The sequence below is a fragment of the Odocoileus virginianus genome, chromosome 23, assembly GCF_023699985.2.
Source record: "Odocoileus virginianus isolate 20LAN1187 ecotype Illinois chromosome 23, Ovbor_1.2, whole genome shotgun sequence".
Classification (NCBI taxonomy): Eukaryota; Metazoa; Chordata; class Mammalia; order Artiodactyla; family Cervidae; genus Odocoileus; species Odocoileus virginianus.
In genome coordinates this window covers 26,920,670-26,981,617 of record NC_069696.1, presented here as the reverse complement: position 1 = coordinate 26,981,617, position 60,948 = coordinate 26,920,670, and the positions used below count along the sequence as shown (strand labels likewise).

The 60,948-nt window shown below is 38.8% G+C and overlaps 2 protein-coding genes across 2 annotated transcripts in view; one reads left to right on the top strand and one right to left on the bottom strand.

The window, feature by feature from the left end:
• The first annotated feature begins 1,999 nt into the window (after nucleotides 1-1,999).
• Nucleotides 2,000-26,262, top strand: LOC110137379 (sulfotransferase 6B1-like). The gene is made up of 6 exons (XM_070453748.1): nucleotides 2,000-2,375; nucleotides 4,083-4,267; nucleotides 8,370-8,496; nucleotides 18,771-18,865; nucleotides 19,018-19,204; nucleotides 25,002-26,262. The coding sequence occupies exons 1-6, from the start codon at nucleotides 2,231-2,233 to the stop codon at nucleotides 25,118-25,120; spliced, it is 858 nt and encodes a 285-aa protein (XP_070309849.1). The 5' UTR covers nucleotides 2,000-2,230; the 3' UTR covers nucleotides 25,121-26,262.
• Nucleotides 26,263-57,613: 31,351 nt separating this feature from the next.
• CMAS (cytidine monophosphate N-acetylneuraminic acid synthetase) overlaps nucleotides 57,614-60,948 on the bottom strand; it is a 15,670-nt gene continuing 12,335 nt past the window's right edge. The window contains exons 6-8 of the mRNA XM_020893670.2: nucleotides 60,533-60,704; nucleotides 59,284-59,437; nucleotides 57,614-58,217 (exon numbers count right to left, since the gene is read on the bottom strand). Coding sequence (XP_020749329.1) covers nucleotides 58,027-58,217; nucleotides 59,284-59,437; nucleotides 60,533-60,704 — 517 coding nt within the window. The 3' untranslated portion in view covers nucleotides 57,614-58,026. The remainder of the gene's footprint in view (nucleotides 58,218-59,283; nucleotides 59,438-60,532; nucleotides 60,705-60,948) is intronic.

The following is a 60,948-nucleotide window of genomic DNA, read 5'->3' as shown; positions in this document are numbered from 1 at the left end:
AATTTTTTTCTTTAATGGATAATTCTTTTGTGTGTCATGAAAAAGTCTCTGCCTTCCCAAAGATCATGAAGATATTCTCCTGTATTTTATTCCAGCAGGTTTTTCTTTTCATTTTAATTCTATGATTCATCTTAAATTTTTCTTTGTATATGTTAAGAGGTAAGATTCATTCTTTCCCCCAAGATGGATCCCATTAAATAAGCACCATTCACTAAAAAAGACCATTTTCGCCTCACTGAATTGCATCTTTGTCATGAATCAAATGAACATTTATGTGTGGATCTTCTGTACTTGTTCTTCCATTGAACTATTTTACAGCACTGGGCTCGGGCCACATTTTCTTCATTAGTGCTGTCTTCTGGTAATTCTTGAAATCCAGTCATATATGTCTTATAGATTTGTTCTTTAAGAGATTTCCTGGGCCCTTTGCACTTCCATACAAATGCTTGTCAGTTTACACACATGCGCACACACATGCACACACACAAACACACACATACACAAGCCTGTTAGGATTTTGATCAAACTAAATTGACTTCATAGACCAATTAGGAGAATTTTGACCTTTTATATTGTATTTATTTTTTAATTGGAGGAAATTTGCTTTACAATGTTGTATTGGTTTCTGCTGTATATACAACAATGCAAATCCATCATAATCATACATATATCTCCTCCCTCTTGAACCTCCCTCCCCTCATTTTGACGTTTTAATAACATTGAGTCACCTAGTCTGTGGACATTGTACATTTCTTCATTTACTTAGGTCTTCTTTAATTAGTCTCATTAATGCTTTGCAGTGTTCAGTGTCTTTTCTATGTCTTATTAGATTTATTTCTAGAGATTTAATTTTTCATGTTATAAATTAGTATTGGTTTTCAGTTGTTATTTTTGAATTGGTTGTTGCTAGAATACACAAATACAATTTGCTTCCAGGTATTGCAGTATTCTTGCCTGGAGAATCCCAGGGATGGGGGAGCCTGGTGGGCTGCCGTCTATGGGGTCGCACGGAGTCGGACACGACTGAAATGACAGCAGCGGCAGCAGCATTGCATGATCAGTTTACATATTCTTTTTCTTCTCTCTTGGCTGCACTGGGTCTTTGTTGCAGCACCAGGATTTTCCTTGGGGCACGTGGGCCTTTTCTTTAGTTGTGGCTTGTGGGATCTTAGTTCCCTGACCAGGGATCTAACCTGTGCCCCTTGCATCAGAAGATGGATTCTCAACCAGGGAAGTCCCCTACATATTCATTTTAATCATTTATAGATTTTTGGGGGTTTTTTTTTGAGGAATTTTTAGGTGTATAATCATTTAAATTTTTATTTCTGCTACTATTATTTATATCTTTCTTCTTCAGTTAGTTCTTCAACAGTTGACTTCTGCTTTTTTTGTGCTCAGCTAAAATGCTGATTATTTCCTTGTTGTGTACATTTCTTTTTAAAGTTTAGACAAGCAAAGATATTCAACTATGGTTCAAAGAAGTAACTGGGCCTTTCACTGCCATGTGTAACTGAATCCAGAATATAACAATATTGGTGACAAAAGCTAAGAATGACTCAGACAAGAGATTATTTAGTTTAACCAAAACTTCCTGTGTACATCAAAACACAAGATACTTTTTTAACTTGGGTTTCCTTATTCCCACGGTATCTTTAGTACTTTTTATGTAAAATAGTTCCTGTAAGGTGTCTCTTTCGTCACAGATTTACCTGCCAGTTCCTCGAAAAAATTGTATTTTCTTACTCTGTTCCTCTTTTCTTCCTGAAATGCAGTACCGGCTGCTTCGTCTACTGTGTGCTAATATTAACCAGAAGAAATTCAATTTTTCCAGACATTACCACAGTGATATAATCCATTATAGCCACTAAAAGTCTCATCTTACGTAGGCCCAAGGATTTGATGAACCTTGGTCCCTTAATGTAATGATTACTCTCTTACCTTGGTAGCTGCGTATGTAAACTGTCTGATTCAAGTTGGAGGGAATATTTTGTAACACGTGTTATCAGTAACATTCTGATAACATCATTTTCACAGTAGACTTTGGCTCAGTTATCATTTAAAAATTACTCTTGTCAAGAATTGCAAAAGGTATATATATGATCCTCTATTGGGATGTCAGCTCAGTGATTACATTGCTAGTGAGCTGGGATTAAGATCAAGGACCACACTTGCTCTGTGCCTTGTGTAAAGTTAGTGTTTAGTAAATACTTTTCAATTGATTTGATGAAAGATGTCATCCAAGAGCCAGTCAAGTGTTCTTCATAAATTCAAGGGAGTCATCTTTTCTACCATGTCTTCAGAAGAACTTCTAAATTCCCTGGATTCTTTTGAGGCAAGAGAGGATGATGTGTTTCTGGTTTCCTATCCAAAATCTGGTAAAGTTTATTTCAATGTATCTTTAAAATGTAGATATACAAGAATGATAATACATGTAATAAGTTTTATCAAACATTTACTTTTCAGAATTTTTCCACTGGAAGTTAAAGTACCTTAAATGCTTATTTTCATGAAAAAATTTTATATTAGAAAGTCAAAAAAATGTGCTTTGAGAAAATTCAACTGGAGAAATTAGATCTTTCATATACTTTGTTTTCACTTTATTCACAAAGACATACAGATATTAATATATAATAAGCATAATATCTGTAACATTATAAAGTTCTCTTCATACTTTGAGCCAGGCATAGTGATAAATAAATAGTTTTTGTTCAATTTGTACTTAATGATTGATCTGTAAATAAATAATTGTTTTCTTCTGGGCTGATAAGAACAAGTGGCTAATTTACACCATATACAAAGAACTATATATAAGGCTTCCACTGGACATATTTTTTAAATATGTATTTATTTGGCTGCACTGAATCTTAGTTGCTGCACAGGGAATATTTTTAGTTTTAGCATGAAGGATCTAGTTCCCAGATGCTAGATTTAGTTGTAGCATGAGGGAGTTAGATTTCCAGATGGAATTTGGGCCCCTTACACTGGGGGCCTGGAGTCTTAACCACTGGACCACCAGGGAAGTCCCTGGACTTACTGTTGCCTATAAATTGGCATTTCCCATTAGCTGCCAGGAGGTCCCCTTCAGCAGCACAAAACTGTGTATTCTCTCTTCTTATCAGAATAAATCAGTATATGTAATTAAAATAATGCAAATATCATTACTATATAGTTACATTTATATGACTGTTATACATATTTAAGACTATTAACATCACAATCTAAAGTAGTCTTAAATTTAAAACATAATGTTAGAGCACTGTTTAAATATTTATTCAACTATAAATTTGTTAATCTTGTATCTAACTGGAATTATGAGATAAATGGAAACTAAGCCTCATTTAAACCAATTTGGAACATTGCTTTCAAATTAGCAAAACATCGTCCCCACCCAGACTTTTACCCCTCTGCTCCAGTTTTCGATAGTCTACACCCCTGGAACACATCCTCATTTGCTTTCGGTAAGATAAACTGGTATCTCTTCCAGACTTCATGGTAGTAAATTTGCATCTCCTTGATGTTTGGATATAGCATTTGTTCATTGTTCAAATGTTTTGTTTGCACAACTGCTGTGTATTTGCATGCAGACAAAAACAAGATCCCATGTCTGTTTTCAGCAGGGGGCTGGGGAGATAGACATGAACACAACTGTATTTCGATGTGTGCTGCTTCCGAGAGGCAGAGAGGGTGAGCAATTAGAAGAGGGAACTGGGGACTCAGAAGGCAGTTTCCAGGAGAGCAAGATGTATGAGCTTGCAGCACCAGCAGGAGTCATGGATGAAAAGATCTGCGTCTTTGCGAATTGGAGAAGGTGCTAGAAGTGAGTGGTAACGTGGAAGAGTATTTCAGGCTGAGGAAACAGCATATACAGTTTTCATCACTCTTCACGATCTTTAAAATGTGATTCTTCCTGTAAAGGGAACTAACATCTCGAATGTTCCAACAGGTTTATCTGTGTGTCGAGGTGATAACTATTTATAATAAAACTAATGTATTCATTGCTTTTATAACCTCATGTTCATTTTCTATATTCATTTTGAGTATCATTTGATTAAAAATGCATTTCATTTTATTTTCTTATGAAGGCACTCACTGGATTGCAAAAGTCATTGAGAACATTCCCAGTGCTAGAATTACCCTAACACCTCCTATTGAATTGGGGGACATTTCTAAATTCGAAGAACTGAAAACGTACTGTGAGAGGAGAGTTATTCCAACACACTTGAGCTACAGCATGCTACCAATGAATATTAAACAGAAACAGTGCAAGGTAAGCTCAGTGGTTAAGGACAGAGGCTCGGGGGTACACAAAACTGAATTTGGATTCTTGCTGTGTCACTTTCAAGCTGTGTGACCTTTGAAAATTGCTGGTGTTCTCTGAGTTTTGGTGTCCTCATTTAACACAAGGATAATAGTATTCATCTCACAAAGTGTGATGAATATTAAACAAGAAAATGAGTATATAGGTATTACCACAGTATCTGGCTCATAAAAATCTGAGTATGACATTAGTATGCCAACTGTAATTATGCTAGATAATGTCTTATTCTATTCTGAATCTAGTTGGAGTCATTTTCTTTAAATATTGATGTCTAGAGAAAGAAAAACTGCCTTAATAATATTATTTTAATTATTCTATCTATCATTTTTGCAAAAGACTATATGGGAAAGAATAAAAAGTAAAATTTAATATAAAACACTGAAGAATAGTTATCTCAAGCCATTTTTAAAGTCCTCACGTTATGATTTTAAAAGTTACTTCTAGTTTTAAAAGGTTTTCTTCTATTTTCATGTATTTCTTATCAAAATTTGTTTTCATGGAGAAATGCAGGATCAGAAAAAAGAGGATAAAATTTGTAAAGCAAGGTCAAGACACATGTGTCCACTGTAAACAATTTCCCGGTAATGATGCCTTTTAAACAATGTCAGTCATATTCTTAAATAAATAAACCTACCAAATATGCGTACATCAAAGCAGATCTTCCAATGATTATAACTCTATGCCCACAATATCTCCATGTATACCATCTACTCTCAGTTCAGATAAAAGTAACACAAGGAGAGGTAAATGCCATGGAGTTTGTGTTTATCCCAAGCAAATCTATCAGAAAAGGTGAAAGTATACTAAGCTGATTGCAATTTGACTCAATTGAGCATTTTCATTTCAAACAGACTATCTAAGAGAGAGAGATTTGCGTAGAAACGGAGTCTGGTACACTTAACAACCCTTAGGGCATTGCAGTAACACTGATAACAAATGCCACCAGCGGTTAAGTTGTGCTTTATAAACGTTACAACAGTGACACGGGTAGCTCTTTTCCCTCTTAGAAGCAAAGAAGCCAAAACTCAGAAAAGTGTGTGTGTGTGTGTGTGCATGCTCAGTCACTTAAGATGTGTCTGACTGTTTGCACCCCATGGACAGTGACCTGCCAAGCTCCTCTGTCCATGGGATTCTCCAGGCAAGAATACTGGAGTGGGAGGCCATGCCCTCCTCCAGGGTTATAGCTGGGTGCATTTAAAGCCACCACAGTAACACTGCAGCCTGAAGGTATGATCCTTTCATTGCCACCCTTTAATGGAGACTGAGACTGTCTGGTTGTCCCTGGAATGCCAAGGCAATGACCTGTCTTCTGTTGCTGAGGACTGAGCCACAGGAGCTTGGAGGGTGGGCAAGCCTTAAGTACCCCTGTAGGGCTGGACAGATAGTAAGTTCCTCCTCCCATTGTTCTCCATCAGCTCTCAACCCTACTTGGCCTCCTATATTTTCTTCCTAACATTTGACTCTCCTTTTGAATGTTTCCAAACTTTCTTGCGTGAAATTTATATTTTCAGCCCATTTCACACCATGTGTGTGCTCAGTTGTATCTGATTCTTTGTGACCCCATGGATCGTAGCCCACCGGGGCTCATCTGTCCATGGAATTCTCCAGGCAAGAATACTGGAGTGGGTTGCCATTTCCTTCTCCACAGATCTTGTCGGACCAGGGATCAAACCTGCATCTCTTGTGTCTCCTGCATTGGCAGGCAAGTTCTTTACCACTGTGTCACATGCTATTTAGTTAATATTTAATTTTTTAAATAGATTTTCAATTTTTAAGGAAATTTAATTTTTAAAATATTCAGTTAATATTTAATTTTTTCTCCAGAGTACTATTCTACCTTCTGTTCATATTTCTTAACCTCCCCCTAATAATTTTTGTAATTTCTTAGGATACATTCATAATGTGTGTGTGTGTTTATTGAGTGTAATTGACATATAACAGTATGTTAGCTTCAGATGCATGACATAGTGATTTCATATTTGTATATGCACCACACTATCTATTTAACATTCTTCATTGTACATGAACACCTTCTTTTAACCTTTTTTGGTAAAATATGTGTTAATGGGTTGCACTGTCCCTCCCACTAGATCTACTGACATGTAACTTCAAGGAAGAGTTCTCCAAAGTCCCTAAAAATTATTCTCTTTACCAAGAAATAAAGTCTCCAACTGCATGTCTAAGGCTTAAAATTCTGCCATTTATTCCTTCTTGCTAAGGCAGTCAATTTTTAAACTGTGGTGTCTGGGCCTTGGGGTTCTGTGAATCTGCCCAGGAAGCCTGTGCAGTTAGAGGAAGCCCGAGTTGTGTTCTTCCATGATTATCTCTTGGGACGAGGAGAAGATAACTGTGGGGATAAAGGTGGCCCTTCACTCCTGCCTGTCGTGGTCTTTGTGTATCTTTCAAGTAAAGAAGAGCAGGTGCAATTAATGAGGGTCACAATACCTGGACTATGAACACAGTAGGGAAAGATAGTTATGTATAAAAAATGACTCAGTAAACACTTCCTTATCTAAGTCCAATATGTCCTCCCTGATTTTCAATTAAAAAGCAAGTTAGAATATCTGGTTCTTACTCATGCAATGGTGACCTTTACTGGGGACAGTCCTATTATCTCCAGTCTTCCCACATTGGCTTCCAGAGGTTTTTTATATGCTCCTATAGTTCTCTGTATTTCACTATTGTAATCCTCATAACACTGTACTGTCAAAAGTGGATTTAATTATCTGTTTCCCTCACTTGACTGGGTCAGGAAGATCCCCTAGAGGAGGAAATGGCAACCCACTCCCAGGATTCTTGCCTGGAAAATTCTGTGGACAGAAGAGCCTGGTGGGCTACAGTCCATGGGGTTGCAAAGAATCAGACACAACTGAGCAATTTTCACTCTTGTATGTCAGCTAGTGTACAAAAACATTCCAGAGCCAAGGAATAGAATAATGAGCAAGACAGAAATGATTCCCGCCCTCTCAAAACTTGCAGTCAAGTGAGAGTGTGTGTGTATGCGTGTGTGTGTGTGGTGCACACACTCAGTCCATGGAATTCTCCAGACTGGAATACTGGAGTGGGTAGCCATTCCCATCTCCAGGGGATCTTCCCAACCCAGGAATCAAACCCAGGTCTCCCGCATTGTAGGCGGATCCTTCACCAGCTGAGCCAGACATACAATAGGTATTAAATAAATATTTATTGAATTAAATTAAATTGCAGTTGCAGTATTTGTATAAATTGGCAAGGTATCTCAGACTCCTTACTCTTTAGCTGATTTAATTGTAGAAAAAGGAATTCCAGAACATTACTTTCTATAAATATGGATAATTTGTAAGAAATCTTCTTGTACATAAATCATATTTTGCCATACATGGATATTGAAATATTAATCTTGTCCTTCATCTGAGGAGGACTTTCTCAAGTCTACCCCTGAAAAGATAGGACCACTTGTCTCATGCACCCAACCTGGGCTGGTGATCTGTTTCACCCTAGATAATATACATGTTTCAATGCTGTGACATGAGACAAGTGCTCGGGCCTAGTGCACTGGGAAGACCCAGAGGGATCGGGTGGAGAGGGAGGTGGGAGGGGGGACTGGGATGGGGAATACATGTAAATCCATGGCTAATTCATTTCAATGTATAACAAAAACTACTGTAATGATGTAAAGTAATTAGCCTCCAACTAATAAAAATTAAAATAAATAAATAAATAAAAGAAAGAAAAGAAAAGATAGGACCAAATTTTAGAACACAAATTCAAAAAGTCTGGTCAGTGGGCTAGCAGCATCAACATCTCCTGGAAGCTTGCTACAAATGCACAATGCCAGGCCTCATCCTGGAACTTCTGAGTGAGAATCTGCATTTTAACAAGATCCCTTGATGATTTTTATGCACCTTCAGTTTTGAGACACTCTGGTATCTAAGTCTGTATTTAATAATCAGCTGAAGCTACCAAAAAGTTGTGACTTGCATAGGTCAGTGTGGCTGCTACTTTCTCATAGGAAATGCTTTGTCTTGGGGCTACTTCCGTACAAAAATAAATTGATTTTTTTTTTTAACAGATTATCTACATCGTTAGGAATCCAAAAGATATAGCTGTTTCATTCTTCCACTACTACAGGGATAACCCTAATCTCCCTAGCATTGAAACCTGGCATGAATTTTTTGAGCTGTTCCTAAAAGGAGATGGTAAATATAACAGTGATTTTTATTCATAATATACAGAGAATATCTTCACTCAAAATGAAAGCATTTTCCAAAAGTTCAAGTGAATCCTAACAGCCTACTTTCAGAAATATATTTGAATAGATTATTCTTTTGCTTCTTCTGTGCAAATTCTTTCTCACTTTGTTTCTTCATAGTTTTTCTTATTACCAAGGGGTAGAACATATAAGCGATGACTTATTAGCTGGTTTTCATGTCTTCAGAAAAAGAAATTAATTCTGATCAAGCATATTTTTCCATATACCCTCAGTCTGTTCCCTGAAGTAATTATTCACTGATTGAAGTATAGTGATTTATAGCTGAAATCTAGACAGGTAGCTTGAAACATGCCTTACATATACCTGCATGGAAAATAAATCATGTCAAACAGTACACACGCACACTCTCAACCCCCCAGATATAACACATGTCAAAGAATTTGCCATCTTGACACTTGGAAGAAAGTAATTTATTCTGAAAACATCTCAGTGATACATTACTTGTTGAGCTGCGTAGCACATGTTGGGCCTGCCACCACGCATGACCCTTGGACTTATTCTTTTTTCCCTGACTCAGTGGTGTCTGGAACACTTAAAAAAAATTCTTCTAAATTCCCAGGCCTTTGATTAAACAAAAATAATATAGTAAGAAGATGAAGACTCCAGAAGAGACACAATTTAGAAATGGTATAGTCCCTGAGGATCTTATCTCTCACTTGGCTTAATTACTAATTTCACCATTTAACTTGCGAACTGTCAAGCTTTTGCTTATTAATATAAGAGAGTCCACAGCAAGAGTAACCTTAACATGAGGACATAGGAAACTCACCAGCAACAAGGTTTAATATTTTGTTTTGTGATAATTGCTATGGAAGAACATACTATGCTCACACTGTTTCAACTCCTCTTTCTATTTTGTTCCCTATCTATTTTGTTCCCTAGCTATTGGCCCATATTTGGTAGAATCATCAAATTTCAGAAATGACAGGTATAGTAAAGATCATCTAGTTTAAAAACCCACCTGATGTTTAAGCACCTTTACAACACCCCCCAAAATTGTAGAGGCTAAGTTTGAACTTCTTAACCTTGATAAGTTCGTACCCCTTACTACTGCCCCAAAGCAGCACATTCAATATTGGTATTGCTAAGATGTTTTTAAAAATTTTCCCATGTGATATAGATTGTGCACATACCATGTGATACAGACACTTGGTTAGGTACTCTGCAAACACAATCTCATGTCATCCTCACTAGAAAACATGAGGTAGATGTTGTTACCCTCACTTTACAGGGGAAGAGAATGAAGACTTGGGTAGGCCAAATACCTCTCCCACAGATGCATAAATAATAAGGAGGAGAGCAGAGAATTAAGTCAAGCGTCAACTCCAAAAATCTTTGCTCTGACCACTGTGTCATAACTCATCTGGAAAAAAAAAAAAAACAAAAACTATCTCTCTGATCATTAATTCATCTTCCACCTGATAGCCCTCTAAATATTTGAAGATTGTTAGCATGCCTCACTCTGTCTCAACTCTATTTTTGGAATAAGCAGAGTTTAAATACATAAATAATTTTTGAAAAACAGATCTTGAGTTTGCATTTCTTTAAGAAAAGCTGAGTTCATCTCCAACTATTGTAGACTGTGGTTCTCCACCTCTGTCACCATTACATGAGTGCTCATTTGGTGACATCTCTATCATTTTGCAGTGGTTATGTGTATGTGACAGTGTTTCAAGGATGTTCTTCAGTTACTTTTTGAGGAGATGGTTATTTCTCTTGCAAATGACATGATGTAGTAGAAAAAACAAGCTATGGAGACAGTAGAACTGGGATCAAGTCCTGACTATATTTTATTCCATATGTAACTTTGCACAAGTAGCTTAGCTATTCTGAGGTTCAGACTCCTGACACAGAATAGGATTTTTAAAATTATTTTGTAGAATTATTTAGAGGCTAAAGTTTGTTGTTGAAATCTTTTCACTTATTCTATTAGACATAGACATTTAAACACACAAATACTCTTGTAGTTTCACATTAGGGTGGAAATGTTACAAGTAGATACTTACCTAGAAAGATTAATTTATAGCTGAGGCATCAAAATACCCTGGACCCAACTCCAAACCATAAATATAAATACACATGATATGAGCAGATAGGATAGTGGAGATATACATAACTACACATTTGTCTAATCATTAAATTTTCTCTGTCAGTTTATAAATACACTTTAGGTTTTCAAATTACATAATAACTATAAATTGTGTTCTGGCAATATCCCAACAGATTAATATCTCAATGCAATATTAGTATTTTACTTTTTTCCCCTATAGCCCCTTCTCCAGTTTTATATTAGAACTTTATATTTCCTAGGCCACTTCATCTAGGCAAGTTTCATTTTCCACAGTTATCTGTCATCATAGTGCTTTCTAGAAACTAGTAACCAAGAGCCTCATTATAACAGGATGTAAGAGTGGGGCACAAGGTTTGCAGGGAATGTGGGAGGTTTGAAATAGCTGAGGTGAAGAATAAGAGAATGTGTTAATGCAGAACAAATAGGTTTGCTGGGCAAACTTGGAGCATTTAAGGCTGGAAAAATAAATTTGCAGTGCTATAAACAGAGTTGTGTAAATTTTCCAGCAGAACTCAGCAGCAGAGAGAGAAGACAAGAAGAGGAATTGCTTCATTTTAACACTGGGTGTTTTCTGATGATTGAAATAAACAGTAAGGGGGAAAAAAAGTTGAAGGTATTGACAAGTCAGTTGTTGAGGGGATAAATAAAAGCAAGAAAATGAAGAGGAAAAAAAATAGGTCAGAGTAGGGGATTGTAAAAGCTACCCCATTAAGGTTTTGCTCTAAAATCAGAATCTTGAGTAACTATAGGAGAGAGATTGGAAGGTTGATTTCTGACTGAGACAAGGATGGAAAGAGCAGTATATTAAAAAACATGAGGCCCAGAGGAGCTCGGATTCTTTAGGAGAGAGAAGTTCTAGAAGTTGGTAGGAAGCAGTGAGGTTTATGACTCACTCTCCAGACCCTAAGACACTTGGATTGGTTGAGAAAGAGCAACTTCTATTCGGGAGCATTTTAGAAGAGTGAGTAATTTTGGATAGCAGAAGGGCCATCCTGGCATATGTTAAGGCCAGGAAGAGAGAGAATAATTCTGTATTACGTGAAGAATGTGCTGAAAAACATTTCCCATTAAGGAAGATTTCAAATATGTTTTGGAAATTGTATTTTCCTTAAAGCCAGAGGTCTGCTAATGACCTAGACAATGAGGATTCTGATTAAAATATAAACTAAAACTGTAATTTCCTATATTAGTAACACCACCACAGGCAGCCAATTTCTTTAGATTCTTTTGGCTGCCTTACATCCTTTTGGAACAAGGTGGAGAATGAATTAATTAGTCAATAGTAGAATAGCTGGCTCTCAAATTATGATCAGGCTATTATGCAAAGCTGATTCTTAAATCTATCTGGGGCGTGTTGGAATACGCTTCCTACAGAAAAACCATAATGGACAAGGTCAATTACGCCTAATCACTGGGTATGACGCTGGGTCTGTGTCCCTTCTCAGCTGCTTGGTAATAGAAGTAGAGGCTCTCCTGACAGTATTGGGAGCTTTCATAGCCTCAGCAACCCTGCTGTTGTTGTTTAGTCACTAAATTGTGTCCGACTCTTTGTTACCCCCTGGACTGAAGCCTGCCAGGCTCCTCTGTCCATGGCATTTCCCAGGCAAGAATACTGGAGTGGGTTGCCATTTCCTTCTCCAGGGGATCTTCCTGACCCAGGGATTGAATCCATGTCTCCTGCATTGGCAGGCAGATTGTTTACCTCTGAACCACCTGGGAAGCCCCAGCAACTCTAGGAGGTGACATTAATCACCAGAGCTGGGCTTGTAGCTGCTGGGGAGAGGGGGTGAAACAGATTGAATCTATAAGCATAGTCTAGGATTCCAGGGACTTCCTAAGTTTGAGAGAAAATCAATCTTCCTCCTACATGTGTTTTGTGTCTAGGAAAAGGTTGGCCATTCTCAGAAGATAAACTATTATCACTGATATGGTAATTTGGTTAATTCTAAGATAAAGTATTATGTAAGTCACTGAAATAGCAATGAGATTGCTAATAACTGAAGATTTTTATCAGGGAAGTTCTTCTTAGCACCATTATTATTACACAGTCTTCAGGGCCCATAGAGTAGAAAATTGGGCTGATATTCTAATGATACCACTGTAGTCTTGGAAATTCTTGTTTTAAAAATAGATTATAGTTATTTTTTTGCCCTTTGCTTCCTCATGAGCTGAAGCTATGAAAAATTGCAGTTAGCTTAGAGTTTGTTGTACTTCAATTTAATCAAAGATTTAATGTTCTAAATGTATATCACAATGTCTGGCAGACACTAATAACTTAATAAATGTGGATTAAATGAATTAGCAGTCAGCAAATCTTCAGGAAATTGCTAGTGATATAGCTCTTTTAGGATTGAGGCATTATGCGTGCTTAGTCACTCAGTCATGTCTGACTCTCCTTGGCCCCATGGACTATATAGCCCACTAGGATCCTCTGTCCATGGGATTTTTCAGGCAAGAATACTGGAGTGGATTGCCATTTCCTCCTCCAGGGGATCTTCCCAACCCAGAGATCAAACCCACATCTCCTGTGTATCCTGCATTGCAGGTAGATTCTTTACCCACTGAGCCATTGGGGATGCCAAGACTGAGCTAGTCTTAAATCTTTGGATGATAAGGAGATGTTGACAAAAATTAATCAATAGTCTACCTAAGAAAAAATGGAAAATTTTATTTAAGTCAACCCGAGGATTAAATCCGAGGAGACAGACTTTCAGAAAGCTCTGAGGACTGTTCCACCTGCTTGAAGTCAAAGCACAGTTATATAAGTTCTGAGACAAGGGGTGATATGTCAAATGATGTGTAATAGAAAGTTTACATGGTCCAGATCTACATGTACAAAGTGAGTCATGAATCATCATGATTTCATACAAGATTAAGAAGGAACAGTGTCTCCTAAGGATGTCTGGTTAATACAGAGGCACAATACCCTCTAAATGGGAGAGAGCAGGCCCAAACAGACAAACTTCTATATTTAAAGTTTTCTTGTCTCACCATAAAATATGAGCTTTATTTCACCAATGTCCTGCTTTTGATCATTTTTTATGGCTATTCTCTGAACATGTATCTTTTTCTTTTCTTTGAACTTTTAAATTTTGTATTGCTAAATTTTGTAGTATAGCCAATTAATGTTGTGATAGTTTGAAGTGAACAGTGAGAGAACTCAGCCATACATATACATGTATCCATTCTCCCCCAAACCCCCTCCCATCCAGGCTGCCACATAACATAGACCAGAGTTCCATGTATTATACAGTAGGCCTTTTCTGGTTATCCATTTTAAACATAGCTGTGTATACATGACCATCTCAGGTTCCCTAACTATCCCTTCCCCCTGACCACCATAAGTTCATTATCTAAGTCTGTGAGTCTTAACCATTAATTTTTTTATAGAAAGCATTAGGTGATCAAATATTTGGTCCCTTGATGCCAGGGTAGTTGCTTACCTAGCCTGAGTCCACTGTGTCCCTTGATATCAAATCTTAATAGCCTGGTCCTATTTTTCCTTTTAGGAGGTTGTACTTGTAAGATAAATAGCAAAGGGTAATAGTCAGTTCCCAGTTGTCCATAGTACTTAATGCCAATTTTTGCCTTGCATGTGCATCCATGTGTATATGTTCATTACTTTATAAAGAGCTGTAGATATGAAAAACAGTTTCAAGTTGTTTAGATATTATTAACTTTATAGGAGTTGGTGATAACTTTATAAGTTACACAAACAGTAGTCAAAATTGCCAATAGGAATAACAATGTCATTAGTAAAGACTGAAGCCAAAACCCTCCTAAACCATACCATTTTCCTAGTATTTTCCTTAGATCAGGAAAAGGATCTTTTATAGGGAAAAACTGATTCTCAGGTGTCATAAGACAAGTCACATAAGACTCATCAGGTATAAAAACCCAATATTCAGTATTATAGCACGTTTCCCCCTGAGAAGGATTTAGAATATCCAGGACCATGCAATCCTGTAGGACCATTTTTCTTATTGTGGAAACTTCCAAACTGAGCAAGCTAATAACTTGATTACTATCATTCAGAGCTTGCTGAGTAAATTTTGTTAAAGCCTCTATGTGATTAATCATATCTTCCCTTCCAAGTGAAGGAAAGAGTATCACAGTCAAATGGTCATACCATTGGAAAGCTGATTGATGCTTTAATACCAGCATGCTCGCATTAAAGGCAGATTGGCAGGGACTATTTCCTAGGCTTCCTATAGGTGACCTTGAGCCCAGGGGAAATCAATTGTGCGTCTTCCTAATCAACCAGGGGAAGGCCAAGCCCAAACGTGTTCCATAAATCCACTGCTACCCAACATTTAACATCTACGGTATAGGAGTACTTACAAGCAGATTCAGAACAAGTGTCATTAATTGGCCAGGTAGGAGAGGCTCACTCAGTGATATTGGCAGTAGCATTAGCTTGCATAGTACTAGAGTCTCTTCCTCCTAAAGTAAAATTTGTAAGAGCCGTCCAGCTAGAACCTTGGAGAAGAGAAAGCCACCAGGATAAATAGGAGTATTGGTCATAGGCAGTTGGCCACAAACCCAGCAACTGGGTTGATTTCTTTGAAACTTGCAAACAATTGAGTCCAAGGAAGAAATATATTTGGTTCATAAGTAAAAGTATGACCAACTATCAAAGTAACTAGTATACCAACCTGGTGTGGCATCTTGGTTCAGCTGCCTACTTTAGATGTTGTCTTTTCATCCTGGTCTGGTAGTGATGGTCTGAGGCAGGTGTCAGAAATAGGATCTGCAGTTCTTTCGGAAGAGAAGGGCTGATTGGGCCCCTTCCATCGTGACTATCAATGTTCCTTTACCTGACTTTTCCAGTATGCATAATGTCCTGTTACAAGTCATGGAGCATCTGTTCTTCATCCTAAAATGGATTACTGTGATAGTAAGTTTCAGAAACAATCTTTATGGTAATATAGCAAGAAGGAGACCTCTGAGAAGTAAATCTCAGAGGTAGTAAATACAAAAAAACCTTAATGACAACAACAGTAGAAATTAATGGCCCATTAAACATGATATTTTTTATCTCTACTAAAGTAATTACTCTCATTTCTACCAAACATAGCCAAATTAAGACTCAATTATTTGCAAAATAAGTCTGTTTTGATAAACTTGGTCTGATTATTTACATAAGTGTAATTGATCATACAAGTCCTTTTAAGGTGACTCTCCTAGAACTCTTTATAAAGAATCTCAAATTGAAGCTATTTTGGAATTGTGAATCCTTTGGGGACTTTTGCATATCAATTAAAATAGGTGCGATATTTTAGGATGGGAGCTCTCTGTGCTAAGTTGCTTCAGTCATGTCTGACTTTTTGCAAGCCCGTGGACTACAGACTGCCAGGCCCTTCTGTCCAGGGGCCTATCCTAGACTATGGGATTATCCAGGCAAGAATATAGGAGTGGATTGTCATGCTCTCCTCCAAGGGAGGTCTTTACAATTCAAAGGATAGGATGGGAGCTCTCTAAGTCTTTACAATTTAGAGGATCTAAGAAATTAGCCCTAACCCTACAAATATTTCCCCCTGTGCTAACCTAATTTTTAGAAAAGAGAAAGTAAACCTTGCAGGCGGGGATCCAGAAGACTGACTGACATGATGAAAACTGATGTTCCACAGGCTTTTCCTAACTGTGCCCACAAAACTCAGTTTTGGAATGACACAAAGAGCCCCATCTTGATCATTTCAGGGCAGGTTTTCCTTTAATTCACAATTAAATAAATACTTGCAAGCTGGTATCCCCACAGGTGGCTGTCCACTTGGGAGCTATTTGGCCTTTGAGGCACAATTTCCCGTTATCAACTTGATACCCTAATTTATTTATGACATATGATCTGGTTAATTTTCTGAGGACAGTGTGATGCATTGGATGCATGCTGCTTCTGAGTCTAGCTCTCCAAAGTGGGTCAGTTCAATTTTTATATGTGTCTCAGTTTTCTCTTCAATAGTATAAAATCACCATCTACAAGATGACCCATCTTTTTGTCATGTGTCCCTGGAAGAGTAATATTTACTTAATGGTTGTAGTAGAGGTCCCTTGCTCTTCAGAGCTGAATAAGTCTGTCTCTCATTTTACCAGAAAATGGTTTGTTTAAAACATACATCACCACCTTGTTTGTTTTTGTTTTTATCAGTTTAAATCAAATATAACAAAAACCCAGTCACCTACATTTTCCTGAGCTCCCTGCTCAAAGCCCCCTCTGGCCCCTTCCCCAAAAATGCACTGGTATGCCTTAAGATTCCAAGTCTCAATGAAGCAAAAAACAACTCCAATAACATTTTTATGGATGTTATTGAGAAGCAATGAGATCTGAATAGCAAGAGAATGCACCAGAACATTTGAACTGTACCAAGAAGCCAGAGGGGCTCAGTGTATCCACATTGATACCAAGTACAGGTTCAGGTAGATCCCAGGTACTTTCTGGTGTCCTGCCAGCTACACCATGAATATTGATGAAATGTTGATCAACAGTCAATCTAAGAAGTGGAAATTTTCATTCAAGCCAGCCTGAAGATTATCACTGATGAGATAGTTATTTCAGAAAGCTCTGATGACTATTCTGCCCCTAAGAGCTCAAAGCACAGTTTTGAAATCAAGGATTATATGTCAAATTACGTATGATTGACAGGACATGATCCAGATATACAGGTACAACGTGAGTGGTGGGTTATGGGTCATCATAACCCCTTACAAGATTAAGGGGGAAAATTATTTCCTAAGGAGTTGTGACCCTTTATATGTTTGAGAAGGAATGTTACCACCTAAGGAGGCCGGGTGAATGGAGATGCACAATATATTCTAAAGGGAAGGGAGGAGAACCGAATGGACAGAGAAAGCATTTTATGTTAAAATTTTTGTCTTGTCATAAAAACTGAATTGTATCTCATCAGAGGCATGGAAATATATACATGTAGTATTTTGTCAATTTATTTATTTTAAATATTCATTTGGTGGCACTAGTAGTAAAGAATCTTCTTGCCAATGCAGGAGACGTAAGAGATGTGGGTTCTATCCCTGGGTCAGGAAGATTCCCTAGAGTAAGAAATGGCAATCCACTCCAGTATTCTTGCCTGAAATAGTCCATGGACGAAAGGAGCCTGGTGGGCTACAGTCCATGGGGTTACAAAGAGTCGAACATGACTGAGCACATAGTCACTTATTTTTAATATTTATTAATTTATTTGGCTGCATCAGGTTTAGTTGAGGTACATGGAATCTTTGTCCTGTCATCGTGCAGGATCTTACATTGCCCCACCCAAACTCTCTACTTTTGGAGTGTGGGTTCAGTAGGAGTGGTGTGCAGGTTTAGTTGCTCCAAGGCATCTTAGTTCCCCAACCAGTGATCAAACCCCTGCCCCTGCATTGCAAGGCATATTCCTAACTACTGAACCACCAGGGAAGTCCCATATGTAGTATTTTAAATGACTATATTTTATGCTTTAGATTGTCAAGCTAGTCAACTTTTCTGTGGTGAGAAGTTGCTCACTGTTTGTTTTCAATCATCATCACTTAGAACTTATTTTACATGATAATATTTTGCTTTCAAGCCTTAGAGATTTTTAAGGCTGTCAATTTAACAAAACAATAAAGAGAGCATATCAGCTACAGAGAAATCCCTAAGACTGTATTTTTCAGCCTTGAACTGTGGATAGAATTTTTTGAGGAAGTTTGTAAAGTTTTTGTATTAAGAATTTATCATTATGAAACGCATGTCACTTTACAGGAAGAAAATGATAAATCCTCATTTTTTTCCCTATTTCTCCCAAGATCCAAATTAAGTATCAGAACACAATTCTTGGGAAAAAATATATCTTTCTAGTTCTGCTGTCACTTCTGATGATAAAAGAATATTTACTAGAAATAAGAAAAAAACACCACAGCCTAATTAAAATAGGTGACCACCCAGCTTCATTTCACAATAGTGTATTTATTAATAGTTAAAATAGTGAAACTGAGCTCTCTGAAGGAAAACTCTTTCACTCCAGAGTCTAGTATGTGTGTACCTTACCTTGACTACTTCACCGAAGTGGGAAGAACCCAGGGGTGCAAAGCTATAATGTTTAACGGAAGCTTTTTAACACATTTAATATTAACACAACAACTCACTTTTCTCCTAGTTGTATATGGATCCTGGTTTGATCACGTTTTAAGCTGGGAAGAACACAAAAATGCTAAGAACATTTTAATTATATCCTATGAAGAGATGAAGAAAGTAAGTCTTTTCTGCCATTTCAACAATGAAAATTTAAGTAAAATTGAAACAGGAAATCAATCAATGAATTCCATTTTCAGATTTCAGAGAATGAATTTGATATTTTGACGAGTTACATTTTGTGTATACTTATTTATTTGCTGTTTGCTCAGGATCCTTCTAAAAACATAAAGAAAATAACTACTTTCCTCGGTTTAAACGTGACTGACAGTGAGATTAATCAAATTGTTTGGAAAACATCATTCACTGAAATGAAAAATAACACAGCCAAAGAAAACTGTGATCCAAATCACACCATCTGCGCCCTCACTTCTAACAGGAACCTGGTATTTAGGAAAGGTAAGTCAGAGATGAGATGCTTTGCCTGGATTTCTATTTGGAAGTAGTTACATTTTGCCATTTTTAATGTCTCATTTCACCTTTATTCACCCCATACCTTGCACAGCAGATTGTGCATTGTTATCCCTCAGTGAAGGTTTATTAAGTGAAATTCTTGAGTTACATTCTTTCCAGATGTTGAGATTCCCAGGCGCAGTTAAGAACAGACTGAGAGAGAGACACAGGTGTCAAACAGATGGAAATGATAAAGCAACTTAAAGAATGTGCTTCAGGTCTGCAGCCTAGTGTGACTGCTCATGATGGAGCCTGAATCTTACAAACATGTTCACTTGGTCATAGCCAGTCCAAGGCAGTCCTGACCCCTGCTGGTGCAGGATACTCAGAGCGTGCTACAGAGCAGTACCGGACACATGTTTTCCCCAGGAGAGAAAAAAGAGCTGATGGATGTGACTAGGGCATTTTTCCAACCTCACCAATCAAACAACTTGCCCTGCAGAAGTAAGGAGGAGGTGGAGAGAAAAGCTGGGATCGTTATCTGGGGATATTCCTCTGCCTGGAAACACAGAGTGCACATGAGCTCAGTCATGTCTGATTCTTGGCGACCCCACGGACTGTAGCCCGCTAGGCCCCTTTGTCCACGGAAATTTCCAGGCAAGAATACTGGAGCGGGTTGCCATTTCTACTCCAGGGGATCTCCTTGACCCAGGAGTCGAGCCCTCATCTCTTGTGTCTCCTGCATTGGTAGGTGGATTCTTTACCACTGAGTCACCTGGGAAGCCAGAAACACAGAGAGAAGGAAATAAACATCCGTGAATTCCTAACATTTTACTTAGAAACAGTTTGGGTACCTCTGGATATGGAATTGTTTTGAAATCTTTGTGTGTTTTAATCCAGATCTGGGAAGAAAATGTTTTAACATTTTTCATATTTTTCATAACTTACAAAAACAAAATTCTTTGCATCTATATATTCAGGTTTCTTACTAAAACACACACACTTATTTGTTCTTTGCCTCAACTGTGTATGTTGTTTAGTTACTAAAGTCATGTCCGACTCTTTGCAACCTCATGGACTGTAGCCTGCCAGGCTCCTCTGTCCATGGGATTTCCCTGGCGAGAATACTGAGTGAGTTGCTATTTCCTTCTCCAGGAGATCATCCTGACCCAGAGATTGAAACCGGGTCTCCTGAATTGCAGGCAAATTCTTTTACCACCAAGCCTATAATTACTCCCAAAGAAAATATTGGCCAACTAATGTGTTGATAGACCAGATACTGTTTTAACTTTGCAGTTTACTTTTGTCCTCTTGGGTGATTCATTTAAAAATTTCCTTAGAGTTGCAAAAATAAGGGTTAGGAGAAAGAAATATTTATTACTAATAAGCTATTTCGAATGTTTACCAAATGTTTATTAATAAACTATTTTCTAAAAATTCTACCCAATATTTATTAACAAACTATCAGGTTTATTAATTGAATAGGTTTCAAAAATTGAATAAAATACAGACCTGTCATTCAGTAGATCATAATCTAGATAGTAATATAAGGTAATGACAATATGCTAGTAAAATATGAGCAAATGTGAATCTATATGGATAAAGGAGAAAGTGTTTGCCTAGCAAAGTAGGTGAAGAGATCAGATCTGAAACTGGGAGCATATGTAAGATTTTACGAGGAAAATGCCAGGAGGAAATACATTCCATCAAGAGCTAATAGCCAGAAGAAAATCTCAGAACCACCATGGAATTGGGTGGTATCTCCTAGAAGGAGCAGATAGTGCCATGTGCTAAAGTGGTGGTGGTTGTTCAGTTGCTCAGTGGTGTCCCTCTCTTTGTGACCCCATGCACCCAAAATCCCCTGTCCTTCATCTGCTCCCAGACTTTGGTCAAACTTATGTCCATTGAGTCAGTGACACCATCCAACCATCTCATCCTCTGTCATTCCCCTCTCCTTTTCCTTCAATCTTTCCCAGCAACAGGGTCTTTTCCAATGAGTCGGCTCTTCACATTAAGTGGCAAAAGTATTGGCGCTTCAGCTTTAGCATCAGTCCTTCCAACGAAAGTTCCAGGTAGATTTCCTTTAAGATTGACTGGTTTGACCTCCTTGCTGTCCAAAGGACTCTAAAGTGGTAGATGATACATAAAGCAGAATGAGAGAGAGAAATATTATGGCCAGAGAGTAAAATCTCTGATGGACACTATGAGGTCTGTTTGCTGTTTTAAGGATGGACCTGACATAGTCAGACCTGTTTGCTAGAAAATTAAATAGAACCAGAGTAGAAAATTGATTAGAATAGAGTGAAAGCAGAAGCAAAAAGTGCAATTAAGAGGTTGTTGTAATAGTGCAGATAAGAAACATTGAGGGTCACAATTTGGATGGTGGCAGTGAGCCACTGATCAGTGCTGCTCGGCTGAGAAGTCAGTTTAGGAGCCATCACCAGACTGTGGAATTAGGTAAAAATCATTCAGGGTGAGTGGGAGGAACTAGTGAAGAAAGGGTAGAAGGGGGAAATCCTAAGAACCCTGACATCAACAGCCCAAGACAAGCCAAGAACAGAGATCAGCCAGAATTAGTAGAAAGAAAAACCAGGGTCAAACATGACCATTTGTTTACCGTTTGTGAATTCTGAGAATGCATTTTCTATAGCAGTGGAGATGCAAACCACACTGAGGTGGAGCTTAAAGAGATGAGATTAAACAAGAGGAGCAGAAGTGAAGGACCACTCTTAAGAAGCGGAAGAATGGAGGACAGTATTGGAAAGATATCAAAGCAGATTGGGGAGAAGAGTTAGAAGGAGAGAGGAAGAGATGATAAAGGGAAGACAGAAGATAGAAAGGGATGTGTGAAGAAAAGAGTAGAGAGAAACAGGAAATCACTCGGAGGGAACATGGTAAATAGAATGCTGAAAAATGAGGAAGTTCTGATCCTTAGTCCAGTACATCTGTTGACGTCTTTTATCTTTGCCCTTTGAGATCTGATTAGCAGTACTCAATATGCACATGGCTTATCCTGAAAACTTGAGAAATTTTACTCTAATGAATTAATCTCTAACTTGCCAACTAGTGACCCTAGCAAATATCACCAGGTGAAACCATATCAACATAACTGTAGCTAGCAGCAGTAATTCTAACACCTTTAAATTCTCCCTAAAAGTGGTTTCCTTATTTTATATCTAAAAAAAAAAAAAAAAACTACAGGTAACAGTGGAAACAGCCTCTCTGAGACTAGTCCCCCTGAGGGCCAATTAGTAAATTAGGATTATATGAGGAATTATACACAAGGATGGGTCAATAGAGACCACTCACTTCTTTCCTTGAATGGCTGGGTGGAGTGGGAGTGAGTGGGAAATCCATCCTCTGAAAATAATCATTTGGACAAAATGACTGAAGTTATTGATTCAGACTCCATGGTGAAGAGAGCCATTCCTTACTTTTCAGAGGAGAATTTGTGTCTGCAGTTGTCTTTGAAGTCGGAAATGGAGCTGATATTCTAGAAAATTACTATGGTGGCCACAGCAATAAGGTGATAAGGAAAGGTACAGAGTAGTTCACATAAGTGTCAAGTCCAAAGGCCCATACAAACTCAAACATAGGGGGACTATCACAGGAATATAGAAATATGTATGGACAGGATGCATGTTGCAATATTGCTTATAACAATGAAAACCTTGGATGCACTTAAATGGCACTTAATATATTTAATCAGAAATTTAAATCTATTAAGTTACATTCATATAGGGGTTTGTGATGGAGTCACCAAAACTAGAAATGCTAGATGAAGAATAGCCAGTGTTTACTGAGAGCTTATTCTATGCCAGGAACATCATTTGATTTATCTAAAACTTGGCAACAGACTTTTGGAATGCTGTTCATGTGATTTTATTGAGACACCAGGCATCTGAATAATTTATCCAATATCACACCACTAGTGGTTGGCAGAGTCAAGATTAGCATCCAAACGGTATTCTACTCAGGATAACTTTCATTGTAGGTGTATAAATAGTAATATTGGAAGATGGTCAAATCATAATGAGAAAAGTAGGTTATAATTGTATGATTTTTAAATGCAGTTTATATGCTTATATATGTTTGCAAAGAAAAGCATCTAGAAGAATGCATGCTAACCAATTTATCAGCCATGTGAGCTGGGTGTATTTTCTTGATTTTCATCTTCTTTTGCTTATAGGTATGTATTTTCTGAAACCTATATATTATTCTTTAAATATTTTTTATTTAAAAAAGTAGAAGAAAGAGTAAAATAATAGATCAGAAACCAAGCACACAGAAATCAGGTCAAATGTAAAAAGAAAGACAATAATGGTTCAGGTGAATTAATATAAGAAGCCAGAAAGGAGAGCCAAGAAGGATGAAAGAATATTAAGTAAATTGATAGCACTGCTCTTCTAAGGGCCAGGCACCTTGATCTCATGAAGTTGACCTTGTGCCCCAACTGATGATGTGTTTCAGAAGCAGTACCATTTCCTGACTCTGGGATCTTCTATCTCTGATACGACTCTCTTTCCTTTTTCTTTTCCCCCAAACAAAAGAGTTCCGCTTTACTTCTTAAACTCAATCATCTGAACCAGGAATGAAGAACACCAAAAATTTCTTAGGTTGTTACCTGTTTCTTTGCTGTAGGTGACACTGTCTGACATTCAGTCAAGCCATGGGTTTTGGACACCCACCATGTGATCAGCACCTGACTCAGTACTACAGGATTACACATGAACAATGCGTTACCGTCCCTAACTTGACAGAGTGTATAAGCTAGTTGGAGAGAAAAGATTATAGAGAATAGTATAAGACAGTCTGTGTACATGCATGCTAAGTCGCTTCAGTTGTGTTTGACTCTGTGCGGCTCTATGGACTGTAGCCTGCCAGGCTCCTCTGTCCATGGGATTCTCCAGGCAAGAATACTGGAATGGGTTGCCATGCCCTCCTCCAGGGGATCTTCCCAACCCAGGGATCAAACCCATGTCTCTTATCTCATCTGCAGTGGCAGGCAGGTTCTTTATCAGTAACACCACCTGGGAAGCCCATGACAATCTGTAATGAAGGGATAAAATGATGTATTTTGAGCTCCAGTGCACCTAGACTAGACCCCAGGGATGAAGCCTGGGGCCAAAGCGACAAAGGACCGTGATCCACCAGGTCAAGGGTGGAGGTTTGGTGTAGAGTGTGTGATGGAGGTGAGAAGGACAGCCTTATGGGGTTGATGCAGTGGCCAAGGCTTTGAGGGTGACTCCAACAATCAGGATAGGCCGAAAGACCATGTGACGTGTATGTCTTATTTCAATTTCAGGACACCTTATATTGAAAGTAAGGGTGTCATGCAAGTAACTTGGTATTTGTGTTTTTAACTCTCTGTAACCAATTTTGTAAAAGAAAATTTCCTAAAATGAGACCAGTGAACCACCCTATAATATATTATCAGCCCTGTTATGACTGCAGAGGTGAAAGGTAGAAAAATAAATGAAACATCATTGTGTCCACTTTGTCTACTTTCTGTTTGTATTAAATTTAGGTGAGATCCTTCTTTGCCTGCTATAGTAAAACCTAGGATATTTATATATTTTTACTTTCCTTTCTAAGAAATAACTTTTAAGCTATACAAATTAATATACAATTACTGAAGAAGTTAGAAACAACAGATAAGCAAGTGAAGAAAAGAGTAGCTCCCCACCATCTTAGCAGCAAGAGATAAAATTATTCACATTTTCTTATGAATCTGACAGCTTCCTTTTTTACATGCTATACATTTAAATTGGTTCTTGTCTGATTTCTTTATGATTTTTTTCAGGGGCAGTGGGTGATTGGATAAACTACTTCACTTCAAAGCAGAAGAGAGTATTTGATGAACTATTCACAGAGAAAATGAAGCATAGTGAACTAGCAAAACACTTTGGAGATTACTCTTAATATAAATGGGAAATGAAACCAATTTCCATTTTATGCAAGGCAGTGCTTGGGGAATACATAAATATTTTTCAGCAGTGTGGAAAGCAGATATTTCTTGCAGTGAAAAACAGACACCTTATGAAAAAGTGTCATGTGTGAGAGACAATTATTAGCCTATTTGGGGATAGATAATTACTAAGAAAAGGAAGTATACAATTTTTGCATGGCTGAATTATATGTCTGCTCTCAGGCTATTCATAAGACAAGGAGATTACTTTTATTTAGAGATAGAATATTACTGTGGGTGTTCTATAATCTGCATTAATGTACAGCAAAAGAGGTGTGGGGTTAACCAAAATAACAAATATCTGACAAGAAATTATTTTCTGCCTATTTAAACCATCATGACCTCTAGACAAACATTTTTTTATTTCAACATTCCCCAGTGTCTGTGTAAAAATATTCTCCAGTGTCATACAATGACAGACATCATTTTATTAAGGAGAGAACTCCTAATAGATTATCTTAAATGATAGTCTGGTATATTAGTGAGGATGAAGAATGAAAAAATATTCTTTACCTTTAAATTCACACTGGCTTGACATTCCAGTACTTTCTTTATCTTTAATAAAGTCAAATTACAAAATGTCTTACTTTTCAGTTTTGAAAAGCATGTTTCCTTGAATTATGTATGATTTTTTACAGTATTTTGAATATGTAGGCTTTCTCCCAGAAGCATTTCTAGCATTAATACAATTTCCATAATTTTCTCCTGTAATGAATATTATTCTGTAGGTTTAGCCTAGAGGACATTCTAATGAAATTTCAGTGAACTTATTTTAGGATTATTACCTAAATGACAAAAGACAAGTTTTGAATATCTATGGTATGTTGTTTACACCTTGGCCGTATTATCTAATTCAAGGCTAAATGGAAAATCAAAACTGTGTACTGTATATGACTCTGAGCTATAAATGCAAAGCCAGGGATTGAGTTAGTTAATTCAAACACTTTGATTGTGTATCTCAATGTATTGTTAATCATTTTTGGTAACTTTTGGAGTCTTTGTGGCAAGTTTATCACAATTCAGTAACCATTAGATTTTGATCAGTCTTCTCTATAGACATACTTGTTATGAATAAAATGTATTCCTTTGGACTTTATGCAATTCAGATTTTTTTTTTCAAAATTAAACACTCACAGAAATCTACTTCAACACCTCCCTTTCCTAAATAAATAAGGTTAGTGAATGAGAAAGGCAATCAGGTATGATTTTGGTCAAGTCTTTATCTTCATGTTGGAACTAAATTCATACTTAACTTTCCCTGATGTTAATGTACAGAGAATGACTAAGTCATCGGAATAAGGCAAAAGAAAATCTAATGAGACTGGCAAGAGGAGAAGCCAATGACTGTGGTATTCAAGGCACCAAATTCCATGAGGCTGTATCATCTTCTCACGTTGAGATAGTCACTGGGGGACTTCACTGGAGGTCCAATGATTAAGACTTCAGCTTCCAATGCAGAAGGTGCAGGTTCGATCCCTGGTCAGGAAGCTAAGATCCCATATGCCTTGTAGCCAAAAAACCAAAAACGTAAAACAGAAGCCGTATTGCAACAAATTGAATAAAGACTTTAACAATGGTCCACATCAAAAAAGCAAAACAAAACAAAAAAACCCATCATTGAGATGGAAAGAACTGAAATAGGCCTTTATTTGATATGTTTGGGATCATTGTAGTCCAGTTTTGGTAGTAAATTGTTTAATATCAATTATTTAAAGTTATAACCAAGAGCCTTGATTCATTCATCACTATCAGTCAGGCAAAAAAAAAGTTTTTGGAGCATAGTCTATGTTCCAGGCCTTATTGTAGACAATAGGGACACATGATGAACTTGAAAAAGCTCTCAAGATGTTTACATTCTAGTTAGAATAAATATATAATTTTTTTTAAAAAGTAAACATTTGAGATATGCCAGGTACCAATATGTTCTCTAAAAGCGATAAAATGAGGCAATGTAGCAAACAGTGAAAGCAGAGACGCCTAAGCTGTGTGTTGGGTTGAGGACCCCTAGGAGGTGATGTAGGAGATTCAATGCGAGTGATGAGTGGGGCTCTCTGGGCTTGGTGGCATGGCAGGGAATTGTATTTTGTGCTAGATGGGAGATTTCCCATAGAGGAGTGAAACATCCTGATGGACCCTTTCACAAGATCAATCTAATGACTAGATGGAGGATGGAACCAGGGTCAAGGTAAGAGGCAGGTACAAAAGCCTAGTAGGGGTGTAGGGGTGTAGGTCAGGGAAGAGGGACTCATGGATAATGTAGCAGTGGGAATGGTGAGATACTGTCAATTTTAGGACATAACATGGGTATTGACATAGCTCACCTGTTATAGAAATAAAAGAGAAAGGAATAGAAGATGAAGCCTAGATTTTTGACTAACCAGCCGAGTATATGAGGAACTTTTTATTTAGATGAAGGTTTGATAGCAGCATGATTTTGGTGGTGCCAATGGGGGAGCTAAGGATCAAGACCTCTGCTTGGACCATGCTGTTGGAAATGTCTATTAGATACCAGGTAACTGGTAGGATAAGGTATGAAATTAAAAGACACTTGCTCCTTGGAAGAAAAGCGATGACAAACCTAGACAGCTTATTAAAAAGCAGAGACATTACTTTGCTGACAAAGGTCCATCTAGTCAAAGCTATGGTTTTTCCAGTAGTCATGTATGGATGTGAGTGTTGGACCATAAAGAAGGCTGAGCACCAAAGAACTGATGCTTTTGAAGTGTGGTGTTGGAGAAGACTCTGAGAGTCCCTTGGACTTCAAGGAGATCTAACCTGTCCATTCTAAAGGAAATCAGTCCTGAATATTCATTGGAGGGACTGATGCTGAAGTTGAAGCTCCAGTACTTTGGCCACCTGATGCAAAGAACTGACTCATTAGAAGAGACCCTGATGCTGGGAAAGATTGAAGGCAGGAGGAGAAACGGATGACAGAGGATGAGATGGTTGAATTGTATAACTGACTCGATGGACATGAGTTTGAGCAAGCTCCGGGAGATGGTGAAGGACAGGGAAACCTGGCATGCTGCAGTCCATGGGGTCTCAATGAGTTGGACATGATTGAGCAGCAACAGTAAAGATAATCTCTCTGATGATTGTGGTGCTGTTCCCAGGGGCCAATTGGGTGATTTAAGAAGGTGGGGGGAAAATCCCACCATCCAGATTTGTGTGGGAGATGCAAAGGCAAACCCCTATCCTGTGACAGCACTTTCAGTTTCAAATATACCATTTAAGTGAATGTGAAAAAAAAAAACAAACCCAAACCCTGGTCCCACTGAATTTGTGCTAGTGGAGCAGACAAGTGAGCTGAGCTTTTCCGCCCCCCACCCCCCGCCATGTCCCTCCTCCTCTTTTGCCGCTCCCTCAAAATACTTTGTGAAAGGCTCTATCTGACAAAACTGTAAAATTAAAGCATTGCAAAAAAAAAAAAAGGTGGGAGGCATGGAAGTTTGGGCCCATTTAGAAGATTTACAGAGCATCTCGTAAATGAGCGTCTGCATGATGATGGCTATTGCTGGAGATTGACTGTAGGCTAATTGCCACCGGGGGTTTCACCATTTCAGAGATAAGTTCTGGATCTCTCTCCCTGAATTCTGACCCATACCACATTGCTTCTTTACTTCCTTGAATCTGGCAAAACAACTTATATCCATTCCCTCATCCAAATTGCTCCCCACTACTCCCTTATGGATTCCCTTGTCTTTTATTCTTTTTTAAATTTTTTGCTCCTTTTCCTCCATTTCTCTGCTCTACCCTTTCTTCTCTGTAGTTAACACATCACTGCTGGATCCTAATGATTTTTCTTCAGTTTCATTGGAAAAGACCCTGGGAAAGATGCTGGGAAAGACTGAGAGGGCAGGGGGAGAAGGGGGAGACAGAGGATGAGATAGTTGAATGTCATCACTGACTCACTGGACATGAGTTTGAGCAAGCTCCAGGAGATGGTGAAGGACAGGGAAGCCTGACCTGCTGCAGTCCATGGGGTCACAAAGGGTTGGACATGACCTAGCGACTGAACAACAACAGGTTCATTAGGAGGCACTGTCTCATTTCCATGTATTTGTACCTTAAAGGCTTTTCACTCCATTATTGGTTTAACACCAGCTCTGAGAAACTCTGTCTGAAATTCCCCTTTCCTGCCCATTGTTTTTCCTTTCTTGCCCATTGGCTCTTCAGTGACCCTTTACTTACATATTACTCCCCACACTTAATAATTCAAGTTTTGTATTACTAGGTAAATTATATTGTAGTTTATAAGGTTCCTGCCAGTTAGAGTCATGGCCTGTCCATTTCTGTATCCTCTACCATACCTAGCCCGTGACATCACTCATCATAAAGGTGTAACTAATGTTGGTTGTCAGTTGGACTTATGGACCAGTTTAATTTTACATCTTCCGGGAAATTCAGTTACAGTACCATTATCCACTTTGGTCCTATTTTTGTATTCTCCTATTACTTCATGCTTGCATTAGTCAATTTTGTTTATACATATTTCCTTCAATTATTACTTAAGTGTTTCACATTAGGCAAGTCTTTCCTTCTCAATTTTATAGTAGACTTACAAAGAGTTTGTCAAAAGCTTCTTCAGTAACCGATGCAGTGTTGATCTCAGAAATTATTCAGTAAGGGTGTTTTGAATGAATTAGTGAATAAATGATTTAAGGAGTGAAAACACATTCCTGTCTATCTACCTGCTCAGCAGTAGGCATGAATGCTTAGAGTCATATTTAATTCTTTGCTTTTCCACTACCTTCCACCTCAAACCAGTCAAAAAATACTATTGATTCTTGCTTTTCAGTCTCTCTTAATCTATTCTGCATGCAATGGAAGACTTTGTCAATCTTCCCTCAAACATTAAATAAGCGAAGATGAGTTATAAATGATAAGAACAGCTTACCACCTACAGGGTAACTAAATCTCCTGGAGAGGTCTGTGGAGATACAGACAATGTGTGTGCTTTCAGCATTTCCTTTTTTTTTTTCTTTTTTGCAATTTTTCCTTGTCATGTGTAAGACAAGAAATACTTTTGTCTTTAGCAGCTCTTTCACACATTAATAAAATATCAATTAAAGTCAGGTAATTGAAGATCAGTGTCAAAGAGGAATTCTGTAACCTTTAACTATAATACTGACATTGATTTATTAAAAGAATCTTGATCCTTTATCTAAATGCACAAGTACAGACCTCGATGGAATTTTCTAAAGAGTTAGCAGAGGAAGAAGTAGGAAATGGCCCAGTGGTTAGTTTGAATGAAAACCTACATAAAACATCAATAGCTAAGGAGTCTTCAATCCACCTAATCACCCCTCCCCACCACAAGCAGCCAATCTGAAAACTAATTAGAGCCTGTAGGGTTACTTGGCGGTTGTGTCCTATTTGGATAAGGACTGTTCTCTTTATTACCCATCTGAAGTGTGAAGTAATCTCAGACTAAAACCACAATAACAGAATTGGGTAAATAAACTTGGGCATTTTTTTCCAGTTTATTTACAATACAATCATTTAGTAGTTCAAAATCTTCATGACTATTGATATGTAACTATGAGGGTTTATTAATCTTTAATTGTTGACTGTCTGTATGATCACTATCCCGGGACAGTAAAGGAGGATCTCAAACTAATTAATAACAGGAGTAGAAATATGAGCCAGTCTATGTCTACAGAATATAGATATGATGTTGATGATGATATTTCATCATCATCAATATCATGTATTATAGTGGGGTTTCCCAGGTGGCACAGAGGTAAAGAATCCACCTGCCAAAGCAGGAGATGCAGAAGATGTGGGTTCGATCCCTGGGTTGGGAAGATCTCCTAGAGAAGGAAATGGCAACTCACTCCAGTATTCTTGTCTGAGAAATTCCATGGCCAGAGTAGCCTGGTGGGCTACAGTCCATGGGGTTGAAAAGAGTCAGACACAACTGAGCGACTGAACTGAACTGAGCAACTGAGCATATACATCAAAGACTTGGATATATATGTTTCTAAAAGTATGATTTTGCTCAATTCAAATTTGCTATTTATTTCAATGGCTTATATTAATTTACATTATCAAATTTAATAGAAATGAGAAAATGTAGGTCTTTGAATGTTCTCAGTTATTTAGACGGCATCTTCATTTTGTGGAATTTCATAGTCCACCAGGATCTGTGCTAAGGACCCTGATGACAGGTTCAGGCAGGCACAGAGGGGGAGAACAGAGTTATGATAACCAGTCTGGTTAGGGAGAGAGGGCATATCTCTAAGTAATTGGCCCAAAGGAAATTTTAACTAAAATAAATGTGAGCAACTAAATCTGACCAGGTAGTAGATAACTGAGTTAAAAAATGACACAGAGAAGTTTATTCATTCCTGGAAAATATTTAAAAGCCATCTGGTAAACACACAAATCAATACTGTTAATATTACATTTGCTCCAAAAGTCAGTTCAAACCAGTCCAATCAATGTCTGGTTTCATTCTTCTTTTTCTCAAATGGTAAAGGTCAACTGTATCCTGTTCTGTGAGATTTCAGCTTCTGTTTCATAACTAAGGTTATAAGGCTTCTGTAGGCAATAATAGGTAAAGTACCATTTCCACCCTGACGTTCACAAAGCTGATATAGGAATTCCTTGAGCCTTCTTTAGTGGGCAAATAAAATCAAGGCCCAAGGGGGCTGAGTTGCAGTGACAGGACTTGTCACAGTGCTCTTTCTATGATGCCAATCAAACCAAAGGGCCCAGGTCACAGGAAGGACAGCTGACAAGCTCACTGGCCAGGCCTTGTTTGATACCTAGACTGTTAAGCTCCTGGCTTCAGTCAGAATAGCCAGCTCTCTCTCTCTCTTAAATTCCAGGATAATTGCTTTACAACGTTGCGTTGATTTCTGCTGTGCACGTTTAGTTGCTCAGTCTTGTCTGACTCTTTGTGACCCCACAGACTGTAGCTTGTCTGACTCCACTCTCCAAGGGATTCTCCAGGCAAGAATATTTGAGTGGATTGCCAGGACCTCCTCCAGGGGATTTTCCTGATCGAGGGATCAAATCCACGTCTCTTGTGCCTCCTGCATTGTAGGTGAATTCTTTACCCACTGAGCCACCTGGGAAGTCCAGCTGGGCAGTTGATTTCTGTTATACAACAACACAAATCATACATATGTGTGTGTGTGTGTGTGTGTGTGTGTGTGTGTGTATATAGTTATGGCTGATATATAGATATATATCTGATATATATATATATATATATATATATACCCGACACTCCCTGTTGAGCCTCCCCCCCACCCCTCCCCAGGCCCCTCCCCCCCCACCCCTCTAGATCGTCACAGAGAGGTGGGGCTCCCCGTGTTACACAGCAGCTTCCCACTAGTTATCTACTTTACAGATGATAGTGTATATATGTCAGCGCTACTCTCTCAATTCACCCCACCCTCTCCTTCCCGCTTTGTGTCCTCCGGTCCATCGGGTAGGAATAGAGATGCAGATGTAGAGGTGTTGGCTCTTCAAGTTTGGCCCCGGCCTGGGTCCCCGCTATGAAATGAGAAATCTGAAATTCAAAGAAAGAGAACTTGGGCAGTGATATTTATTTCTATGAGACAAAGAGACCCCTGAAGGGCCATGTAACTCAGCATCTTCCTCATGCCCTAAACCATCCCCCTCAGGGTCTCTTTCCTCCCACCTTCTCCCCTAAGGAGTGGCAAGGATGAGGCATGTGGGTGCCAGGTGCGGATAGAGGATGGAAAAAGCAGGACAGAAATAATGTGCTGTCATTTCCCCAGTCACATCCGGTCATGTCTTTACTCCTACTTCAGTCTGTGTTGCTTTCTTCCTGCCACTACTTCTGGCTTTCTTATTTTTACGGGTGATGGAAGAAAGATCGAGAATCCCTTAGAATGAATTCCAGATGCTGTGCTAGAAAGTATAGGTGAATAAGCCAGAAGATATTGCTTCTTCAGTGCTTATGGCCAGAAATGGACGGTGATGATTAAAAAGCCCAGTGGCAGAGCTGTGCAGGCCTGAATCTCTGTGTGTGAGCTCAGGAATGGGGTCCTTAAAGGGGCCCCATAGACTGTCTGGGCTTCCTAGGTGGCGCGGTGGCAAAGAACCTGCCTGCCAATGCAGGAGATGCAAGAGACACAGGTTCTGGGTTGGGAAGATCCCCTGGAGAAGGGAAGAGCTATCCACTCCACTATTCTTGCCTGGAGAATTCCATGGACAGAGGAACCTGGCAGGCTACAGTTCATGCCACAGTCCATATGCTCACAAAGAGTCGGACATGACTGAGTGATTTTCAATTAAAAAAGAAAAGATTATAAACAACCTTGACGAAGGAATTAAGGTACCATGACATTTTGAAACCACTGCCTAGGCTTTCATCAAAGACATAGTATGCTACCCTCGGGGCTGTTCTCTGCCTTGAATTATGGTCCTGCCAGCTCATGTATGATCCTGGGTAGCTTTAACCTCTCAGTGTCTCAGCTTCTCCATCTGTAAAATGGAGGAAATAAAAGTACTTACTTTATAGAAGTTGTGAGAATTAAAAGAAGTTAAGACAGAGAGAGGTCATAAAAATGACCTTGGGATTCTTGGGAATCCTATATCCAAATCCAAATCTTGGGAATCTCTGCAGTTGGCTCTAGGCCTCTAAAAAGGCAATAATTCAACTGCTTTTGTGTCCTCTTTCAGCCTTAGCCTCCCATTCCATTTGCCAAGGCTTCCCAGCTGGCACTAGTGGTAAAGAACACACATGCAAAGATAGGAGACATAAGATACATGGGTTCAATCCCTAGGTCAGGAAGATCCCCTGGAGAAGGAAATGGCAACCCTCTCCAGTATTTCTTGCCTGGAGACTCCCATGGACAGCAGAGCCTGGTGGCTTATGGTCCATAGGGTCACCAAGAGTCAGACACAACTGAAGTGACTTAGCACAAGATTCTCCAGTCATGGTTCGAAGAAGCTTCCTCTCCATGTGATCTGCTGTGAAGAAAAACTAAATGTCCTAAAATTGTATTTTACAAAGAATTTCCTCTAGTTGATATTAATGTTTAATGTATGATAGTTGAACAATGAAAATACATTATTAAATCTCTAATGAAATGAATAATCATGAGATCTAATAAACTCATTAGATTTAACATTAATTAATTTCTTATTAATTAAGAGAGTTCCAGAAAAACATCTACTTCTGCTTTATTGACTATGCCAAAGCCTTTGACTGTGTGGGCCACAACAAACTCTGGAAAATTCTTAAAGAGATGGGAACACCAGACCACCTGACCTGCCCCTTGAGAAATTTGTATGCAGCTCAGGAAGCAACAGTTAGAACTGGACATGGAACAACAGACTGGTTCCAAATAGGAAAAGGAGTACCTCAAGGCTGTATATTGTCACCCTGCTTATTTAACTTGTATGCAGAGTACATCATGAGAGACTCTGGGCTGGAGGAAGCACAAGCTAGAATCAAGATTGCCGGGAGAAATATCAGTAACCTCAGATACACAGATGACACCACCTTTATGGCAGAAAGCGAAGAAGAACTAAAGAGCCTCTTGATGAAAGTGAAAGAGGAGAGTGAGAAAGTTGGCTTAAAGTTCAACATTCAGAAAACTAAGATCATGGCATCTGGTCCCATCACTTCATGGCACATAGATGGGGAAACAGTGAGAGACTTTATTTTTTTGGGCTCCAAAGTCACCTCAGCTGGTGACTGCAGCCATGTAAATCCATGGCTAATTCATTTCAATGGATGACAAAAACCACTGCAATGTTGTAAAGTAATTAGCCTCCAACTAATAAAAATAAATGGAAAAAAAAAAGACGCTTGCCCCTTGGAAGAAAAGTTATGACCAACCTAGACAGCATTTTAGAAAGCAGAGACATTACTTTGCCAACAAAGGTCTGTCTAGTCAAAGCTATGGTTTTTCCAGTAGTCATGTATGGATGTGAGAGTTGGACTATAAAGAAAGCTGAGAACTGAAGAATTGATGCTTTTGAATTGATGCTTTTGAACTCTCAAGGGACTCTTGAGAGTCCCTTGGACTGCAAGGTGATCTAACCAGTCCATCCTAAAGGAAATCAGTCCTGAATATTCATTGGAAGGACTGATGCTGAAGCTGAAACTCCACTACTTTGGCCACTTGATGTGAAGAACTGACTCATTGGAAAAGATCATGATGCTGGGAAAGATTGAAGGCAGGAGGAGAAGGGGATAACAGAGGATGAGATGGTTGGATGGCATCACTGACTCGATGGACATGAGTTTGAGCAGGCTCTGGGAGTTGGTGATGGACCAGGGAAGCCTGGCGTGCTGCAGTGTATGGGGTCTCAAAGAGTTGGACACAACTGAGCGACTGAACTGAACCGGACAAATACTTTATTTACTTCCAGCCAGTTGGTTAATTCCATCTTTTTAAAATGTAAAACTGTAATGACACCCAATTTATCTTTGAAAAGATAAACAAAATTGATAAACATTTAGCCAGACTGATCAAGAAAAAAGGAGAGAGTGCTCAAGTCCATAAAATTAGAAATGAAAAAGGAGAAGTTACAGTGGACACCACAGAAATACAAAGGATCATAAGAGACAGTGTGTGCATGCTCAGTCGCTAAGTCATGTCCAACTCTTTGCAACACCATTGGACTGTAGTCTGCCAAGCTCCTCTGTTCATGAGATTCTCCAAGCAAGAATACTGGAGTGTGTTGCCATTTCCTCCTCCAGGAGATCTTCCTGACCCAGGATTGAACCCACATCTCCTGCATTGGCAGGCAGATTCTCTATCACTGAGCCCTTGGGAAGCCCTCATAAGAGAATTACTACAAGCAAATATATACCAATAAAATGGACAACCTGGAAGAAACAAATTCCTAGAAAAGTAAAAGGCTGAACCAGGAAAAAATAGAAAATATGAAAAATTGAAATTGAAATTTTGATTTAAAAATCCCATGCAACCAACGTCCAGAAAGAGTTGGCTTCACAGGTGAATTCTAGCAAACATTTAGAGAAGAGTTAACACCTATTCTTCTGAAACTATTCCAAAAACTTTCAGAGGAAGGAATACTTATTCTATGAGGCTACCATCACCCTGATATAAAAACAAGTTAAAGATACCACAAAAAGAAGACAATTACAGCCCAATATAAGTGATGAACATTAGCACCCTGAATCCAAAAATACATTAAAAAGATCATTCGCAATGATCAAGTAGGATTTATCCCAAGGATGCAAGGACTTTTCAATATCCACAAATCAATCAGTGTGATAACCACATCAACAAACTGAAGGATTAAAAACCATATGATCATTTCAACAGATGCAGAAGAAAGCTTTTGACAAAATTCAACATTCAAGGATTAAAAAAGAAACTCTCGGAGAAGGAAATGGCAACCCAGTCCAGTACTTTTGCCTGGAAAATCCCATGGACAGAGGAGGCTACAGTCCATGGGGTCGCAAAGAGTCGGACACGACTGAGCGACTTGACTTTCACTTTCAGCCAAGAATTAGCAGATGCTTGGGGAAATCCTCTAAAATGGAGTGAAAAGAATTAATCTGGAAGAATAAAAAACTCTGCAAGGAGAAGATTTAACAAATAAGCATTATTAATATCCTCACAGCTGAAAAAGAATATGTTCCATCCATGGTATAAGAACTGGGGGATACAAAGAAAATAAAAGCCTCTTAGAAATTACAAATATGAAGTCAGAAATGAAAAATGGCAACAAAAGCACTGGAAGATGAAAATCGGGGAAATCTCCCCAAATTAGAGTAGAAACAAAGGTAGAAAGAGAAAGGAGAAAAGACAAGAAACTTTGAGGACCAGTCTGAATAGTGGATGATCTTGAAAGAGATGAGAGAGAAAGCAGAAAGGGATAAATGATCAATGAAATTACTTAAAAAGAAAACATCTCAGAACTGAAAGATATGAGTTGCCAGATTGAAAGGGCCCACTGAATATTTACCACAGTGGAAGAAAAGAGCCCCACGTGAAGGCACAGCATTATGAAATTCCAGAAAATAGAGACAAAGTAAAGATCCTAAAGCTTTCAGAGAGAAAAGAGAAAAGAAAGAAAAAAGAAAAATAAGCCATTTGCAGAGGAACAGGAATCAAAATAGCCTTAAACTTACTTGCAATACAGGATGCTAAATGATACAATATTATCTTGTAACTGAATGGGAGGGAGACTTTTTGTATCTTTTAAATAACTTTTGTATTTTGAACCCTTTGAATACATGATCCATTTAAAACACAAATATAATTAGAAATAATACTAAAATAAAAATAAAAAAGAAACTCTCCAGAAAGTGAACATAAAAGAAAACTACCTTAATCTTAATAAAGGCCATATATGACAAACCTTCAGCTAGCATGACACTCAACAGTGAAAAGCTGAAAGCATCTCCTTTAAGATCAGGAACAAGGCAAAGATGTCACTCTCATGATTTTTATTCAACATAGTTTTGGAAGTCCTAGCCACAACAATCAGAGAAGAAAAAGAAATAAAAGGAATCCAAGTTGGAAAAAAAAAACAACTCTCCCTGTTTGCAGATGACATGAAAATCCTAAAGATGCTACCAGAAACCTACTAGAGCTCATAAATGAATCTGATTAAGTTGCAGAATAGGAAATTAACACAGAAAAATTTCTTGCATTTCTATACACTAAAAATGAACCATCATGAAGAGAAATTAAGGAGATAATAATTTATATATACACACACATATATATCATATATATATATATTTTTTTTTTTAAGCTAGAACTGTGATGACATCTAGTGGCCAAATGTTGACTAGTGAGTGAAAGTCGCTCAGTCGTGTCCGACTCTGCGACTCCGTGGACTGAATCCTCCAGGCCAGAATACTGGAGTTGGCAGCCTTTCCCTTCTCCAGGGAATCTTCCCAAACCAGGAATCGAAACAAGGTGTCCTGCATCGCAGGCAGATTCTTTACCAACTGAGCTATCACTGAGATTTTTAAAATATGTACATTTTCCTCAGCGTCAGTTCAGTTCAGTCGCTCAGTTGTGTCTGACTCTTTGAGACCCCATGCACTGCAGCACACCAGCCTTCCCTGTCCATCACCATCTCCCGGAGCTTGCTCAAACTCATGTCCATCGAATCAGTGATGCCATCCAACCATCTCATCCTCTGTCGTCCTCTTCTCCTCCCACCTTCAATCAGGGTCTTTTCCAATGAGTCAGTTCTTAACATCAGGTGGCCAAAGTAGTGGAGTTTCAGCTTCAGCATCAGTCCTTCCAATGAATATTCAGGACTGATTTCCTTTAAGATGGACTGGCTGGATCTCCTTGCAGTCCAAGGGACTCTTTTGAGTCTTCTCTTACACCACAGTTCAAAAGCATCAATTCTTCGGTGCTCAGCCTTCTTTATAGTCCAACTCTCACATCCATACATGACTACTGGAAAAACCATAGCTTTGACTAGATGGACCTTTGTTGGCAAAGTAATGTCTCTGCTTTTTAAAATGCTGTCTGGGTTTGTCATAACTTTTCTTCCAAGGAGCAAGCGTCATGGCTACAGTCACCATCTGCAGTGTTTTGGAGCCCAAGAAAATAAAGTCTGTCACTGTTTCCATTGTTTCTCCATCTATTTGCCGTGAAATGATGGGACCGGGTTCCGTGATTTCAGTTTTTTGAATATTGAGTTTCCTCAGCATACAAATACTTAATATTGAATCTACTTAGTGTTTATATTTTGGGAGCAATTTAGTAATAATGAATTAATAATCCTGAATTAAGTATATCATCAATAATATCACTTGTATGTGGAATCTAAAAAAATGGTACAAATGAACTTATTTATAAAACAGGAATAGAGTCACAGATATAGAAAGCAATCTTGTAGTTGCCAGGGGCAAGAGATAGGGGGAGTATAAATTGGAAGATTGGGATTGACATATACACACTACTATATATAAAAGAGATCACTAAAAAGGACCTACTGTATAGCACAAGGAACTCTATTCAATTCTCTGTAATGATGACTATATGGGAAAAGAATCTAAAAAAGAGTGGATATATGTTTATGTGGGTCTTTCCCAGTGGCTCAGCGGTAAAGAATCTGTCTGCAATGCAGTAGGTGTGGATTCTATCCCTGGGTCTGGAATACCCCCTGGAGGAGGAAATGGCAACCCCCTCCAGTGTTCTTGCCTGGAGAATCCCATGGACAGAGGAGCCTGGTGGGCTACAGTCCGTAGGGTTGGAAAGAGTCGAATACTCCCGAGTGACTGAACACATACACCCGTATATGTGTAGCTGATTCACTTTACTGTACACCGGAAACTAACACAACATCATCAATCAACTATACTCCAATAAAACCTTTTTAAAAAAATAAAAATTTACCCAATTTAAAAAAACAGAACAATATCAATGAAATGAACACAAACCAGAATTCTTTCATATATTTTTAGCGGTAGAACTTCTCTAACCTGTTCAGGCAAACAAGAGCAGCGGGTCATCAAAGGTGACATTCCTAATGAAAACTTTTCCACTTGGAGAAAGCAATTTGGGTCAGTATGTAGAAAACAAATAAAAGACCAGATACTGGAGAGTTGTAACAGCATTATTTAGACTTCATATTGTTGTTGGTCAGGCGCTCAGTCGTGTCTGACTCTGTGACCCCATGGACTGCAGGACAGCTGGCCCCCCTGTGCCTCATTATCTCCCGGAGTTTGCCCAAGTTCTTGTCCATCGAACTCACATACAGCCCTTTAAATAATTAGGAAATATTTAACAATTCGGGCAACAGGAATCCCTCTATCTAGTTCCCCTCCCAAATTGGTATAGGATTTATCCTTCTGTGTATTCATTCATTTGCTCATTGAGGAAGTATTTCCCAATGTCCCAGTTGAGGAGCAGGCTCTGAGAAGGAGAGAAGTGTCCAGGAGGCTTACAGGGAAGTGATCTTGAGAGGACTGGGCAGAGGGAGAAGATGGACTGCTATGCAGTCTCAACAAAGACGTCTGCTTTCCCTGCAGGGAGCTATGAAGCTAGCATGGCCCACTAGTGCTGTCTCTTGTTGGAGAAAGGGGGACGGGGGAGAACTTTTATCCTCTGAGTCCATCCAGTCATTGGATGTGGGCTACCCTTTAGAAGAGGTGACCTTGGGTGAAGCAACTCTCTTTTAAGCTGAAGCAGTACTTAAGAGGGCTGACAGCTGAGGTTCATCTGCTGACAATACTCCCAGCAATAAGTCCTTCATTCTCAAGATGATCTGCTTGGCCCATCTCAACATCCTCTGAATTACCAAGCTGATATCATACAATGCCCACAGAACAGATTGGCCTTCTGACCTTAAACATAACTGTTAGTTGCTCAGTCCTGTCTGACCCCTTGTGACCCCATGGACCCCACCAGGCTCCTCTGTTCATGGAATTCTCCAGGCAAGAATACTGGAGTGGGTAGCCATTTCCTTCTGCAGGGAATCTTTCTGATCCAGGAATCAAACCTGAGTCTCCCGCATTGTAGGCAGATTCTTTACCATCTGAGCCACCAGGGAAGCCCTGAACACCCAAATAAATACTCAGGGCTGTGAAGGAAGAATGAACTTCAAGAGAATAATGGGCACAGGTGGAGTGAGGAGAGGAAGGTTAATTTTGGCTCTCTGCTGATTTCTGCATCGGAGTAGAAGAGCAGGAAGGATATAGAGAACTATCACACTTGGACTGGGAAGTGTTCCTGTGGGCAGTTGTGAGTCACTGTATGTCTTTTTGTTTTTATTTTTGGCTGTGCTGTGTCTTCGTTGTTGTGCAGGCTTTCTCTAGTTGCTGCAAGTGGGGTGACTCTCTAGTTGTGGTGCATGGGCTTCTCATTGTGGTGGCTTCACTTGTTGCAAAGCACAGGCTCTAGGATGCATGGGCTTAGTACCTGCAGCTCACGGGTTCAGCAGTTGTGGCAAAAGGGCTTAGTTGCCCCTCAGCATGTGGAATCTTCCCTGACCAGAGTTAAAACCTGTGTCCCCTGCACTGGTGGGTGGATTCTTAACCACTAGACCACCAGGGAAGTCCCTTGAGTCCCTGTAAGATTTTACAAAGAGAACCACAAGCGCTAAGTAGACAAACAAGCTGGTAGTACAATAGATTGACTTAGAAGACCTTTGGGCATTTCCAAGTCAACACAAGGCTCAACTATTTTCTTTTAAAGGTCACCCCCAATTTGATCCTAGATTTCTGGTCTCATTTCTCACCATTTCCTTCTAGATTCTCTAGGTTATGTACACAGTGGGCCTCTTCTATTCTCTAAATCCCATTTCTCTCATGTTATCCTTTGACATCTAATACATTTCTATAGTCTTTAAGGCCCAGGACAAATTGCACCTTCACCTGAAAAGTTTTTCCTACTTCAAGATCTTTAAGGACACCTTTAGTCTTAGAAAAAAACCCAGAAATTCCTTAATGTAACTTACAAGGCCATGTATGATTTGATTCTCTTTATTTACCACTCCAGACTCATCTCTCATTTCATTCTCCTGTATCTATCAACCAGCCTAGGTGGTGAACTGGTGTCTTATTTGTCTTTTTATCTTCAGGGACTATAGCGATATCTTTAACAGGCTAAATGCTCCATTGTAGAATTGAAGAAAAGTAAATAGTCCTAACGGATTAAGTTACTTTGCTGATAGTTGAACTCCCTCAAAGAACCACAGAATCTAATCAAGAGTATTTCTTTTCCAGGATCATTTTTGTAAAAAGAAACTTAAAAGACTTCTGCACTGAAATTCTGTGTCCAAATTCTGCATCCAAGAGCCCTAAATACCTACCATATATTTGGCATATATTTCTTCCATGTGAAACATTTCTTCTCAGTTAAACATCAGTACATTTGCAATTATAGAATGAGAAGGGATTGTAGAGGTAGTCTATTAGATGAGCCCCTCAATTCGTAGTCAAACTAACTTGAGAGTGTCAAATGATTTAAAAAATGCCACCTAGCTGGTTAGTAACAAAGTTAAATCTAGAATCCAGAAGTCACAATTGCTAAATCAGTTCATCACTCATCATCATCATCCTTATCACCATCAATGTTTAGGGGCCCTACATGAACCAGGTACTTTTGTAAAGATGCTACTAATATATTATCTCATTTAATCTTCACAATGTTATGAGGTGACACTATTCTAATGAGGAAGGTAGGGCACATAGAAATTGACTAAATTGGACAAAATGATCATTTGGGTTTTTCCTAACTTTTTGACAAACCCAATAATTATAATAAAAGCCCTTAAACATATCTCTTTTTCCAGCTTCTTTTATTCCCCAAACCTGAACATATCAGCATAGATAGTGGGCTAAAAATCAAACTTCTTCCATTAGGAAACAGACTCTCTCCTCTTGACTTCTTGATCTGGACTGGGTAGTCAGCAACTTGCTTCATTTTCTCCTGTAGAACTGGGACTGAAGTCATATTGGATGACTTCTAAGGGAGCCCTTGAGAGGTGCTGTGGCTTTCAATCTCTCTGCTCTGGGATTGCCATGTTAAGAAGTCTAGGTTAGTCTCTTTGAAGCTGAAAGATTACAGAAGGAGAAAGACCTAGGCAACAGCCAGATGTGAGTGAAACTAGCTTGGATCATTCAGACTCTTCCAGCCACCAGGTGGTTGCAACCACAAGAGTGAGCCCAGGAGAGACCAGAAGCGCAACTGTACTGTGCTCTGCTCAAGCTGCTGACCCAAAGAACTGTGAGAAATTAAATAGTGGCTGCTTTAAGCAAACACATTTTGAAGTAGTTCAGAATACAGCAATAGACAAGTGGTACAGTATATGATATTACCATTCGATTAGTGTTAGCATGGTGTATCTTTTCTATCTCATTACTTTCAGTTTTTCTGAGTCATTATATTTTGAGTGGGGGCTTCCCTTGTAGCTCAGTTGGTAAAGGATCTGCCTACGGTGCAGGAGTCCACCTGCAATGCAGGAGACCCAGATTCAATTCCTGGGTTGGGAAGATCCCCTGGAGAAGGAAATGGCAACCCACTCCAGTATTCTTGCCTGGAGAATCCCATGGACAGAGGAGCTTGGCGGGCTATAGTCTATGGGGTCACAAGTGTTGGACCTGGCTTAGCTGCTAAAAACCACATATTTTAAGTATGTTTCTGGTAAACAGCATAAAGTTAGGTCTAGTTTTCTTTAATCCAGTTTGAAGGTCTCTGTCTTTTAACTAAAATGTGCGCATGTGTGCTCAGTCATGTCCGCCTCTTTGCGACCCCATGAACAATAACCTGCCAGGCCCCTCTGTCCATGGGATTCCCAGGCAAGAATACTGGAGTAGGTTGCCATATTATTCTCCAGAACAGGTATGTAGACCACTCATATTTAAAGTGATTATTGATATATTTGTATTAAAATATATCATCTTTGTAACTGTTTTCTATTCATTACATTTGTTCATTGTTATCCCACCCATCTTTTTCTGATTTTCATGAGTTTGAGAATTTTGATTGATTCCATTTTATTTCCTCTTGATCTCAATATTTTAAAAATACATTTTCCATTGTTGCCCTAGGAATTATAATATGCATTTTAAAATAATCTAAGTCCACCTTCGAGGAGGAGCCAAGATGGCGGAGGAATAGGACGGGGAGACCACTTTCTCTCCTACATATTCATCAAAAGAATAACTGAACGCAGAGCAAACTTCACAAAACAACTTCTGATCGCTAGCTGAGGTCATCAGGTGCCCAGAAAAGCAACCCATTGTCTTCGAAAAGAGGTTGGACAAAATATAAAAGATAAAAAGAGAGACAAAAGAGCTAAGGATGGAGATCCATCCCGGGAAGGGAGTCTTAATAGAGGAAGTTTCCAAACACCAGGAAACCCTCACACTGGCGGGTCTGGGGGAAGTTTTTGAATCTCGGAGGGCAACCTGACTGGGAGGGGAAGAATAAATAAAACCCACAGATTACATGCCTAAAAGCAACTCCCAGCAGAAAAGTACCCCAGACGCCCGCATCTGCCACCAGCAAGTGGGGGCGGAACGGAGAGGAGTGGGCGGCATTGCTTAGGGTAAGGACCGGGCCTGAGTGCCCTGAGGACAATCGGAGGGAGCCTTTGTGAGATACAAACTTAAACTGTGGGACAGCAAAAGAGAGAGAGAAAATTAACCACCCGAACACACTGCTGGCCGTTCGCAGAACAAAGGGACCGTGCAAGTCCAGAGAAGAGCTCGCAGGCTGCGGACCGGCCCAGTCCCGCTGGAGGATGGAGGCAGGGGGGAGGGGAAAGGGGCAGGCTCCGCCCCAAGGACCGCATACCCTACCGCACTGCAAACAGGCCTCCAAGTTCTAATCAAAGACCTCCTGAGATTCTGGATGGTCAACATCCGCTGGGAGGGTCGCGGCGAGACACAGGGCGCAGGCACCCGACCGGCGCGGGAGGGGACTGGGGCTGGGGCGCGGAGGGCAGAAAGCACGCCGCACCCGGGGAGAGTGCGCCCGCCAAGCCCCTGGCTGCCTGAGCCGCTCTGACGGGGAAGGCACAAAAAGCAGGCGCAGCTTTTTGTTCCGCGCTTCTGTGGAACACCTGAGGGCTGGAACCGCGCGCAGCGCAGGGCATGCTCCATATAGAACAGCCGGGAGCCTGAGCAGCGTAGACGGGGAAAGCAGCGCCGGTCCCTCTCCGCAGCGCGACGGAACTAGCAACCTGAATAAGAGTCCAGGTGTCAGGGCGGAAATTAGGCACTGAAGAGACCAGCAAACAGAAGCCAAACAAAGAAAGGGAACCGCTTCAGAAGGGACCGATGCAGCAGATTAAAATCCTTGTAGATAACACCGACTACACCGGAAGGGGCCTGTAGATATCGAGGAAGTGTAAGCTGGAATGAGGAGCTGTCTGAAACTGAACCGAACCCACGCTGACCACAACAGCTCCAGAGAAATTCCTAAATATATTTGTACTTTTTTTTTTAAGTTAAAAAAAAAATTTTTTTTTCTTTTTTCTTTTTTTTCTCTTTTATTTTCTTTTAAAATTCCCGATTACTCTCCCATTACTCCTTAACTTTCATTTTCATAGATTTTTATGATTTTTTTAATTAGGAAAAATTTTTTCTTTTTTTTTTTCTCTTTTCTATTTTTCTTTTTTTCTTATTTCCTTTTAAAGTCCTCCACTGCTCCTCTACTACTCCTTAATTTTCATTTTCATTACATTATAACCTTATTTTTAAAAAAAAGAGAGCCCTATTTTTAAACTGAACTTCATATATATTTCTAAAATTTTTTTGTGTGTTTCGGTTTTTGTTTTTAATATAGTATTTTTAAGAGTCTAACCTCTACTCTAGATTTTTAATCTTTGTTTTTCAGTGTATGATATAAATTGTGGACATTTAAGAATCCAATACTCAGTTCCCATTTTTATTCAGGAGTGTGTTGATTATTCTCTCCCAATCTTGACTCTCCGTTTTCTACCTCAGAACACCTCTATTTCCTCCTTTCCCCTTCTCTTCCCAATCCAATTCTGTGAATCTCTGTGGGTGTCTGGGCTATGGAGAACACTCTGGGAACAGACAACTGCGTAGATCTGTGTCTCTCCTCTTGAGTCCCCCTTTTTCTCCTCCTGCTCATCTCTATCTCCCTCCTCCCTATCCTCTTCTTCATGTAACTCTGTGAACCTCTCTGGGTGTCCCTAACAGGGGAGAATCTTTTCGCCATTAACCTATAAGTTTTATTATCAGTGCTGTATAGTTGAAGAAGTCTTGAGACTACTGGAAGAATAAGACGGAAATCCAGAGGCAGGAGACTTAAGCCCAAAACCTGAGAACACCAGAAAACTCCTGACTACATGGAACTTTAAGTAATAAGAGACTATCCAAAAGCCTCCATACCTACACTGAAACCAACCACCACCCAAGAGCCAATAAGTTTTAGAGCAAGACATACCATGCAAATTCTCCAGCAATGCAGGAACATAGCCCTGAACATCAACATACAGGCTGCCCAAGGTCACACCTAACACAGACCCATCTCAAAACTCATTACTGGACACTCCATTGCACTCCAGAGAGAAGAAATCAAGTTCCATGCACCAGAACACCGACGCAAGCTTCCCTAACCAGGAAACCTTGACAAGCCAATCGTCCAACCCTACCCACTGGGTAAAACCTCCACAATAAAAAGGAACCACAGACCTCCAGAATACAGAAAGCCCACTCCAGGCACAGCAATCTAAACAAGATGAAAAGGCAAAGAAATACCCAACAGGTAAAGGAACATGAAAAATGCCCACCAAGTCAAACAAAAGAGGAGGAGATAGGGAATCTACCTGAAAAAGAATTTAGAATAATGATAATAAAAATGATCTAAAATCTTGAAAACAAAATGGAGTTACAGATAAATAGCCTGGAGACAAAGATTGAAAAGATGCAAGAAATGTTTAATAAAGACCTAGAAGAAATAAAAAAGAGTCAATTAAAAATTAATAATGCAATAAATGAGATCAAAAACACTCTGGAGGGAACCAAGAGTAGAATAATGGAGACAGAAGATAGGATAAGTGAGGTAGAAGATAAAATGGTGGAAATAAATGAAGCAGAGAGGAAAAAAGAAAAAAGAATCAAAAGAAATGAGGACAACCTCAGGGACCTCTGGGACAATGTAAATGCCCCAACATTCGAATCATAGGAGTCTCAGAAGAAGACAAAAAGAAAGGCCATGAGAAAATACTCTAGGAGATAATAGCTGAAAACTTCCCTAAAATGGGGAAAGAAATAGCCACCCAAGTCCAAGAAACTCAGAGAGTCCCAACAGGATAAACCCAAGGCGAAACACCCCAAGACACATATTAATCAAATTAACAAAGATCAAACACAAAGAACAAATATTAAAAGCAGCAAAGGAGAAACAACAAATAACATACAAAGGGATTCCCATAAGGATAATTGCTGATCTATCAGTAGAAACCCTTCAGGCCAAAAGGGAATGGCAGGACATACTTCAAGTAATGAAAGAGAATAACCTACAACCTAGATTACTGTACCCAGCAAGGATCTCATTCAGATATGAAGGAGAATTCAAAAGCTTTACAGACAAGCAAAAGCTGAGAGAATTCAGCACCACCAAACCAGCTCTTCAACAAATGCTAAAGGATCTTCTCTAGACAGGAAATGCAGAAAGGTTGTATAAACATGAACCCAAAACAACAAAGTAAATGGCAAAGGGACCACACCTATCAATAATTACCTTAAATGTAAATGGGTTGAATGCCCCAACCAAAAGACAAAGATTGGCTGAATGGATACAAAAACAAAACCCCTATATATGCTGTCTACAAGAAATCCACCTTAAAACAAGAGACACATACAGACTAAAAGTGAAGGGCTGGAAAAAAATATTTCACGCAAACGGAGACCAAAAGAAAGCAGGAGTCGCAATACTCATATCAGATAAAATAGACTTGCAAATAAAAGATGTGAAAAGAGACAAAGAAGAACACTACATAATGATCAAAGGATCAATCCAAGAAGAAGATATAACAATTATAAATATATATGCACCCAACATAGGAGCACCACAATATGTACAGCAAACGCTAATGAGTATGAAAGAGGAAATTAATAGTAACACAATAATAGTGGAAGACTTTAATACCCCACTCACAACTATGGATAGACCAACTAAACAGAAAATCAACAAGGAAACACAAACTTTAAATGATATAATGGACCAGCTAGACCTAACTGATATCTATAGGACATTTCACCCCAAAACAATCAACTTCACCTTTTTCTCAAGTGCACACCGAACCTTCTCCAGAATAGATCACATCCTGGGCCATAAATCTGGTCTTGGAAAATTCAAAAAAATGGAAATCATTCCAGTCATCTTTTCTGACCACAGTGCAGTAAGATTAGATCTCAATTACAGGAAAAAAATTGTTAAAAATTCAAACATATGGAGGCTAAATAACACGCTTCTGAATAACCAACAAATCATAGAAGAAATCAAAAAGAAATCAAAATATGCATAGAAATGAATGAAAATGAGAACACAACAACCCAAAACCTATGGGACACTGTAAAAGCAGCACTAAGGGGAAGGTTCATAGCATTACAGGCCTACCTCAAGAAACAAGAAAAAAGCCAAATAAATAATCTAACTCTACATCTAAAGCAATTAGAGAAGGAAGAAATGAAGAACCCCAGGGTTAGTAGAAGGAAAGAAATCTTAAAAATTAGGGCAGAAATAAATGCAAAAGAAACTAAAGAGACCATAGCAAACATCAACAAAGCTGAAAGCTGGTTTTTTGAAAAAATAAACAAAATTGACAAACCATTAGCAAGACTCATTAAGAAACAAAGGGAGAAGAACCAAATTAACAAAATTAGAAATGAAAATGGAGAGATCACAACAGACAACACTGAAATACAAAGGATCATAAGAGACTACTACCAGCAGCTCTACGCCAATAAAATGGACAACTTGGATGAAATGGACAAATTCTTAGAAAAGTATAACTTTCCAAAACTGAACCAGGAAGAAATAGAAGATCTTAACAGAGCCATCACAAGCAAGGAAATCGAAACTGTAATCAGAAATCTTCCAGCAAACAAAAGCCCCGGATCAGATGGCTTCACAGCTGAATTCTACCAAAAATTTAGAGAAGAGCTAACACCTATCCTACTCAAACTCTTCCAGAAAATTGCAGAAGGTAAACTTCCAAACTCATTCTATGAGGCCACCATTACCCTAATTCCAAAACCAGACAAAGATGCCACAAAAAAAGAAAACTACAGGCCAATATTACTGATGAACATAGATGCAAAAATCCTTAACAAAATTCTAGCAAACAGAATCCAACAACATATTAAAAAAATCATACACCATGACCAAGTGGGCTTTATCCAAGGAATGCAAGGATTCTTTAATATCCGCAAATCAATCAATGTGATACACCACATTAACAAATTGAAAGATAAAAACCATATGATTATCTCAATAGATGCAGAGAAGCCTTTGACAAAATCCAACACTCGTTTATAATTAAAACTCTCCAGAAAGCAGGAATAGAAGGAACATACCTCAACATAATAAAAGATATATATGACAAACCCACAGCAAGCATCACCCTCAATGGTGAAAAATTGAAAGCATTTCCTCTGAAATCAGGAACAAGACAAGGGTGCCCACTCTCACCACTACTATTCAACATAGTGTTGGAAGTTTTGGCCACAGCAATCAGAGCAGAAAAAGAAGTAAAAGGAATCCAGATAGGAAAAGAAGAAGTGAAACTCTCACTGTCTGCAGATGACATGATCCTCTACATAGAAAACCCTAAAGACTCTACCAGAAAATTACTAGAGCTAATCAATGAATAGAGTAAAGTGGCAGGATATAAAATTAACACACAAAAATCCTTTGCATTCCTATACACTAACAATGAGAAAACAGAAAGAGAAATTAAGGAAACAATACCATTCACCATTGCAACAAAAAGAATAAAATACTTAGGAGTATATCTACCTAAAGAAACAAAAGATCTATACATAGAAAACTATAAAACACTGATGAAAGAAATCAAAGAGGACACAAACAGATGGAGAAACATACCATGTTCATGGATTGGAAGAATCAATATTATCAAAATGGCTATTCTACCCAAAGCAATCTATAGATTCAATGCAATCCCTATCAAGCTACCAACGGTATTTTTCACAGAACTAGAACAAATAATTTCACAATTTGTATGGAAATACAAAAAACCTCGAATAGCCAAAGTAACCTTGAGAAAGAAGAATGGAACTGGAGGAATCAACCTGCCTGACTTCAGATTCTACTACAAAGCCACAGTCATCAAGACAGTATGGTACTGGCACAAAGACAGAAATATAGATCAATGGAACAGAATAGAAAGCCCAGAGATAAATCCACGAACCTATGGTCACCTTATCTTCAACAAAGGAGGCAAGGATATACAATGGAAAAAAGACAACCTCTTTAACAAGTGGTGCTGGGAAAACTGGTCAACCACTTGTAAAAGAATGAAACTAGAACACTTTCTAACACCATACACAAAAATAAACTCAAAATGGATTAAAGATCTAAATGTAAGACCAGAAACTATCAAACTCCTAGAGGAGAACATAGGCAAAACACTCTCCAACATGAATCACAGCAGGATCCTCTATGACCCACCTCCCAGAATATTGGAAATAAAAGCAAAAATAAACAAATGGGACCTAATGAAACTTAAAAGCTTTTGCACAACAAAGGAAACTATAAGCAAGGTGCAAAGACAGCCCTCAGATTGGGAGAAAATAATAGCAAATGAAGCAACAGACAAAGGATTAATCTCAAAAATATACAAGCAACTCCTGAAGCTCAATTCCAGAAAAATAAATGACCCAATCAAAAAATGGGCCAAAGAACTAAACAGACATTTCTCCAAAGAAGACATACAGATGGCTAACAAACACATGAAAAGATGCTCAACATCACTCATTATCAGATAAATGCAAATCAAAACCACAGTGAGGTACCATTACACGCCAGTCAGGATGGCTGCTATCCAAAAGTCTACAAGCAATAAATGCTAGAGAGGGTGTGGAGAAAAGGGAATCCTCTTACACTGTTGGTGGGAATGCAAACTAGTACAGCCACTATGGAAAACAGTGTGGAGATTTCTTAAAAAACTGGAAATAGAACTGCCATATGACCCAGCAATACCACTTCTGGGCATACACACTGAGGAAACCAGATCTGAAAGAGACACGTGCACCCCAATGTTCATCGCAGCACTGTTTATAATAGCCAGGACATGGAAGCAACCTAGATGCCCATCAGCAGATGAATGGATAAGGAAGCTGTGGTACATATACACCATGGAATATTACTCAGCTGTTAAAAAGAATTCATTTGAATCAGTTCTAATGAGATGGATGAAACTGGAGCCCATTATACAGAGTGAAGTAAGCCAGAAAGATAAAGACCATTACAGCATACTAACACATATATATGGAATTTAGAAAGATGGTAACGATAACCCTATATGCAAAACAGAAAAAGAGACGCAAATGTACAGAACAGACTTTTGGACTCTGTGGGAGAAGGCGAAGGTGGGATGTTTCGAGAGAACAGCATGTATATTATCTATAGTGAAACAGATCACCAGCCCAGGTGAGATGCATGAGACAATTGCTCGGGCCTGGTGCACTGGGAAGACCCAGACGAATCAGGTGGAGAGGGAGGTGGGAGGAGGGGATCAGGATGGGGAATACATGTAACTTCATGGCTGATTCATGTCAATGTATGACAAAACCCACTGCAATGTTGTGAAGTAATTAGCCTCCAACTAATAAAAATAAATGAAAAAGAAAAAAAAAATCTAAGTCCACCTTCAAATAACACTATACTGCTCCACTTTATAAGAGTATATTCTCAAGTCAGCCTTGCCATTCCTTGTGAGAATGCTGTCAGTCATTTCAGTTATCCATATGTTATAATCACCCCAGATAGATCAATGAGACAGAAAATCAATAAGGAAAGAGCATACCTAAATAGCACTGTAGACAAAATGGTCCTAACAAAATATAGAATATTCCACCCAAGACCACCAAAATACACATTCTTCTCAAGCACACATGGAACATTCTCCAGCAGAGATCATATGTTGGGTCACAAAGCAAGCCTTAACAAATTTAAGAACATTGATATCATGTCAAGCATTTGTTCTCTCCACAGTGGTATAAAACTAGAAGTTAATAGCAGGAAGAAAATGGGAAAATTCACACATATGTAGAAATTAACATACCCCTGGACATAAAAAATATGTCAAGACGAATGAAAATGGAAACACAACTTACTGAAACTTATGGAACATGGCAAAAGCAGTTCTAAGAGGGAATTTTATAGTGATAAACATATACATTAAGAGAAAGATCTCAAACAACCTAAATTCAAAGAATTAGAAAAAAGAACAAACTAAGCCCTAAGATAACAGAAAGAAGGAAATAACAAATATTAAAACAGAAATAAATGAAAGAGACTAGAAAGACAGCAGGGAAAATATCAGTGAAACTAAGAGTTGATTTTTTAAAAAATAAGCAAAACTGGAAAACTTTTGACTAACCAAGAAATTTGAGAGGACTCAAATAAAATTATAAATGAAATAGGAGGCATTACAACTGGCACCACAAAAATACGAAGGACTGTAAGAAGCTGCTATGAAAAGTTATAGTCCAATGAATAGAATAGCCTAGAAGTAGATAAATTCCTAGAAACATATATCTTACCAAGATTGGACTCTCAAGCAGCAGCTGGTAAAGAAAGTTGTTTAATTGCTTCCAGGGAGAAACTGTGAGAAGGCTGTTTTGCCAGCTTCCTCTGCACTGGATCCTGAGGGAATAGGGTTGGCAAGTGCTCACCTGCCCTTAACAATTTCTTTTCTGTTTGCTACAGTCTTTGGGTCTGAGATGTGCAAGCCCGATTGGCTCTCAGAGTTGGGTGTTTTGGGGGCCCATTTCTTGGGCGGAAGTCTCAAAAGAGAGGGTGCTAAATGTGAAGTCCAAACCCTTCACTCTTCAGGAAGAAGCTGGTGTTTGCGAGTTTCTTCTTGGGTGTTCGGTACTGTGATGGAGGTGGAGTTTATAGTGAGAGTGTGTCTCAGCCTTTCCTACCGGTTTCAGCATGGGTATTTTCCCACTTGTCTGATGTTTAGGAATCACTCAGATAGTTTCTGAATTTCTTTTAAAGAAAATTGCTATACATCTGTTGTGTCTGTGTGGAGTTCAGCAGTATCTTGTGTTACCATATTGGTTGATTCCACATCTTATGTGATGGGCTTCCCTGGTGGTTCAGTGGTAAAGAATCCACCTGCAATGCAGGAGACACAGGAGATGCAGGATCAATTACTGTGTTGGAAGATCCCCTGGAGGAGGAAATGACAACCCACTCCACTATTCTTGCTTGGAAAATCCCATAGACAGAAGAACCTGGTGAGGTACAGTCCATGGGGTTGCAAAGAGTCAGACAGGACTGAGCATGCACATGCATGTCTATGTGATCCACTTTATAAATGTTAATTTGACAAATTCATAACACATGTCAACAACCTGTCAATGATGAATGAAAAAAAATGTATATATATGTGTGTGTGTGTCACTAAGTTTTGTCTCATTCTTTTTCTACTCTATGGGCTGTCCATGGGATTGTCCAGGCAAGAATACTGGAGTGGGTTGTAATTCCTTCTCCAGGGGATCTTCCTGACCCAGGAATCAAACCCATGGCTCCTACTGTGTCTCTTGTATTACAGGCAGGTTCTTTACTGCTGAGCCACTGGGGTACTCCTACATAGATATATACAGTGGAATATTATTTAGCCATAAGTAGGAAGAAATCCTGCCATTTGCAACCACATGAATGAAACTTAAGGGCATTATGCTAAGTGAAATACACTGAAGAGAAAAAAATACCACACGATTTCACTTACACGTGGAATCTTAAAATAAACAACAAAAAAGGATTAATAGAGTGTGCATTGATGGTTGCCAGGGGCTAGGGAGTAAGGCAAATAGATGATGTTGGTCAAGGGGTCCAAACTTTCAGTTATAAGATACATTAAGTTTCTGGGACCTAATGTACAACATGGTGACTGTAGTTAGCAATACTGTATTGTATTGAAATTGTATTGTATTGAAACTTGAAAATTGCTAAAAGAGTAAGTCTTAAATGTTCTCACCACACACACACATACACAGGATGGTAACTGTGTGAGGTAATGGATGTATTGACTAACATTATTGTGGTAATCATTTTGCACTATATACATATTTCAAATCATCATGTTGAATACCTAAAACACACACAATGTTATATGTCGAGTATAGCTCAGGTCAAAGCTATGGTTTTTCTGGTAGTCGTGTTCAGATGTGAGAGCTGGAGCATAAAGAAGGCTGAGCACTGAAAAATTGATGCTTTTGAACTGTGGTGTTGGAAAAGACTCTTGAGAGTCCTTTGGACTGCAAGGAGAGCAAACCAGTCCATCCTAAAGGAAATCAGTCCTGAATATTCACTGGAAGGACTGATGCTGTAACTGAAGATCCAGTAATTTGGTCACCTGATGTGAAGAGCCGACTCATTGGAAAACACCCTGAGGCTGGGAAAGGTTGAAGGCAGGGGGAGAAGGGGATGACAGAGGACGAGATGGTTGGATGGCATCACTGACTCAATGGACATGAGTTTGAGCAAGCTCTGGGAGATGGTGGAGGACACGGAAGCCTGGTGTGCTGTAGTCCTTGGGGTCGCAAAGAGTCGGACATGACTGAGTGACTGAACAACAATAAGGAAATCTCAATAAAGCTGGAAAATCATAAAGCATAATAAAATAAATATGTAATTCAGGTATATAGAGAAAAATAAAATTGGTTAATATTAGAGTTCACCCATTCTCTCCTCAGCTGTTTCAAGCATATTCACCCACTCTCAAAGACATTCTTTATTTCTGTTACTGATTGCTAACATTTCTTTCTGATTCCCTTAATGTTTCCATATTTCTACTGACATTACCTAGCTAGTCTTTCATATTGTGTACTTTCCCCATTGCAGCCTTTCATATGAATCATAGCTATTTAAATTGCCTGTCTGATAATACTAACATCTGTGTCATATCTGAGTCTGTATCTGATGATTGCTTTGTCTCTTCAGATTCTGCTTTTTCTCATCTTTTGTTATGCCTTGTAAAACTAGATACGTTATTGAGTAATAGGTGCTGATACATACAGGTTTTTAGTCCGAAGATTCATGTTAATCTTGCTAGGAATTGGGCTGTTTCTTGTAGCAAGAGGTATCAGAGACCTCAAATTCATCCGATGTCCTTGTATTTAGTTTGGAGACTTCATTTTGTATTGCTTCTCAGAGGACATCTGTGTCTTGTACCTTTTAAATGTGTAATCCACTGTTACTATGCTAGCAATATGTTGGTGTGTGGCATAGGGTGTGGAAGACAGAGAACATTCTAAAATCTTCAAAGTCTTGATCTTTTAGTTGGCTCTCGGGAATATTGGCTCTCTCTCTTGGCCTTCACAAGTGTTTGTCTCTCCTACGTGGTATATAGCTTTCTTCCTCCTGCTTTTACTTTCTTTCTGCCTGCAGCATTCACTATGTTTCCTTGATGTTATCTCCCCTGTTGACTAAGGGAGAGTTTCCCCCCTTAGATGACACAGAGAAGTTGGAGTGGAGCCGAGTTCCCTTCTCCCTGTCATTTAGTATTGCTTTCTGGGCAGAAGTCCTTCCTACTGGAATAGCCCTTTCCTAGGGAGAAAGGGTTTCACAATGGCTATTCTCCTATCAGGGCCACATGGGGATTCTTCCCGAATCCTCAGATCCGTTCTGTGATTTCTGCAGGGAAAGTGTGTCCTACACTCCCACTCATCATGATTACAATCTCCATTGACTACTATCTCACATTGGTTCACACAACCTCCAACAGCTTTCTAAATTAGTAGTTAATTGTTCCTGTTCGTTTATGGCATCCAGCAGCTTTTGCTCCAGGCAAACCATTATCAGGTGTGTATACCTCTTCAGATTCTGGATGTTTGTCCTATCTCAGTTCTCTTGAGAGGCCTAAGAAAAGGCATTGATTTTGTTTGGCCAGTTTGTCTTATGAGGAAAGTGAAAGTGTTAGTGGCTCAGTGTCTGACTCTTTGCAACCCCATGGACTATAGCCCGTCAGGCTCCTTTGTCCATGGAATTCTCCAGGCAAGAGTACTGGAGTGGATAGCCATTTCCTTCTCCAGGAGATCCTCCCAAGGATTGAACAAGATCACCCGCATTGCGGGCAGATTCTTTACCATCTGAGCCACCAGGGAAGCCCATTTTATAAGGAAGGGGTTGGCAACTTCTAAGTTTTTTAACATGTCAGTGCCGAACATATATTTTCTTGACTAAGATTCCCTACTCCCGGGCACACAGAAAGTAAGTCACAATGAGGACTGAAGGTCTCCTCGTATTTGGCTTTGGGTAATGGAAATGAAGCAAAGACTCCAGTATAATCTATACTCACACATGGTATTTATGGGAGATATTTTGGCAGGAGTTTTTGTAGAAACGAGTAACTCATTTGGTGATTAGAAGGTAGGGTTTGAGAATAGGCTAACAGAGGTATTGTTGGAGAATTACATAGAATAGCTTGATTGGGGTGGAGGGACTGACAAGGATTAGTAGGAACCAAAGCTGGAAATATTACATGTCCAGAGTACATTTGGACTAGGACATGTGTGATCACATTCTGTGATATCCATTTTGTAAAGGATAACAGCAAATATATAATCAATCTAGCAAAGAGTATTAGATAAACTGAAAGGACTCCGGGCTATAGTGTCAAGCTCAAGATTTAGTGTCTGACTAGAAATGGAGAAACTGAGGAAGGCTTGTTTGGGCCATCGTTATGTCCCAATGATAAAATAAGACCTTTGGGAGATGAGGTACAGGTGTCTGGCCTATAACATGAAGAATCTGAAATGCAACCAGAACTCACAATGGACATTAGATTTTAGAGTCATTAGATTTTGGAGTCATCCACATGGAGTCTATAGCTGAAATTTTGAATAGAGATGTGGTCTATGGGAAGAACAAGAATAGGGGTAAGAACCTTTGGGAATGTGCAAATTTAAGGGGACTGGAGAAAAGAAGTTGCTGCAGGAAAGCAAGAAAGATGGGAGTAAAGCCAGGACAAGATGTTAAGGAAATTAACGTAGAAGAGGATCCTTTTTCCTTCTAACTTATGTCTGGCCTATGGGGCTTCCCTGGTGGCTCAGAGGTTAAAGTGTCTGCCTGGAATGTGGGAGACCCCAGTTCGATCCCTGAGTTGGGAAGATCCCCTGGAGAAGGAACTGGCAACCCACTCCAGTACTCTTGCCTGGAGAATCCCATGTAGGGAGGATTCTGGTGGGCTACAGTCCATGGGGTTGCAAGGAGTCGGACACAACTAAGGGACTTCACTTTCTATGTCTGGCCTATAGGGGCAGTCTTTGAACTATACAGGTTCACTCAGCCCTGACAGAGAAACAACTTCCTATATAGCACAGTATGAGTGGCCTGCTTCTTGCTAGAGTTTTACCTAAACTCTTTTTATAGTGGAAATAGATGAAAATATTCTACAGGAAATGGTTAGTGTTTATTAGGTAAGGGTCCACATGTGTGAGCTCATGCCCCATTCTTGGAATCTAACCAGGTAGGAGAGTGATTTGTGGTGGCTATAAAATTGTAATAATAGCCAAATTTAGTATACAAAACCACCATGACCTCAGAGGTAATTGCAAATGATTTACTACAAATCAATATATAACCTCCACAGTACACAAATTCACTCAGACATCTCTGTTTGTATGTATGTGCTGTCTGTATCCATACATGAAGGACAGCAGGATGCTCCACAGGATGCATATTTGGTGGCTTGTTTCTTTCACTGATTGCACTGTCAGTGTCTAAAGGAAATCGGGCAATGTTTGGTAAATCTCTTCTAAAATGATAAGGCAGTTTTCATCAAGTTTGTGAAATGTAATTTTATTAATAGAAGGGCATGTCTTACCAGACAAACTATCCCCAAATAAATAAAGTTTCAGCATCATTAAAAGCACACAAATACACAACTTTACAGAGTACAATACAAAGTCAATTTTGATGATGTTCTTACTTGCATTGACTAAAAATCTGAGAAAGACTGTAATCAATCTCTAAATAATGATTCCGCATAAAGAGGAAAAGTAGAGCACAGTTATTTCATAGAAGGTTTCAGAGTGAGAGTTTGAGTGCTTTAAAAGATATTAGACAGATCACAAATTAAATCACACTCTGTTAACATTACAGCATGGAATTGTAGTTAATCAAAAATAAAAGTTAAAACAGCTGACGAAGGCTGCATATGTTCTTTTCCAACATAACACTACTTTCTACTTTTGGCACGAGTTGATAATCTTTTCCATGAGTAGGAAAATGTGCTCTGCAAACTCTCGGAGGGCACCACGGCCTCCACTGCTTTTGCAAATATATCCAACAGCCTTCTGGGCAGCGGCACAGGCATCAGCGGGAACACCGCTGAGGCCCACTTTCTTCAAGCACTCCTCATCAGACACTTCATTTCCTATTAAGTCGAAGAAACACTGGTTGAATATTTAAAGAGATAAGGAATATTCTTTCTAAATAATGCAAAGAGCAGTCAATAAACAGTTCTGGCAACTTCAGACACTGCATATAAGAATGCTACAGATTAGATGGAACAAAATGAGTTAAAGTATTTCTATGAATAGTAAATACTTGAGGTCTAGTGTTTTTTCTTAAGCAATTCAACATAAATGCTTATCAATTAGAGGAGAATGGAGTATCCTCTCTGTGTGTCATGCCTATTACAGGTACTAGAAATTCTACATATAAATTATAATTATTTAAACTTTTTTATGAAGGAAAATTTCCAATAAGCAAGAACCCCAAATTTATGTGGAATAATTATTAATGTTTTGCCTTATTTATCAATATTTTTATCCATTCCCTGTGAAGTTTTTTGAAGGAAAGGGAGAAGGAATTCCCAGACAACATACTTAAGCCATAAACACTTCATCATCTCCCTATAATACATATTTTTAAGAAAGGGACACATTATCATCCAACTAACAAAATCAACAGTAATTCCTTACTATCATCTAATAACCTAGTACACGCTCAAACATCCTCAGCTGTCTCAAAACTGTCTTTTCATAGTTGATTTATTTGAATCAGAAACCAAAAAAGGTCCACATATTGCATTTTGTTGATATACATCTTCAGTCTCCCTTTAATAGCTCTGATTTGTATGCTGCTTGATAAATAATTATCATCACACTGACCTAAATATATCCTGCTCCCTGCCTTGCTTTTAGTCTCTCTACCTCCCTCTCTTATCTTTCCTTTGATTGGATAAATTTCAGAAACCCCCAGGACCTAACATTCACCTTTCTGAATACAACTATTACTATAATATAGACCAAATACTACTAATAAAATGTTGGTTAAGAGTGTTTACTTTAAATTTGTTCTACATGTATCTACTGAAAATTTTAATTATTAAATGTATGGAAATTTGAGTTGTTTTCAGTGAAAGATAATAAATATTAAAGTATCTCTTTGCATAATTATGGCTTTCCATTATTATGGCTGAAAAGAAGGATACCAACCAAGATATGCCACTTCTTTCCAGCACAGGCCCATTTCTTTTCTCCATTCATCTACAACCGCAAGCTTATCTGGCACATTGACTTCCATTTTGCAATCCAGTTTTAAGGAGGAGAGGGTCTGCTTTGAACAGGCCCTTTCTGAGATTAACCTCACCTAAAAAATAAAAGGGCAAAGTGAGAAAACAGACATCACTCACAATAAAATAATACCTTTTAAATAATACAAATCACAAGTGAGTAGTCCTTTGAAGGACTAGTTAAGAAAAATCAACTAACTTATTTTAAAATGATGAAGTTTCAGCAGATTTTATTTCTAGTAGTCCAATAAAGGTGAAAGACTGTTTTCCACAGTGGAAAGTAATCTATTTACAGGTAAAAAAATAAAACATACATTGTCTATTAGCAATCTAAGATTCCCCTTTAATTCATTTTATTCAGAGGAAAGTCTATAACTTGTCTTTTGACCTGCTCAGGAACACGTATTTAAGATCTCTAATGAACCATAATAAATCATCTTAAACTTCATTTTTGAAAATACAAATAATTAAAATATTCAATTGTAAGAATCAGTTCAGTTCAGTTACTCAGTCATGTCTGACTCTTTATGACTCCATGGACTCCAGCACATCAGGCCTCCCTGTCCATCACCAACTCCCTGAGTTTACTCAAGCTCATGTCCATTGAGTCGGTGAGGCCATCCAACCATCTCATTCTCTGTCATCCCCTTCTCCTCCTGCCTTCAATCCTTCCTGGCATCAGGGTCTTTTCCAATGAGTCAGCTCTTCGCATCAGGTGGCCAAAGTATTGGAGTTTCAGCTTCAGCATCAGTCCTTCCAATGAATATTCAGGACTGATTTCTTTTAGGAGGGACTGGTTGGATCTCTTTGCAGTCCAAAGGACCACAAAAATAAGCTACATTTTAAAAAAAATCCATCTGACATTTGCTTTCTTCCAAATGCTGACACCTATTTTCTATGAAATCTTTCTGGTTGCAAAATGCTATGGGAAATATTAGGTAGCACCTATTTAAAATAATATGTTCACATTCATTAAATAAACAAGAAATCTATTTGTTGATAGATTCCTAATTCTATTCACCTAAAAGTAAAAACAGTGTAATTTTCTAGGCATGTCAAGGCTAAATTTGAGACACTTTAATTGATAATACTAAAAATGTAAATCTCTTATTTCAGTCACATATACCTTGACCCAATCTTGAAAAACATTGCTATGTTCAGGGGGCACATACCTCAATACCACTTTTCTTTAATAAACTTATCCCAATAGCATCTTTTATATCATAAGATATTATTTCTTTTTGGTCTCCTGATACATAAATGTGGCCATTGGTGAGACATCCATCAATATTGCAAACAAAAAGTTTTATCTCCTTCAGTTTCTCTTTGCCAAAATAACCGTATCTAAAAGAAACCAAAACAGACCTTTGAATCCAAGTGTGAAACTAATCACTCCCTCTCATCTGGCTAACACCAATAAACTTGATAATTCATTCCCATCCAATTATTCAAACATTGTCTTTTCAAGTTACTTCACACAGACTTCAGCTTATAGTGCAAGAACGTAAGTGTGGTCCAACCAAACTATGTGGTTCTGAAGCTACTGAATAAGCTATCTATAGGCAAATTTTATGTATATGTCTTCCTC

Coding starts and splice junctions, on each gene's coding strand:
- LOC110137379 (XM_070453748.1), top strand. CDS start 2,231: ATGTCATCCAAGAGCCAGTCAAGTGTTCTTCATAAATTCAAGGGAGTC. Junction 4,268..8,369: donor TTAAACAGAAACAGTGCAAG/GTAAGCTCAGTG, acceptor TTTTTTTAACAG/ATTATCTACATCGTTAGGAA. Junction 18,866..19,017: donor CCTATGAAGAGATGAAGAAA/GTAAGTCTTTTC, acceptor CTGTTTGCTCAG/GATCCTTCTAAAAACATAAA.